The sequence below is a fragment of the Brienomyrus brachyistius genome, chromosome 5, assembly GCF_023856365.1.
Source record: "Brienomyrus brachyistius isolate T26 chromosome 5, BBRACH_0.4, whole genome shotgun sequence".
Taxonomy (NCBI): Eukaryota; Metazoa; Chordata; class Actinopteri; order Osteoglossiformes; family Mormyridae; genus Brienomyrus; species Brienomyrus brachyistius.
The window spans coordinates 18,983,363-19,055,451 of record NC_064537.1 but is presented as its reverse complement, the minus strand read 5'-3'; the positions used below and the strand labels follow the sequence as shown (position 1 = coordinate 19,055,451).

Sequence of the window (72,089 nt, the reverse complement as noted above, 5' to 3'; positions counted from 1 at the left end):
TTCCAGACCTTCACACGCTCATTTTTACAAGATAGCTTCACATTGGGGTCGTCATAATGTTTTGGCTCATCAATGTATAATCTCTGAAGAAGGGCTGAAGCCAGATGAAGACAAAGTGATAGATGTGCTGCAAATGCCACCAATAGAAGACAAGAAAGCCCTCATGATTTCATGGGTATGATTCACTACATTGCCAAGTTAAAGTGCCCCTCTCTGAAAGCTGCTACAGAGTGACCCACAGTGGCACTAGGAAAATGAACAGGTAAAGAGCTTTTAAAGTTCTTTGACATGCAAAAACCAGTAACACTCTACTGTAGATGCCAGCACAAAGGGTATTGGAGCAGTCAAGCCCCAAGTTGGGAAACCTGCGGCTTACAGATCAATTGATACTTTATTGATCCTCATGGAAAAATTTTCTATACTCCTCCCCCACCTTCATCTCTGCAGGTTAGAGCAAGCTGACCACAAAGGGCAGCCAAACCACAGTGGGTAACCTGACCTTCCTCAGGGAGCCACAGATGTGGCAAGGCTGGGCTTGAACCAGCAACCTTCTGATCACAGGTACAAAAACTTGACAGACACTGCCCCCAATTTTGCCTATTAATTGTCAACGCACGTATTCCAAAATAGAGATGGTACTAATTCCTATAGTCTGTGGATGTTAGTTTTATCAGTGATAATATGGCAAAGAATCACAGGTTGAGAATGGTCACAAAGCCCTTGAAAGTATTTTCAAAAAGACACTGCAGAGCACGATGGCAGAGTAGTCAGGTTTCTGAGAGTCCCACAACTCTGACAAATGCTGTATGGGCATCTACTACACCTGCAGACAGTGTATTTCGGTCACGATTGAGGTATGGCTCTCTCCTTCGGTATCTGAGTCTCTCATTCACCAACTCAGCCATTTACTTGCTGTCTAAGGTTTAATTTCCAGGAAATCAAATGCACAGTTACAGCATGCCCTTACATGCATCACTGGCTCTCACTGGCCATTAGCAGCATTCACATCATATTTCTGAATAATGAAAAGAATTAATCTTTTCAGGGAAGTGAGTGTATAGTTCCTGTAAAGGACTCGTTCCCCATGAATAGTCCGTGAATGTCACAGCATTACAGGAGAGCCGTAACTGCAACGACATGCAACCGTCCACAGCTTTTCGCCAAAACGGATGTACGAAGCGAAATAAGTCAACAGGCACCGCAAAGCTTGTGTGCATAAGATGTTTTAAATCAACCCAGACGAAGGCCAAGTCGGGATGTGTCACCAAGTTCAAAGTGTTATCTGAAGAATTTAAAGGGCGACAGGTTAGCGAATGTGATACAAAATCTGGCCTGTCCCTCAAGTGTAAGGCAAACAAGTGCAGTTTTGCGACAAGTTAACTTTTTTTACTATTTGAGTTTAAAAAGCAAAATTAAGGGCAATGATAGCATAACTGTTTAAAGGGCCGTTTACCCCAAAACTGAAAAAATATATTTTAGAGGAGGTGGTGGCTTATTGGTTAGGGAAGCAGACTTATAATTGAAAGATTGCTGGTTTGAATCCCCAACCAGCAAGGCACCACTGAGGTACCCTGAGCAAGGTATCGCCCCCAAGCACTGCTCCCCGGGCGCTGAATTAGCTGCCCCCAGCTGTGTCATATTGTCACAAATGGGTTAAATGCAGAGGACACATTTCGTAGTTGTGGTGTGTCAACAATGACCACTGATCTCTTTTACAACTATAGGTAAGATGCCATCAGGGCCCTGCGATTTATTTATTTTGAGGCTTTGTACCACATCAGCCTCAGTTATACATATATTGGTCATAGACGATGCTGTATTTGCACTAAATGGTGGCAAGTTACTTCTGTTCTCTATTGTGAACACCCATGTAAAATAATCATTAAACATTTATTATATCAATTTCATTTTCAATTATAAGGTCCTTACTATCCTGTAAATTAGTGATTTCAGCTTTTGGAGCTCTTTTGGTGGTTTAAAATATTGGAAGAAACATTTAATGTCATCCTTAGCCTCCAATGCAGTCTTGCAATATTCCTCTAAGTGAGTCAAATGTTATTTTATAAATCAATCTGTACACATAGATACTCATGCTTTATTTTGAAATCGTTAGTTAATTTATATTTGTGGAAGAGAGTCCTTTTCCTCCTGACTTTATTCTTAACTTCATTAGTAAACCACCTTGGTTATAGTTTCCTAGATTTAGTTTTGCTGGAAACAGGTATGAAGTCCTCTTGCACTTGCAACAATGAGCTTTTAAAAAATTCCCATACCTCTTCAACCGTTTTGCTATTTAACTCCATCCAGTTTACAGTTTCTAGTTTCAGTCTCATAGTTTCAGTTTTCCTGATGTCTGATTGAAGGTATCTCTTTGCCTTTCGACTAGTGCTCTCTCCCTCAGGAAAGCGAAATGTGTTGAAAAGTGGTGCATTTCTCGAGACTTTGGACGCTCACTAGAGTCACCTGCTGGTCAAAAGAGCTTAGTGCAAGAAATGATGCAAAATGTAAGCCAGTGCAAGTCAGTAATGACAAGTTAATAAATGTCTGGTATTTACAATCCTAAATGTGTTTAGTTTTTGTTCAGTTTTGTTTTGAGTTACAGAATCAAGGATACAACAAGGTAACAAGGATGATGGGGCACTTGGTGGTGAGGTGGAGAGCGAGGAGTTGCTCTGAGTCACTGCTGCCTAGTTATCCCACATTATTCACAGGCTATTCGTCACTGAGAAGCCTACTCTGTGTTCTCTGGGCTCATCTGAGTCTTTTCCTTGCCAGGAGAATGTCGTCCTCCACCAGTGTGCCTGAGTCTGCCAGCTGTGCCTGCTGAAGGGCAGCGATATCCATATTCACTCTCTTGAGTTTGTCATTTATTATTGCTGTTTATCTGTTGTTGCTGATGTTTTGAAGGTTTTCAGAAAGGCTGGTCATCATTGTCCAGGCATTCCAGCTTCCCAGTTTTAGAGCTGGTCTATTACTTTCAGTTCTTTTGTTACCTGGTGCGATAATTACAGTATGCTGTTTTGATAATTATTAATCTCTGAGCACTAAATGAAGATAGCAAATTTGGTGGGACAGCACCTTACTTACTGAAGGCTCCCGACTTATTGTGGGTGATTGCTGTCCAGTGAGATCCCAGAATCTCTCCCACCGTCGGAAACAATCCTGCCACTCTGCTGTTTGCCAATCAGGCAGTAGCTTATAATAGATAGCAATAAGATAATCATTCTGCCTTTACTAATAGTGTGTCAGTTGACCTAGTGGGACTAGGCAGATGTACTACGATGTGACACATATAGAAAGTTCATGATTTGTGTTGAGAAACAAAAGGTTGTTGCACATTGCTGGGACTAAGATGACCCAATTTTTAATAAATACTTTCAGCCACCTTTGAAAAAGCAGGGAGTAAAAGAGGATACAGAAAAACCTTAAAGCAAGCACATACAAACAGGGGTCACAGCTTTTATGCCTAGTCCAGCACTGCAACAGATCCACAGATCTTGCCCACTTAAAAACTGCTGGACCTCAAGTGTGGCATCAGTAGTATAAAGCGACCAAATAATCCATGTCAAGGAGGATACTTTGAGCTAGAACAGGATTTGTAAAGTACTATTTTAATTAAAAGTACCTGGATTTCACTAGATCAAAACAGGTTTGGCCCAGTCTCGCCTAGACATTGTGTCTGCGTCTCTCTCTCCCTCCCTGTCGCAGAGCGTAAGGTATGAGAAGCATGACTCTGGGTTACCTGAGGTTGCCGATCCCGTTTTGTAGCTGTGTGCATTCTGGCTAAACAGGAGCAAACTGTATTGCATGCATGTGTCCAGCAATAGACGGGCATCCAGTCCAGGGTCTCCCCTGCTCTTTGCCCTGCTCTTCCTGGCTTGGGATTCCAAGCTGACCACAACCCTGTATTGGATCAGCAATTAGGATGGATGGAGAAAGGATGGATGTATAGTACACGTAGGTAGCAGGAGCAGTGGGTATAATAAATGTGAAATAACTGGGAGAAAAAAGATAGAGACCCAACAGCTACGCTCTAGCTCTGGTGTCTGACTCCAAAGCTGCAGTGGTTTCTTGGTGCTCCTGTCTGTGCTAACTTTGTGCGTCAAAACATGTTTGTTTCAGCTTTTTACAGAATTGCCTTTACTCACACCGAACTGAGCATTAATGAATCAAGTCCACGTAAATTATCTCCAGTTTTTATTTATGAAGTAGTGAATTTAATGTGCAAGTTTCCACCGAATGAGACCAAGAACAATGACCAAACACAGCAATCAGGCACAGAGGACGGGCGGGTCCAGTGGTTCACTGGAGACGCGAAGGCATCGGTGCTTCTCTCCCTGAAATTTGCCTCTCGAATGTCTGCTCTTTCCAACAATATGAATGAACTTTCGCTTCTCATCTGAACTAATAAGACGTATTTCAGCTTTTTGCTTTCCCGAAACGTAGCTTAATTCATCTATTCCGGAAAACGTTGTTCAGATGTGTGGTTACCAGCCATTCAGAGCAGATCGGAAGAATGCTCTGTGTGGTAAATCACTCAGCGGCGGCGTGTGCATGTTTACAAACAACAACTGATGCATTGACACATCCGCAGTTTCTACACACTTCATCCATGGATTTAGAGGCACTTTTGGCAAACAAATTCCCCAGCACTGTGCATTATGGGGGATTTAATCATCGCCGTATGAAACATGACCTGCAAAAATAGCACCAACTGATAAGCTGCCCTACACCTCTGGACAGAACTCTGGAGCACTTCAACACCTACATTAAATGTGCGTTCCACCACTTTCCCTATGCTCCCCTTGGCAACTCCGACCATGCCCTGATTACGCTCGTGTCCACCCATAAAAGAAAACTGGAACAGTATAAACTTAGAAAGACCATTTGTAGACAGTAAACCCCTGCAGCTGTTTTCAGTTATGTGTTTTTCACTATTCTAACTACCTTCTTTGCAGTACAGTATCGGTGTTTGTTATTATTCAAGGTACAGTATGCAATGCCTCTTGCTTCCTCCCTAATGTGGTCTAACGAGCCACACCTGTTACGCTTTTGCCTTACCTCTCATTAATGGTGTGCGATACTACAAGATTTGGTATCGATGCGATACCAAGTAAATACAGGGCCAGTATCGCCGATACCGATACTTTTCAATAATTAAGGTGGATGCATCACCAAATGGCTAAAGCTGAATTAATATTCATTACCTTTAAGTGTTTTTGTGATTTTTTTTAATTAGTTAAAACCTAGAACAGAATTTTGGCAAAGATTGTAAGTAAATAAATATTCTATTATAAGACACAATATCACAAAATGTCTTTTTTTTAAATAAAATGTACAAAATTGGAGGCTCAGCTTTGAAAAAAATAAAATAGTGAAAACAAGCTCAAAGAAATGTGTGCAAGTGAGCCTGTTTGCTTGCCTGGTGCCGCCGAGTCACGTGACGGTACAACATCAAAACACAAGACAGAGGAGGAGCAAAGCCTGCTCCGCGCTGTGGCAGCCGGGGCCGGCAACTGAGAGCAGCAGCACATCCACGAGAGAAATTAAAGTATTGATCTCATTAAACTGGTATTGATCAATATCAATACCAACATTATTATCGATATTATCGATCCACCCACCACTACCTCATTCTTGCCGAATTCACTCCAGCTGCCTCTCATTTTGCTCCCTTGTTAGTCTTTGTGTAAAAGTGCTTCCCACGTTTGGCAATAACGTCAATCCTGTCTGTGGCCTGTCCTGCTAGCTGTCTTCTGTATTCTCAGTTTTGATCTGCTGTGATCTTGGTCCTTTCTGATAGGTCTTAAGTTTAAATAAACCTTGTTTGTTTGTTCCATCTTCTTCTCCTGTGTCCTTTGTCCCGCAGTGTGTGACATGATAAACATTTTGTCATCAACATCAAAGAATAGCTATTGTGATATTTCTGAACATCAACCAGTGTTTAGTATTAGGTAAGTAACAATTTCCAACCACATTGCCACAGTGTCTTGATCAGAGCAAAACTGACCTAATAGTGAATGTCACAAATAGTCACATTATGGGGATTATTGTAGAACGGCCTCTAAATTCATCCCAAACTGCTTCAGATTTTAACAATATTTTACCTACATGAGGTAGAACATAGTCAGACTTGTGGAGGCAGGTTCTGATCAAGTGGAATTTTCATCATAGTTTTGTGGACCATGTCGGGTTTTGTAAATAAGAGTAGCACTTCTCTTGCGTTTTCATCTTGACTCTTGGTAGTTGCGCGATAGTGCCATCTGGTGGTACATGGTAAAAGACAACCAGAAACCAAATTTAAAGAGAGAAGTTAACCTGAACAACTTTGATTTGGGTGGAAATTTTCTTAAAAAAAACGTGGAACTATGACGTACCAATGTGACTTACAGCATTCATTATAAATAACTGGTTTTAATGTAATAAGCTCATCCCAGAAGCACTGGATGGAAAGCAATGACCACCCAGGAGTGGACCCCAGACAACTTAAAATCACAAAGAGGTTTCAAGCCAATTTTCAGACCATGAACAAGTCACACTTAAAAGAATCACCTCCTGAGATCAATAAAATACCTGGCTTGGTACTTTTTGTAAAAACAATTTGTATTGTTTCATACTTACAAATAAACTACTATACTGCGTCCGAGTTTGGACCTATTATTTTTTGATACTGTTCTTTCAGTGCTTTTGCATAGTTTTAGTTTCTTTATGATGTTTACCTTTGCTGTGGTTTATGCAGAAGGACTTCAAAGGAATACAAAGTTCCTACAAAACAGTCGTTTATTCTGTGACCAAGTACAAAAATGCAAACCTTCGTCGGTAATCCTTGCAGATATACACACAAAGCCACGCTGACTACTTCCATCAGTCACGGCATGCTCTGCATCCGAGCAAATGCACTCTAGATGCTCACCTGCCAGGGTTCACTAGGGCCATCTATGTTTTTACTGTTTTGGGAGAAAATTGTTCAAATTCTCTCTCAAACTTGCTTGTTCTATCAAATCCCATGGACACCCTGCACCCCCCAAAACTGATACCTGATGCTGCTAGTGATATCACATAAGTTATGACATGGCAACAAGGAAGCCAGCCGTAGGACCTAATCATGAAGTCAGGGCCTGGAACTAGTTGTTTGACTTGAAACAGTGGGCCCTCAAAATTGGCAACCGTTTCAAACAAGCATGGATTCTGCTACAGTAAAGGCTGCCCACAATGTTTTCACAGAACTACCTTCACTTTAAATGCTGAGGAAGCAAGTGTGTTTCTGTGTATGTGTGTTTAACAATGTTGCATTTAGACAGTTGACAAATTTGATAACAGGCCAGTTATTGGATTAATGTGGTGAAGGCAGACTAATTTGTATATCACTGATGGCTGTGATGGGGGGTGCACACCCCTTCCTAGTTCCATCTTGACCACAGGTTCCATCCGAACACCCCCGCTCTCACAGTTCCTCATGTCTGGACCTTTCTGCATCCTCCTGCGCTTTCAGCTTCAGTTCATCCGCGATGATCTTGCCGTCCCGGTTACGGTCCTGATTATGGAACATGTCCCTGATGACCTCGTCAGGGTCCTGACCAGGCCGGAGGCGACCTTTACCCTCTGCCACCAGGTCCTTAATGAATGCTGAGAACTAGTATGAAAGACAGGATGGATTCCCATTGACATGGCCAAAATGCATACCTTTAAAAAATAACCATGGTGTAAATGGCACGTTTGGTCAAAGGAAAGTGTTCCTCACAATACCTCACTGTCTGCAGGGATTCAACATAATCAGCTGCTCTCAGGATTTCCTGGCTTGTGGTGTCTGACTGCATATGGATCCCATAAGGAGCAGAGTCTCCACCCACTCTGATACTCAATCCTATCCTGGTACAATCCTATCCTGGTCCAGTGTTCAAATGGCAGCAACCCTAACTGGTTAGACTGTTGGTTTATGAGGCTACGAACCTCTTCCAGGGGCACCACGTCGTCTTTGTTCACGTCCAAAGCCTGGAAGAGGTCTGCTGGGCTTTCCACGAGCCACACGAACAGGAAGCCCGGTGGCACACCCTTCTGGAGAGTCAACAGTTCCACCTCAAAGTGCAGCACTGCGCTGCCCGGGACGATACCCGCTGCCAAGACACCAGAGGAAAAAGGCGGATCACCTGGAATTGTGACTAATTAACTGAAGGTGAAATACATTCTATTATCTGATTTCTCCTCTTAAATCACGTGACATCCTGTGATTTTTGGCCTAAATCTGTTTCTTGGACGCACAACCATAGAAAGAGGGTATGTGCTACAGTCAGACATACATGCTTTCTGAAAATTTAGGTTAAACAGCCTTACCCCAGTCTTAAAGCCACACAATATATAACCACAGCAAGCAGATAAAAGCTAGCTAGATGTTTGCTGAAGCGTGCATGATTTACCTCCTTTCTCTCCATGGCCCAGGTGGGGCGGCACAATAACCACCCTCTTCTCACCCACACACATCCCCCGTAACCCCTGATCCAGGCCATCGATCACCTTGTTGGCCCCCAGGAGGGTTTCCTGTGGTTTTTCGTAGTCCCTTCTGGGTAGAAATCAGGGTCAGACATTCGAGGGCAGGCATTCCATTCAAAATGAAGGGGTTTCTACTCCCTGATCAGCAGTCAGTTGGGCAGTCACATTGTTTAAATTCGCTCTACTCCAGTGTGTGCTTGGGCATTGACTCTGTACGCCTTGCCTGAAATGTCTCCTATGTGGCATTTGAGAAGGAATTCTTCAGAGACCGTATTGCCCAGTAGCGGGAATGTAGCCAGTACCATGACCTAATGTAGCCGACGCTGTGCGTGGGTGGGGTGCTCACGAAGAGAAGAGAAGCATGCCATCCAGCAGGGAGCAGTTGTAGTGGTACTGGATCAAGTCATCGGAGTCACTGGTCAGGTTGCACTCTACAGGCTTGTGAGTGACCTGGATCTCTACTGTATCCTTGGGGTTGTGGAAATCAATGACATGGATGTCAAAGACCAACGTTGCGTGTCTGGGGATGTCCTCACCTGATGTTTGGGTGGACACAGGGACAAAGTCAGCCGCGTAGGCATTATGTAGCAGTGTTTCAGGAGATTTCTGTACCAAGTCATGGAAGACTGTAGATCGTCTAGCACTGGAAACCAGTCACCTAACATATAAACAGTATGTGTTGTTAAGTTCATCGAACTTCACCAATGACATACAGCACAATAAAGGTGTTTGTATAGATGGAAACACACCAATCATATGAAACACTTCTGCAAGCTATTCAAAGTGTGTGTGATTGGGGCCACGGACTGACCAGCTCCGTTCTCCCCATAGGCCAGGTGTGGAGGTATGGTGACACGCCTCATCTCTCCTACACACACTCCTAGAAGGGCCTTTTCCATGCCTGGGATCACATAGCCCAAGCCGATGTAGGTATTGTACGTACTGTTCCTCAGGTAACTGTGGCAAATGCAGAAAGGATTTAGTTGATCAAACCAATCATATTGATACAGCAACCCTGCAGTAATAGGTAGAAAGATTTTCATGTATTTTTGGCCCACACCATGTGTTCTATGAGGTTTTAGTGAGGCACAGTCATAGGTCAAGTGGAAACACTCCCCTCCCCCCACCATCTTACCTCGCGTCGAACACTGTGCCATCCAGGAAAGTCCCATTGTAGTGGTAGCGCATGAAGTCCCCAGCTACGGACCTCCGTGTGCAGGGGTCTGGTATCACCTGGCTGTCCACGATGATGTCATCCTTGGGGTTGTGCATATCCACCAGCAGTACATCGAATGTCAGACTGGCATGGGGAGGGATCACGGTGCCTGAAGTGGGGAAACAGTCACGTGGCAATTTCTTGACCACTGCTACAAGTGAGATTAAAAATATCAAGCAAAATGTAAGAATAAGTAGAAATGTACCATGCATGAGGATTACAGACACATGTGTCTGACATGATGGTCACCTACATCAACCACAGTTGGGTAATTCAGGTCCACAGAAAAAAATTCCAGACTGGGATTTTGTTTCAACCAACCAGTTGAATACTCTGACTGTGACTCTTTACGCTCAACTGATTGATTGAAACAGTCCAGTCTGGACTTTTGCTCTCTGGACCTGAATTACCCAACTGTGATATCAAGTACGTGTGTATTTGCGGACTTCTTGTATTTCTATCATTTTTCAGCATTTACATACTTTTATAAATGTTTAATTTATCTGAACTCTACGATGAAGCATTTAAAGGTCCTGCCTGTGGAAGATGCTTTAGTTACCATATCCAGTATCTCCATAAGCCAGGAACGGAGGAATGATGATGTTCCTTTTCTCGCCCACACACATGCCCAGAAGCCCCTCCTCCATGCCTTGGATCAGCCATGTCTTCCCAACATAGGTGTTGTAGGTCTGCTTCCTGTTATAGCTGCAGTAGGCACCCAAAAGTCAGACAACCAGTTAACCTCCATCCCCACCCACCCCTCCCCTCCCCTCCGCTAGGCAGGATTCCAAGATTAAAAAGGTCACCTTGAGTCAAAGGGCGTGCCATCCAGCAGAGTCCCATTGTAGTGATAGCGGACGAAGTCGGAGCTCTGCACAGTGCGGTTGCAGTGTTCGGGTTTGTAGAGAACATGCGTTTGCACCTTGTCCTTAGTGTTCCAGATATCCAGCAGGAGCACATCAAACACAAGAGTTGTGTCCGGAGGAACCACTTTGCCTAGGGAAGATTGGCATTGCCACCAGCAAACGATGCCACTTTGAGATTCCACTGAAGCAAATGCTGCTTCCCTATTCGCTAGCTGGCCATGAAAGGCTCCATGAATCAGTTATTCGCTATTTATATTGAACAAACTACTAATTCAAAAAGAGCAAGATATCCTGCCTACCCTGCTGCCTGTAATACTCCTACTATCGGTGACATCCTGCTTGCCCTCGTGCCTGTGATTTACACCTGGGCTTAAACAGGGGCGTTTATATCAAGACTTCGTTAATCTGACTTCCTCTGCCAACCCCCGGAGGACGGGCTCCCCCGGTGAGTCTGGATCTTCCCAGGCTTTCTTCCTCTAAAAGAGTTTCTCTTGCCACTGTTGCCTCTGGCTTGCTCACCCCCCCCTTGCTTCTTGCTGTAATAATGTAAAGTGCTTTGATAAAATGTAAAACTATGAAAATATACCAACAGAACTGAATTGAAACTGGAAAATCACACAGGGACCCTATATAAGCGTGCCACCGCTGACGCCCCAAAGTTTCCCGAATATCACGTGACTTTACAGTACAGCACCAAATGCTAAGAAACATGATGTTTGGTACCTGCTCCCTGGCTGCCGTACGCCAGGTGTGGAGGCACGGTGATCCTTCTGCGCTCATTGATGCACATGCCCTGGATTCCACGGTCCATGCCGGCGATTAGCCGACCCAGGCCGATCTGGCCACTGAAAGGGCTGCCCCGGTCATAGCTGACATGGCACGTGACAGGGTATGGTCAGACGATGACGTGTTACTACAGAGTGCTATAGTGCGATATTTTAAACTTACACTAGATCCATAAGGAGAAAAATCAATCAACCATAAAATGTCAAGACAAAATATAAGTACATGGCATCAGGGCTAAAATAATCAGAGCTGGGCATACAATTCTCCGGGCTATAGACCCGACAACTTCCATTTGGCGCCCAAAAGTTAGTAATCTGTAGAAATTCATTGTATTGTTAAGTTTATTAAAGCATGCCACATACTACTGTTTTTGGCAAATCATGGAAGCAATTTATAAGCACTGAAGTGGTGGCGAAGAAAGGAACAGCTCAGCAGCCACAAAACCCTTTTAAGAGAGGAGATCTTATGGATAAACAAGGTAAAGCACCAATTGAAAAAGAGGGTGGTGGCATGGAGGTGCTTTTTGCAATCTGAAGTCCAAGACGTTCATGCGATATGACGAATTTATTAAAATAAGAAACATGCATTTCTTGCTTTGGTAGGTTACTGGGAACACAAAAGAGTTTAATTTTGTGCTGAAGACAAGAGTGTTGGAGAGTTTGATATTGACATGCTTTTAAATGCTTTTCAGAACAAGAAAGCAATCCTGTCTTTATTATTATTAGATACTACAATTTGTTTTGTTCAACGTCAATAAAAATGTCAAGGGCCATTAACAACCTAAAGTGGATGAAGATCTTTGTAGGCTACAGAAAGGTACTCGCTATAGGTATACAGATAATACACACACTATGGGCAATTCGGTAACGCCAAGCAGTATCACTGTGTTTTTGGACTGTGGGGGGAAACAGGGGTGCCTGGAGGAAACCGCAGGCCGACAGGGGGAGGACATGGTGGAGACTCTAACCGGGGTCCCAGAGGCAGGAGGCCACCACGCTAAGCGCAGCACCGCCGTACCACTCCGAAGCAGAGCTTCAATAATTAAATTTGAAATTAGTGCTGCAACGATTACATAGTTAAAAACCCAGGCCAAACTATTTTCCTACCTTAACGCATCTTCTTGGTTATAAACCCGACATATTTAAAATACAATAACGACAATAATGTAATAAGCGGCTTCCAAGCTAAGCTGAAAATAAGCTGAAAAACTCCTTATCATGCAAGGAGTTATCTTCAGCATTTAAGTCGATGCGTTCTCGGCGGGAGGAAAAAAAACTGTTATGGGAAACAAACTAATACTTTTATGGAAACCATTTGAATCTCTACTGAAAATACAAGCATATTAGACACCTTGTTGCGGCCGCGAAGACAGTTAATAAAGCAGCATAAAGCATCTATGCCGGTGATGTTAAGCGACTTGACACGTCCACAGAAATTCAGTGCACGAAACTGCGAAAGGCGGCGCATCTAGCAAAGGTCCAGAAACTACGTGTCAACCATTCTTTAATTCAAAAGAAGCATGCACAAGTTACCCGCTGCCAAGTGTAAAAGCAGTCTCCTTAGTTTGTGTAACTAGGTTATTTTAAACTTTACCTCGAATCAAACTGCTTGCCGTCCGTGAACGTGCCGTTGTAATGATAGCGAACGTGATCTCCATTTTCTACTTCTCTAGCGCAAGTTTTGGGAACAGAATAGCGATCAACAGTCACGTCCTCCAAAGGGCTGGGATTACACCGCACATACAGTGCTGTTAGGTAAAATATCCAAACAATCGCAGTCATTTTCAATACTTTTGCACTTTCCGCAGCTCTGGAATAACGCGTCTACACTTAAGATGTAAATTGGCTGCGTCGCCACCGCAGCCTTCCCCACTATTTCTAAGCTGGAGAGAAGTGTGCTGGCCCTGCCCAACTCAAGCAAGGAGGGGTTACCTCCCCTAGAACCCTCCTCCCTGTAAAAACATCTTTAAAGTCGGGGTTAGGGAGCAGCACCAAGGCCAATGTTGACAGACACTGTCATCAAAATTATTATTATTATTATTATTATTACCGCTTTTATAGAAATGCACAGCTTTTTAACAGTCTTGCCACATATACGTAGGTTGACGATCCCTGCTCAAGCCGTCAAGGGGAGGTGGATAAGCGGTTCATGAAACGTAGTTCCTAAGATTTTAAGATGGATCTCTTTCTCTTGCGAATATTGAATACAATTTACGAAGTACTGGCCTGCATCGTTAAAGAGGAAACTACTTTGCACGTCGTTTTTGCCTGATTTTGTTTTATTTTTTATTACGGTGTGGTATTTTAAACTGAATTATTATTCTGAGGCAGTTTAATTCATTCATGGGGATTTCCCCCTCACCACCACCAGAATGGGGATAATATATACATCTAGGTGGCTTTAATAGCTCCTTAGATATTGTTATAACACATAATCTAAGAGCAACAGAAAAATAACTGGTAATCCTTCCCGGGTGTGTTTGAGGTAGACTCGTTACACTTTGGGTAGGCTAATGAGTAATACTTCAAGAAGGAGCTGAATGTTTTATGCTGGAAGAGAAACTTCTTAATTGAGCTGTGTAATAAAAATTAAGGTGAATCCTGACCTCTGTTGTGTATAGAGAAGAGTTTATGGGTGTGATAAGTAATTTCAGTATATCCAGCACAAATTGTGATTGTGTAAACTGTGTAAACTTGCTAACACATATAGAGTTCCCTGTTACCTGGATTGCAGTCAATCACTTGTGAAACACGAAGGCTCTGCTGGGTGGCAGCAGGGGGGGGGGGGGGACCAGCACCATGCAGGCTGTGGTATCTTCACCGTCAGCCTCGGGAATAGTAAATAGGGCATGACTGCCCCAAACATGGGGGTGGGACGGTTTTTTTTTACAGGCCATAATGTCCATGGTAGGAAAAAGGACAAGGAGGAAGGGGAGGGGATCTGGGTGTGCATGTGTGTGCTTTTCTGCAGGTGATTGGTCGGGGATCACAGCCCTGATGGGACTGACAGACTGACCCCTCCTGCCTGCCTGCCTGCCTGCCTGCCTGCAAGGGCACTACTACAGGATGACTGCTCCGAATGGACTGTCACCATGTGACAGATCCATTGTTACATAAGATTCCCCATGATCATCGAAAATTAGGTTTGCACAATTATCTATTTATTGCCATCTACCGCAATCTTGCATTTTCTCACACTTCTGCTGCTATAATACAGCATCTGTCATAATACCGTATTCATTCAAACTGGTACTGTTACTGCTGTTGTGAACTGCAGTGTATGTTGTCTTGTCCTGTGATTTTGTATTGTTGCTCTTATATTTGTCTTGCTCGCTCTCTCTCTCTCCGCTCTGCATGCACTCCTTAGAGTTCTGTCCTGCCTGCACTTGTGTCGTCTTGTGTTGTTTCTGCTTTTGTTCTCTGTGCTGCATCGTGGTCCTAGAGGAGCAGTGTTTTGTTTACGCCGTATGTATGGCTGAAATGACAGTAAGCCTACGTGACTTGACTTAATCTCAGCCCTTCAGGGGCATTGGTCTGCATCTTCTCTCCTGAGTGCCCAATGCCTGATTTCCTCTAGTATTCATGGTGGGGGAGTGAGTGCTAAGATCTCGGGAAAGGCCAAGACCAAGAAGAAAAAGTTGGTTTACAGGAGTAAATTTGGAACATCCTGAAATGAAGTATTTTGGAATAATGTGACAGACAAAAGTAACCTGTGATCCTCGCTGGCAGACACACTCTAAACCACGAGTCTCTGTTTAATTATCTCTGGTTGATTCATTTATGCTGGCGACTGCATGATAGTGCAGTGGTTTGCAATTTTGCCTCTCACCTCTGGCGCTGGGCTTTGGGTCTCTGCCTCAGCTCTGCATATGAGGTGTTTGCATACTTTCTCTGTCTTCGCATGGGGTCTCCTCTGTGCAGGGGTTGGTTACTGAACAGGCTTGCCTAGGCTGCAGGCTAGGGGCCCAGAGTGATCGGGGGGCCCTATTGGCCATCTAGTTAATAATTTTATATTTAATAATATTTCTAGTTAAAAATGCTATTTTAGCATGATCCTTTATTGGTTGCTTATTTGTTTGTGAATTGGATATTGATTAAAATGTCAAGACCGATTCTGAATGTATCTCTTTTTTGGCCCTGCTTTTCATACTGTTTTGCATTTTCTTGCATGCATATGCATAGTCTGTTTCTTATGTATAATGGATTTTACTAACCAGATTAATTTCTGCCAAGAAAGTGTGGAGGAAAGTATTTTCATAGTAAGAAGTTGTTTTATATGCTTTTGTAATTTGCTCTCTTTGTAAAGTTATCTATGGTCTATGCCATGTATGATAGGTGTGTCTTGAGTGCACATTGTCGATGCAGTTGATACGCACGGGATCAGAGTGTAATGTTTTAGGGTTACTGCTATTGAGATGCGTTTATTGAATGAGGTCTCTGCTGCACTCGTTCTGGTTGCCGCATATGACTGATGTGAAGTTGCTGGTTTGTTGTTGTTCTGATGTGATTGCTCTCGTTTGATACAGAATTACATTCCCTTTGACTTTGTAGGAATTATTTTATAGTAAGTAATATTTTATAGTTTCATGGTTAATTATTGTATCGTTTTGGGTAGTGGAGGCAGACAAGGGCGTACGGAAAGTGTAGCTTTGGGGTTCCTGAATTTGTTAATCCACTTTTGCCTCTAGGTATTTTGCAACTGTGAAGTAGTTGTTGAAGGAAAGGATCTGTGATTTCATTATGTGGTGTTAGAATGTGGCATTTTGTCCATTCAGCCGGTCCTGGTTACTCGACAGACATAACGTACATAACACATGTTATTTTGTGGTACACAGTTACCTCATCCCAAGAGAAGCGTACCCTCCTCCGGGAGGGGGGTAGGATCTAGGTGGGTAGCTCCAAGGCTAAGGTAACTTGCTCTATGGTGCTTAATCAGAATCCAGAAAAACTCATGAAGTGGTGACTCACAGTTAACTTTTATACAGCAGAACATAATCTCAAAGTGTATCTTCATCTGAATTTCATGCTATAGTAAAAAAAAAAGTAATAATTTTGCTAAAGCATCTTAATAAGAATAAATAATCATATCTGATTTTTTTATTACTGATCTATATGCTGAAATTGCAAAGAGAATTTGCTGATGGGTGTGAACACTGGGTGTCTGATGATAGCGGAGATAGATTTCAGCGTACCAGTTGACCTCCAAATCTGATATTGTTTTGTAACCACATTTTGATATTCTGATATTGTTTTGTAACCACATTTTTATATTCTGATATTGTTTTGTAACCACATTTTGATATTCTGATATTGTTTTGTAAAAACAATTTGTATTTTTCACGATCCGCTTCCGTCATGTCCCTGTTTGGCCAGCAGAGGGTACTGGCCATCCCGTAAGCACTTACCGATACTGCTTTGTACTAAATCATGATTACAATTACCTACTGACGTCACCTCTTTGAAATCACATCATAATTTTTTTTTTTACCTCATTACTACCCCTAAATTGCCTCTGTCTCAACTCTTTTTGTAATGTGTTGTAGGCCTGAAATGTAAGAATTGATGTATATTAACAAATGAAATGCAGTTGACCAGAAATATCTTGGGTTCATACTGTCTGCAATGACATAGAAGTCAAAGTAAATTTCAGAATTACTATTTTTTTTAATTGAGTGAAGCCCCATATATACACTTGCAACTGAACATTTTTTATTTCAGGGGAAACTGTAACTTCTCTTAAATAAAACGAATTACATAAATTCCTTTTTTTTGCTGTGGTTAGGCGGATGTTAGTCTTGTTAGGCTCCAGAATCCCAGTTTAAAAAAGGAATCTTTCACATAGACCCTGTTAGTGTTTGTAAACATTTCGTTAAATAGTGGCATAAGCTAAGCAGACCACAATACATTTTCTACGGAGGAATGAATTAGCGTTAGCGTTAGCTTTTAACTATTGAAAATATTGAATGGTCAAGAAGGTTTTGGTAACTGACAACCGACACCAGGTATGTAATGTCAGAGACTGATTAGAAAACGTCATATCATCGTTTAGCTGTTTTATTTAATGTATCAATGTTAGTATATATAATTAGTATGTATAAGCTAGAGGCTAAACAAGTTCTGAAATGTGTTCTGCTGGATAAGTAGTTACAGAAATTTGGAAAACATACTCAAAATACAGGAACCTGCAAAAGAACACGAAGAGCATAATCGTCAAAAAACTGAGCACTGCGAACTATGTTGTTACCACAACAGACTGCTGGTCTGCCAGACAACACTCAAAAAAATGAAACATGGCATTTGTTGGTCCAAAGAATGTAATTATGTCTAAATTAATTAATAAAATTTCGTTTGTGCATTAAAATTAAAAGAGTTGTGTTGACAGAATTAAAAGAAGCAATTCTTCAAATTTATACAGCTCAGTTAGTTAAAATGAATGAAACAGAGTTGTGTTGCTTCTGCAGTACCGCATATTGGTCAGTAGGTGGAGTAAGATCTGCACATGCGCAGTTGGAAAACACCACAAGAAAACGAAGTACAACGGTCACTCTTCAGCTCGTTTAAATCGGCGCCATTTTATGAGAATCGAAGACGGAGAATTACACTGCAAAACAACAAAGTGTTTTCCTCTATGTAAACAGACAGGTGAGATTTTCACTTTTATGCATTTATATTGACGCGGTGACAACATTTGAATCATTACTCACTTGTAATACCTTGTGCATAGTATTGTCACAAAGTTGGCATATGACTCGTGTCTTCTTTCACATTATAGTTAGGAGCAGCGTGTGTGGATGCTAGTGCAAAAGAAAACATGCATTGATGTTGAGGAAAGGAGCAGCGTTTGTGGATGCCAGTGCTAAAGAGAACATGCAGTGATGGCGAAGGAAGGAGCAGCGTGTGTGGATGCTAAAGCTAATGAGAACATGCAGAGACAGCGAGGAAAGGAGCAGCGTGTGTGGATGCTAATGCTAATGAGAACATGCAGAGACAGCGAGGAAAGGAGCAGCTTGTGTGGATGCTAAAGCTAATGAGAACAAGCAGAGACCGTGAGGAAAGGAGCAGCGTTTGTGGATGCTAATGCTAATGAGAACATGCAGAGACAGCGAGGAAAGGAGCAGCGTGTGTGGATGCTACAGCTAATGAGAACAAGCAGAGACAGCGAGGAAAGGAGCAGCATTTGTGGATGCTAAAGCTAATGAGATGGACTGCAAAAGGGAGCAAGAAAAGTGCAGCGCAGATGAAGTTTGATGTACCTAACAGGTGTTGATAGAAAATATTGCATTGTTACATATCCATCTAATTAATAGCGCATTATCGTAATTAAAGACCATTTTGTGTGTATGATGATCTCATCGTGAAATTCAGTTCCCTCAGGAGAACTGCCATGACAGGCACTAACTGACTTCTGGCTAAACATGATCCATTCAAACTCAATATCCCCAGTCTCACTTGGCATGTTTATCACAACAGGTGTGATGAAGTCGTACTGACCAGCAGGTTTTATTGGGGGATTTCTCAGCAATAAATCAGAGGGTTCATCGCATTAGCATGATTGTTGTAGGTGAAAAACTATTGTAAGTTAATGATTTTCATTTTTGTAACTAAAATATCATTGTACAAAGGTTAAAAAATGCCAACAGTTCGAATCTGGAGATCAGGTAGTCACACATCCCCAACACGGCCACATGGACTATTTTCTGTGGAATACTAAAGAAGCTGGAATGCACGTTCAGTGTCATGCTTCGCTATTATCATGACTGATCATTTCCTTGGCGCTCATGCAAGACGGCCTCCTGGGGCATGGGAGGGGCCAGTGCTGATTATGCTGCCGCACTCTGGTCTCCCCCCGAGCTCTTCCTGTTTCCTGTTATAGAAAGGCTTGTGAGGTGAAAGCACTTTGTGCCAGGTGTGTGATAGGGCCTGCACCTTCGGCAGTGGTAAGTCTGCACTTGTGCAGATTACTGATTAGAACTGTAAATTATAGGCAGGACTGACAAAGAATTTCTTAGTGCAATGTATAGTCGACCCTTCAACATTGCGGCTGTTACAGGCTCCCTGCAATCTGGAAACACCACGTAAAATGTTTTGGTCCCCTTGGCAAGTGAAGCAAGAATGCGGGCAAAGTGAAGCAAAAAGGTACGAGTGATGCGAGACACAAAGATCACTGTGAGGTACAGTGAGAGCACAACTGACATCCTGCAAACCAGGAATATACATATATGTTATGTTTTTATAAGTCACTATACTTTTTTGTCGTTGGCGAGCCTTTGCATGTCATCTGCGGCTTTTGGAAAACTCTCTAACTCCCAAAAACGTCCATAACGTCTCCCCATTTGAGCATAAACAATAGTGTATTCAATCTGGCAGGAAGTTTTTGGAACAAAAAAAAGTGCATGTAAGTAATAAAAATAGTGTCTGAAATATCATTGTAATGCTAAAGTTTATTGGGCCACTTAATAAATTAATTACCTCATTTAAAGCCTTCAGAATATTTTTTGTTGCAACTGTAACTTGTTTTTGTTTACAGTGTAATACAGTTTGTATGCGGTTGTCAATGTTAAATATAAGTGTAATTAATTTTAAATATGAGTAGGTAACTAAGAGAACTATCATTAACTGCACCCTTGAAAGCAAAGGAGCACAAGATTTATATGAGAAAGCTTACAAAAAGCATGCAACTAATATTTGGACAAGCATCCTCTTCTTTGGAGTATTGTGCTCATAGACAGGTAATCCAGCCCATCGTTTTGCGAACAGGGATTTTGTGTTTTAATACAGAAACAATGGCACGATTCTGGATTCTCTGACTGCAACTCATTATATCGACACTGAGCACCGTAGACACTGTGGACCTGCTTGTGACAGGCAGGCAGCCAGCATATGGAGCTGGGAGCTCACTGGGGGGGTTAATTAGCCAGAGCTGACCTCCACAGAACTGCTTGAGGGATAAAAGGGGGTCGAGAACTGAAGCCAGCAGCTGAATGCCTGTGATAAGTGGGAGAGGAACAATATCACGGCAGTGTGCTTCCTCCCCTCTCCTCATCAGTTAACGGAGGTATGGCAGGCAGTGTTCTATGAAATTAACTCCAAAGGTCAGGTTTTCTTGAAGTTTGGGTTTTGGGGTCTGAAACTTTCCTGAAATTACAAGGTACATGTCATACATTATCTCCTACCTCTCTGTACTGCATAAGCAGTTAAAAGATGGATGTATGCATGCATGGATGGATGGCTGGATGGATATGTTACATCAAGGATGAAAGCAATCTACAGTTGTAGGTGATTACAGATATATTTGACTGAGCCTGTGGGGATTATTGCAGCTCATTCTCGCTTCTTCTGGCAAATGTGCTGCACTCCGCTCCTCACATTCCCAAGACCCAGGAGACTGCATCCCTTTAGAAGTGAGTCACAGGTGGGGCGAGAATGATGAGAGGTACCCCAACCACCAACTCCTTCTACCTGGCTAATCATAAACTCCCCAGCGGACTGTGGTGATGCATCACCACCCTTATTGGAGGCTCGATCATAGCTGATTATAGCTGTAGCTATATTTACATCAGCACTGTAATTAGAGATTTGATGAATTTGAATTTGACCTTCATCTATTGTGATTTTTCAATGTGTTATATAGCCTATCCAAAATACTCCTCTCTACTCTGTCATAGGCCTCACACTAAAGCTTTACTCCAACCAAAACTGCAGAGATTAGAGATGTGGAAGTGTGTTTTGGACTCAAAATTCCAACCTTAGCTTCTAGCTTGCTGACATTCATGTAAAAGTTTTTTTTTTCTGGCGATGAATGGGTTTGTGTCTTAAAGCAGTCTGGTTTATCTATCCTATCAGCAGTGTGTGTGCATGTGAGGCGGTAGTCCTGTGTTGATCAGGCTCCTGAGGTTGCCACGCAGTGAGCCATCCAGCATTGCCAGTGATGACAAATTAACTGCATCTACAATGTTGGTGTTTCAGTAATGATGTGTGTTCACTGGCCAAGCTATTTCAAAATCTCAGACTATGGAGGCTTCCTGAACAGCTTCACCTTCATGAGTGAGGCCATTATGATGGAGGAGCAAACTGTTAAATAACAATTAACATAACACCTCTTGTTTTGATAGCGTTTTCATCTTGATATTTATTTTGATAGTTCCAAATATCAAGGAAGCCTGGAGGAAAACATCAATCCCAAGTGCAGTGTTGTTTAAGGTGTTTGGAAGACACAATGCTGAGCTCAATTACTAAGTATTTTAGTAGGAATAAATAACACCGTTAACTTATATGTGTGTGTGAATTATGGGGATTAAATGTTCCTGGGTCAGATACAATCCTCTGTCTGCAATCCTCTAGAAATTTACTCTCATTTGAGGATGATGTGTGTATGAGGTTAATCCCCTTATTGCTTTTTGCCTTGCTTTCAGACTTTCCAATGCCTTAAAATTATTTAAATAATAAATAAATAGGTTTATAGTCATAAAAACCACCCATAAAAATGGCCCGGATTTCCCATTACCCTTTGAAAAATACCATTCAGCCTTGAAACAGGGCGGGACATGTTTACATCCTTGGTACAGCGGTCAAGCAACAGCCTAAATGCAATGTCCTCTACACTTTCCATTACTGACAACCCCCAGGTGAAGTAAAGAATGTTAACTCTCTGGGATATATGAGATGGTAGCTAACATCCGGTGCTTGTAGTTGATATGAATGCAGAAGAAATGGCCAGAGATGAAGATCTGAGTGACATGGGTCAAATCATTATGGCCAGATAACGGCATCAGAGTATCTCGGAAACAGCAAGGCTTGTGGGATGCTCAGCCATGGCCAGCCGTGGTGAGTACCTGCTGAGAGTGGTCCAAGGAGAGAAAGACCACCAACAGCGTATTCAGCTGCGCGATGTGAACGAAGGCTATCGAGTCTGGAACAGCAGAAGGGCTACTGTAGCTCAAATAGAGGACAATTTTGACGATTTTCACGTAAGCACTGTCACAACACATGAGGCATACATAGTGTGTTTATGTATTATTTCAGTTACAAATAATACATATACATATTCTTCCTGTCAGTATTTTAATACAAACTTTACTATCTCTCACAGTAAATTTTCAAATGTTTTCTAGAAAATCAATAACTGAAAAATGCTGCTTCCATAAGTATTTCATCTTCCAGAACTGACTGACCGGTCAAAAATTGAGGGGAAATGGATGGACCAAAATGCAGGGAGATATTACAGGAAAGTCTGCATCAAACACTAAAGGCTAGGGAAAGAACTCACCTTTCGGAAGGACAATGATCCTAAGCACAAAGCCAAAGCAATACAGGAGTGGTTTAAAAAGTGAATCTACTACATTGCAGATCTAAATCCCATGGTGAACCTGTGGCTTTATTTGTAAATTGCAACAGGCACCATCCGACCAACAGTATAAAAATCTGGTAGCTACTGTCATGCCCGACTCGTCCGATCCTCGTGTGTGCCACGCCCCCCTGATTATCCTCGTGTGCTTCTCCAATCGTACCCAGCTGTGTCTTGTTACTTCGCCCTGCCTTGTGGTCCGTCATTAATGTTAGTGTCTTTGCGATGTCCTGTTATTCCCTTAGCCCTCTACCCTTTAATAAATTCCCGTTTTACCCGACTTTCGCCTGCCTGCCTGATCCTTCCTGCCCGTCCGCTTACCCGCGAACCTGACAGCTACTTAGCCCCAAATACTTAAAGCTGTTATTGCAGCAAAAGGGTGGCTCTACCAAGTGCTAAAGTGTAAGGATTAAATACTTATACAAACAGCATATTTCAGTTGTTGATTTTCTTGCTGACAAATAATTGATTTTGACTTCATTAAAATTAACTCCTCGAATTTGGAAGAAAAATCCTGACAGGACGTACATACACCGAAGAACCTAGCCATTATGACCATCTGCCTATTGTGCTGTTGGTTTCCAGGAAACCTTTTTCTACTGGTCTAAGGTCCACTCCTGATGATTGTGTGCTATTGCAGATGCTTTGACCAGTAAAGTGTGGTAAGCATGGGCACCGTAACTGGTCTGTGGTAAAGCAGCCCCATCCCCAATGCTGTTTTGCGCACAGCATTAAAATTTTCCATCAGTTGTGCCACAGTAGCTCTTGTGTCTCTCGGTACCAGACGGGACACCTTCCACTGTCCCCACGCATCAATGAACTGTGGGCACCTGACAGTCTGTCGCCAGTTCATGGCTTTTTTCATCCTCCAACCTGTCGACAGGTCCTCAGCCCCGCTGATCAGGAGCAGCCCACACACCTTGCTGGAGAATCGGAGGTTCTCCAAGCCATTCGTCTGGCCATGACAGTCTGTTCCCTGTCAGCCACTTCTCCAACTTCCAACTCATTGCCTATAAAAACCGCCTGTTCGCTTGCCATTAAATATATCCCCGATATCCATATTCCATGAATATGGAAGAAATTTAGATTCTGACACATTATTTCAGATTTCACCTAATAAAATAATAGTTCCATCTGAGGAACCTATTGTTCTCCTTTTATTGATGCACGGATCCATATGTATACTGTAATTCTGCACTTACAGTCAAGTTTAAAAGACAATGTGTAGATTTTGCACTTGTGGGAGTTATTTCCTATGCATGCAGATGTACTGTACAGTCTTCCATTGAAAAATGACAAGTACAGATGGCTCTTGATAAAATTGAAATGGGACAATTGTTCAGATTTGGCAGGAAAATGGAAAGCTAATGGCAGAAGGCATTTACATACTGCACAGGCCGCCATCAATTAATGTGTATCTGGAGAATCAGATGTAAAGCTGACTTAAGAATTGACATCTTCCACTTTTCAAACTCGTCTTTGATATGCACTAAAAGCTGGTTCTTTCTTCATTTTTGTGGTGTTATCCGAATACTGACAGAGAATTTGAGATGAAAAACCACACAGAAGTGGGGATATTTCCACCGTCTGCTAACAAAAAACTGCCCTGCCTGGCTTAGAAGAATATTCATACTCAGTGCCAAACCAAATCCACCATTTTCTTTCACCGTTGTAAAGATTTTTCTCCGGCCAGATTCTTGTACAATCTACATCCTCTTGAAAATGAATGAATGGTGCTCATGCGGTGCTCTTTCTTCATTGTTGCTGTTTTGAAATGTGCTGCATTATCCCTGTTTGTTTGACGTTGCCACAGCAACAGCAGGAGAGTTATTGATCACCACTTGTTCCTTTGTCAGGAATGTTATTCATGATAATTGCTTGGCATTTCAATGCAGTACATCAAGGCCTTTAAACATGCTACAATTTTACAATTTTTTTTCTGATTACACAAAGATAGAGGAAGTACCTATTTCTTTTCAGACTTTTCAGTATGTTATTTGGTGGTCTAACCTGCAAAAATACTTAACCCTTTAAGCTTTGGCACTTTAACGTAGATATCTAAGATTACAACTTTCTATCTAGCGAAATACTGATTTATAGCTGTCCAGACTGATTTATCGATGTTATCATCATGACTTGCCTTAGTGTTTTATGGAATAGCATCTATTTACACAGAGTCACTCATCGGAGCCTTTGACTTCTCTCACCCTCGTCAGGCAGCAAACATTACCTGGGAATTCCTGTGTGAAAAGAAGCCCCATAGTAGATGATTCCCATTTTCTCTCTCAATGGTGGAATGAGCCACCCAAAAATGTCTGAGAACCTTGTGTTTTAAAACCCATCTTTCCTGGGAACACCTAACTGACCTCATCCTACCATCTACCCTACGAAAACCACGACTACTTGATGCTAGTTGCTACCCAATTTCCTTGGGTGTTATTTGAATTACTTTTTTGATGTAATGTTTTATGAATGGTGTTTTGTATAGCTCCTGTTCAAATAACCATCTTGCAGTTGTTATTGGTTGTTACTCATTGATGGCTTAGCCTAGCATCAGATATATCAAAGTTCTCAGAAGATATTTGTTCCCTTTTCTACTGTGTGACAGTCTAATGTGATACAGACCCCACCCCCCCCAAAAAAAAATAAAAAAAACCTACAGCCCAAACACACACAAACTGGAGAAACACAAAGACAGACACTTCATTGGGTAGCTTGAGGTTTTCTCTAGCTGTATTCTTAGTTACAAGTAAGTTGATGGTAGCTAAAACACTACCGTATCGTTTTCCATCACCACGTCTGTAGTAACGTACAAATAAAAGGTTAAATTTGAGTGCTCCATCTAGCGTAACAAAAATATGGCAGTAGTACATTTATCAACAAGGCACCAAAGGCATATTGTAAAATTGTTTTGTTCGTACTCCCGTTTCAGTTTGACGTTAAAATCCTAGGCCTGGTTGGTGAAGTGCTTACGAAATAAAAGAAATACTAAATGAAGGATGTACTCTGAGGTTACGTCTGACTCTGCAGGTCACTTTCCTCTGGTTCATCTCAAATGCATTAAAAACAATGTGTGACATTCTAGACAAAATCTAGACATCTTCAATCAGATTACATTAACAACCTGGTCAGTGTGAAATAAGTGAGTTTTATAACTGGGAGAGGTGATAATATAGTGACCAAACTGACCAAATAATAATAATAATAATAATAATAATTAAAAAATCACTCTCATATTGCAGAGGAGGAGCGTGATAGGAGAAAATAAGGGATGTGTTGCCCAAGGTGATTGGTGCAGAGGAAAGTACAGGAAGCAGGAAGAATGTGGTCATCAGCCAAGCCCTCTGGTTGTCCAATGAGCTCAGTGGAGGTGAGCGTTGAGGTCGTACTTCTCGCAGAACTTGTCTGTGAATGGGATGCAGGTGAGCAGCTCGCACCACTCGCACTTGATGGGGTAGACGTAGAAGAGCACGGCCAGGCCAGCCAGCAGCCCCATGAACACCAGCAGGGCGGCGATGATCTGGCAGCGCTTGCGGTACATGTCCATGCGGCCGAAGCTGATGTAGGGCAGGAAGGCGAAGGAGAGGAAGAAACCCGAGATGAAGCCCGAGATGTGGGCGAAGTTGTCGATCCAGGGCAGTAGGCCAAAAGCAAAGAGGAAGATCACCACGCACAGCAGCTTGGCCAGAGCTCTCCACGGCCGCGCCAGGATCTGCCAGCTCTGGATGAGCTCTACGAAGAGGCACGCCAGGATGCCAAACTGTGAGCCTGCTGGACCAACCTGACAGACCCGGGACAGAGGACAGGGACACTTATCACTCACTGAAAAGGTCCGAAAAATCACTGTTCTTAAATCATCCAAAGCCAAATATACCCAATTCTTCACATCAAGGTTTAGCTGTCACTAGAGCTGTATCTTTGAATGAGATCCCAGTACAAGTGATCTGACAGTAGACAGCAGCAGGTGGCTAAATGGCAGTTACTTTTTGCTTTTATTGAGAGTGACTTGCTCTAGCTGACACATTCATTCTGCTGCCAGTTATATTGCTCTGTTCAATGGAGCAATAGAACAGCAATTACCTTCGTAGGTTTTTGATTGCCAGGCCTTTGGTCACAAGCCTAGCTTCTATACACTAGACCATCTGCTGCCCTCTTACTCTACAGACTACAAGGATTTAGCTGCACAGACTCAGAAACCACCGGGGTGTAAACACTGCTATTTTGTGCGAGTTATGTACTGTCAGCCCAAAAGCTACTAGCTCATCCAACCTCAGCTCGGTAGGGCAGAAAGATGGCACTGGCCAGGTTGCCGGTGATGCCGCTCAGGATGTAGATGATGGAGATGCGCAGCCAGCCCGCCAGCTTCTCCAGGTCCCTCAGGATTGTCATCTGGAAGCACACTGACACCAGACAGTGCAGGATCCTTGATCGGGACCGAACACAGCAGGTCAGATTAGGTGAGCTGATGATACACATTTAACATATAAAACATTCCTCCATGTAAGGTCAATACGTAGACCAGGGTTTCCTAATCCGATCCTCGGGGTACCACAGACAGTCCACGTTTATTGCTCCCTCCCAGCTCGTGGCAAAAATGCAAACTGTCTGGCAGGGAGCTCAGAGGGAATAAGACATGGACCGGCCGTGGGTACCTGATTGCCTGATTGGAAAACACCGATGTAGACTTTTTGTCTTGCAAATGCAGTTTATACATTTTAAGCATTCCCAACATTGATGTTTACCACCACCCTAACCACACACTTGAATGGGCCCCCTCTGTTGGCCACAAACAGTCACTACACTAAATAATATACAAACACATTCCTTATTTAAGGGATGCCGAAGTAGCATATTCTGCTAACCAGCTAACTAGCTATGATCTTCTGGCATTAATTTCTAGCAAATGTTACATGCGACCATGAAGCGATTGTATCCCAGTGATGCCGCAAAAAGATAGGAAATTTCCTAACAGGAGGACAGCCTAAGCCGGGCAGTGTCTTCATGCCTGATGAAGGTGCAGCGAATGCTGAGGTTCTGACTGACAGCGAGTATCATCTGCATTCCCACACCCATGTAGAGGGCAGCTGCATAACCCACACTGCCCACTCATGCTACACTCACCCGGCGTGCAGAAAAAGCGAGAGCCACAACCTATAGAACTGGTCTGGGATCTCTGGGTTGAGGAACGGAAGCAGTCCGCACACATCATCCATGCAGTGCACCTGGAAGGGGCGGAATGGCAAAGAACCGCAGCTGATGTCACTTTGGGCCGAGACGGCATTAGGCACCACTGCACATTAGTGTGTTTGTTAAAACAATCATTTTAACATACTCACACAACTGTCAGTACTAATGCTAATACAGCTGTTATAAAATAACAATACTGTACCTTGAGAAACTTCGTTTACGTTGCATTTTTACATGTTGTATCACCTTCTTCATTGGGGCTAGGCAATTACCTGGACCAGTTCCTTAGCCGCCACACTACCTATTGCCCAGTAATCTACTGACTGCATGGATTTTGTTACACTTAATTCTTCCCCAGAGCGATCGCTGTCATTTTGTATCTGTTATAATTTCCTGCACTACCGGTGGTTGCCGTGGAAACACAGAAGATCTCAGGCTGAGGCACACGTGAAGCAGAGAGGAATGTGGTCAGGGGCCCACAGTGCATCGTTACAGGATAACTCCTCCGACAGCTTTCCTTTCTCTCCTTCCCTACAGTAAAATCACTGCAATCTCCAACAGCTGTCAGCCAGCTGGACCCACTCGGCTAAGTTCTGAAGTACAGCTCGTCTGGGCCTCTGCGACTCGAAGTGGACCTGGCACAGATTCGGAAGCGGGTGATGGCGTATGAATGATGCGGCTGGTTGTGCTGTCAAACCGTACAAAATGATTGCTTGATATCCCCACTGCCCCTGTAGCAAATCAGCCGCACATTACCCTGTTTACATGAGTACACAGCTCCTGTGCCATTAGCCAACCCTTCTGCTTGCATTTCCACCCTGACACTTACTGCCAGATGAGAATGAAACGGCTATATGGGAAAATGATCATAACAACAGCTAAATTAATCTACCATAAATGTAGGAACATGGCAGTGATGACTCAGCAAAAAATTGAAAAAACATGCTCTTGGAGTCATCAGACGCCTCAGCATTTTACATCAGCGTCAAAGGCCGCATTCAGATAGACCAGTTGGGGGAAGCAGGTATGGGGGGAGCAGCCCCTGTCTGCTCACCTGAGAGCAGAGCGTGGCTTCCTCATGGAAGTAGCCCTTCATGAAGTCACAGTACTCTCGAGACGTAATTTCACACCTGCAAGTGGGGCGGAAGGAGCATATTCAGTTTGTACGCATGAAGAATAAGGCGGCAGCCGGAACTCAGAAGCTGCCTTGATATTCAGCAGCTTGTTGCAATACAAAACAGAAGATGCAGAAACACCAGCACCGGCATCCATCACATGAATGACAGTGTAGCGCAGCAGCTGTCCGAAATAGAAATGCACGTCGGAATCCCAGCAGGACAGTACACCCGTGCTCATGGCACCCAGAATACCCACCTCCCTTTGGTACCTATGCAGCAGGGCCGGCCGGTGATGGCACAGTCTATGTGAGGGAGATTGGTGTGGTTTCCTTTGCTGTCCCTGCAGATCTGGGCAGAGCAAGATTCAGATTTATTCAGCTTGATACAGATTCAAGCTTGAGTTAATTTTTTTGTAATCCGAATGCAAATTCATTTGCATAGAAATACATGGCTCTCATTGTACACGTTGAGAGATTAAAAAAAAAAAAAAAAAAAAAGCAGCCACCAGTGGAAAGTCCACTCGCACTCACTGGCCACTTGGTGATGTCATCCGGCCACTCGTGAGGGGACACTGAAGCAGGTTCCAGGCAAATTCTGCAGAGAGGATAAAAGGGTGACTTGAGAGAGCAGTGCTGCTGAAACAGTGCTGCGTTTCAGTCAGACAGCGTGGAGAGAAACAATCTATTGCCTGAGGAGATAAGAAAACAAGTGTAGAATTAATTAATCACCGCAGCTGTGTAGAAGACCTGCTGCATGAATCCTCTGACTACAACGTACTGTAACTAGTGTGTGTGGGGCCCCTGAATCACAGGGACTGTACTTTGCAGTGAATGTAGAAGATCTGCTGCATGAATCCACTGACTACAATGTACAGTAACTAATGTGTGGGGCCCCTGAATCACAGGGACTGTACTTTGCAGTGAATGTAGAAGATCTGCTGCATGAATCCACTGACTACAATGTACAGTAACTAATGTGTGGGGCCCCTGAATCACAGGGACTGTACTTTGCAGTGAATGTAGAAGACCTGCTGCAAGAATCCACTGACTACAACATACTGTAACTAATGTGTGGGGCCCCTGAATCACAGGGACTGTACTTTGTAGTGGATTTTAAGCACGAGTTAGAGAGACTCTAGAGTGAATGGATATCCTGTAGCGCCAGCCGATGTCTTACCTTGGGTCCTGGTGGCAAACGGAGCCATACTGACGTTCTTTGCCGTTGAGGAGGGGGACGCTTTTGTGCTGTGGCCATTTAACCCAAAGCGCCAGGGTGGTCTAGAGGCAGGTAGAGAAGGACACAGCTGATGCCATGTAGCACAACTGTTTGTTCATATGAACTCATGCTCATTTACATATTTATTTATAGTAACACGACACTGTCTCTGTGTGGGTGTGACTGCGCACGTCTGTGCTGCGCACGAGGACTCACCGAGCACTCCTCTGCAGACGTCTGCACGCAGCCGGAGCGGTCGTTGCGCACACAGCAGGCCGAGTCCCGCTCCCGGTCCCTCTTCTCCTGCATGAGGTCATACACCTGCTGGTCCTGCCGCATGCAGGGGGAGAACTTGGCCCCCAAGTGGATCAGCGCCTCCTACAGGACAAGCACCAAAACGTGCATAAACATATCTGTGCCAACGCCAGTGCTATACCCACCCTATTCAAAACAGAATTACGGCATCAAAAACTCGCCTCATAATCCTAAACCCAGGGGGACAACGCATATGCAGATTTACATCCTAAGAGTTTAAATTCAAAAGTGAATTTAATTTATTTATTTTAACTCTTTTAAATAAAACCTTAAGTTTTACAGTGTTTCACTCTAGCCTTCTATTAACTCAAACTGTGTGTCAAATAACAGGCAGCGCCGGGTTAAAGATTATCAGATCAGGTCGCTCATACCTTCCAATTAAGGTAAGAGAAATTACTGCAAAGCTCTAAGCACCTCCAATTAACCCTCTGGGGTCGATGGCATCGTCGGTGTTGCCGCGTATCTTTCTCATGTATTTCAGTTCATAACTTGCTGAAATCGTACTGTAGAAATATGAAAAAAATGCTGACTAAATCCGTAATCTGCCGTCTTCTCAAAACGTCCACTGTCGGAAGTATTAAAGTTTTTAAAATTAGGTTAAATCTGCAAAAGTAAACCATGCCAGCTTTCTTTGTTTTACCTGCATCGGGGCCTGTAGTACCGCCCTCACCTGAAGATCGCTACTCGCATTCTAAATAGCCGCAATTTCCGCATATTCAAATCGCATTCGCATGGTAATTTGATGAACAATGCAACTGTGAAACGCGATCCAGATACATCCCCATCAGCGCCATAAAAGGGGGGGGGGGTGTGGCCAGGTGTGAATGGCTCATGCATACACATGAGAGCTCCTACATATTCAATGGCAGGAGGCCAGAAATAGTGACAGGAGTTAGGTTTTTCTTATTTATCAAACTCAATGTTGCAACTACACCGTTTAGTCATCTTCATCTAACCAAGACTTTGGTGATCAGATGTCTGGGATCAAAACAAACTGCCACCATTGCTTACTATGTACTTTCATAATGTTTCTGCAAGGGTTCCAACCTGCATTTTGCAATATCTATACTTTGATGTCAAATTACGACAGCAAAAAACGTAACATAAATCTGACATATTTACAAAGTACATTAAAATAAATGAGTTATTGCCAAAACAAATATATAACAAATAATTTATTTTCCATGAATTAAGTTTATGATACTGAATGAAATGTGTGACCTTGCCCCAGTCAGTGAATGTGTGTTCTCTACCCCTAGACCCCAGAGGGTTAAACAAACAAACAAACAAACTAGCTAAAATACTGTTTAAACATACATACTGTTTAATGCTTACCGAACTTGGGCCCACCCAGAAATTTTCTTGTTGCACAAACTTGACATTTTCATAAACACCTTTGTTTCTTAAAACCTACGACACCAAACAACAGGAATTAGAAACGTTTGCAGAAGCAGACGCCGTAGAAACACCCCTACAGGCAGAACGGCCCCAGCCACTGTTTTCACACAAACTGCGGAGCGGATGAAGGCGGCACGGCCATGTGAGGGACTAAGCGTCGCGGCGGAGCGGCACTCACAGAATCAACCGTCTCGTGCTGCGAGAAGCCCACGGGGGCGATGCCGTAGATGCACACCGCCAGGATCGTGATCACCAGGTGCACAAAGGTAATCCAGTACGTGAAAAAAGGCCTGTGTGGGAATTGTGCATAAACACCACGAGTGTGAAAGTGGTCATGGGACTAGACAGGTCGAATAAATAGTATTATTACTATTTGAAGCTGTGGGGGAAATGAAGTTGACCCACTCATCTGTGGCAAGCAATTTAGACAAAGGGCGAGTAAAAAAAATAAAATAACATTAGCTGGCTAGTAAGAAATCTGCATGTCAGAATACATCTTCTCCGGAACTAGTCCAGTTGGCTAGAAGAAAAGTTCCATCCTCGTTTGTAGGTGCTTGCTCAGAATAGCTTCAAATTAAGTTCAACCTGACTCAGTACTTAGCTAGCATTATTCATGCAAGGCGCCAAGCTTTAAGCTACTGCCCAGCAAAGAGATACCCGCTCCGTTCCCAGAAGTTTGGCTGCTAAAGGCAGCCGTTTCTCAGTGGCCCAGGTGCTGTCGTCGTTACCTGTGGTCGTCCATGTCCTCGATCTGCCTCTTGACGTAGCTGTCAATGCGCTTCCGGTAGGTGCGGTTGGTGAGTCTGCCCACCATGCCCAGACCGTAAGGCCGCTTCTCGCGTGCAAACAGCTTCTTGACGGGAACGGCGATGCGCTGGCCCCGCCGCTGCCCACTGACGCTCACCACCTCCTGCCGTAACCGGACCTTGGGCTGTATCTGGGAGCCCTCCTTGCTCTTACGCCAGCCGCGCTCCAGAGGCCTGGGGGGGTGTGACATTACAACCTCATTCGAATTTTAATTATTTCTACGAAGCGAGCTGGAAATATGGGGTAGCATGGTGGTGCAGTGGTTAGCACTGTTGCTTCATACCTCTGGGACCCGGGTTCGAGTCTCCGCCTGGGTCACATGTGTGTGGAGTTTGCATGTTCTCCCCATGTCGTCGTGGGGTTTCCTCTGGGTATTCCGGTTTCCCCCCACAGTCCAAAAACATGATGAGGCTAATTGCACTTGCTAAATTGCCCGTAGGAGTGCATGTGAGAGTGAATGGTGTGTGAGTGTGCCCTGTAATGGACTGGCCCCCCATCCTGGGTTGTTCCCTGCCTCGTGCCCATTGCTTCCAGGACCCCCCCGACCCAGTAGGATAAGCAGTTTGGAAAATGGATGGATGGAGCTGGAAATATCTCAATAAATATCTTTGATAAAATTGTGCTGCTCAGAAGCCTGTCTTGAAGGTTCAGGCAACCATGAGGTCACAAATCAGAGACCTAAACCTCCATACCAGTGTTTCTCGACTCGGTCCCCAAACTGACCGAATATCAGAATCAAGGTGCGGCTAAACAGCTCCCATTAGATATGCAGAAAAGCATCTAATAATGAACAAATGGAACTTTTGATTGTAAGACACTCTCATGGTGCCGAGTCTCCATAGCGACAAGGTAGCATTACGATGTTGGCGTTAACATATCACTGTGAGGGACTGACATGTCGCATACACACACGCACACACACACTCACAGCATGAGGTGGGTCCTCTCCAGCTCACTCTTGTCCAGGGCGCTGCCTGTCATGTCGCTGTCATCCGTCGCTTGGCTGGCCTCGGCCTCTTTGATGGCAGCCTCGGACGGCGACTCGAACACCTCATCTGCATACGTGGAGAGCTCCTCCTGCATCAGGCAATCCTGCGTGCATGAGTACATGTGTATTAGAACAGCGTTTCCTCATCGAATCACGTCATTGACCTATGATGAGACACAAGCAGTTATTTTTCAGTAATTTCTGCAGGGGGCAGCATTGCAACAGTATACCAGTATACACATGCATAAACATGCATCATAGGTATGGACGCCAAAAGGACTGAATTTATGTCAGTTTAAACGGTACAGGCAGCAGCAAAGACGTGAAACTCCCTCTTCCCTACCCTAGCAAAAAAGGAGGTGTCCAGCTCATCTGCAAAGTCTACTGTGTCTTCTTCCAAGAAACTGGCGGGGGTGAAACTCCGCTTCTGTGTCCGACGGAGAGTGCTTTCCCGGATTGACCGACCCTGAGGCAAAATAAAAAAACAAACAAACAGGAGAAAAAAAAAAACACACACGTCCTCATTACCACTCACGCACAAACAAACAGAACCCAAAAACGGTTCGCTTCACACAGCTCAGAAAATTGACACTATGCCTAGTCTTCCATGCAATGGTTCATTTGTGAAAAATATCTGGATATGAATATATTTATTATATTATTTAGTATAAAAACAGATGAGATGAGGCGTGGGCTGCCGGTGCCGGTGAGCGGGCTGACCTTGACCAGAGCGGCGGCCGCCCGGAAGCTCATCTTGGCCACGGATTCGCGCTTACGCCGCCGTGGCAGGCGGTTGAAGCCGGAGCGGGAGCTGGTGAAGGAGCAGAGCGAGGCGGCGCCGGGGGTTACGGGGGTCTGGGGCACGCTGTAGCCGTCCACTTCCTCCACCATGCGAAAGGCACGGCCCCTGGCCAAGGGATCCACGATCTCGGGGGGGAGAAGAGGCCTAGAGCTTCAATGACACTCCTTTACTTACATCCATCACGTGCGACAAACCAAACATTTATTTATCAATTCATGCAGAAATCCGCATTTTTGCTGCTTGCAAAATTTCCCTACATTTATCTCATTAGCCAAAAAGATACTTAGATACTTCGGCCAATGAAATGAAATGCATCCATCGATTGTCCAAGCTCTCGTCTTGGACACATATGGTACTGAGCTAACAAGGCCTGGGTAAGAAGAACCTCGGGCCGGCTTACCTTCTGCATGCCATGCTGTGACGCTGGCACGTAGAGAGGCGGTGGCGTCTCAGTGCTGGCCAGCGAGAGGTTGTCCTGGCTGGACAGGTCCATCTCCCGCATGGCCTGGGGCTTCAGCTTGCCGTAGCGCTGGCTGCAATGCCGAAGACTCTTCCGCTGCCATCTCTGCGTGGCATCGCTGTCCTTGCCCACGCCGAACCAGTCCGCCGTGCCTCTGAACACCGCACCCAAACAGAGCACAGTCAGTATCGGGTGATGCAGACCTCCACCAGACCACAGGGTGAGCCTCAGTGGACAAGACTGATTAAATCGATCAATGACAGTGAGACTCACATAGGCCCATCCTAGTCTCTATGCTTCCAGTACCAAGTATCAAATTCTTGTCCGTTTATAAAGACTCCTCATTCAGAAAATACACAGAAGACCACTAGTTAAGATAATCCCACCGACGAGAATCTGTAAACGCATTTAGAGCCTCGGGTGATTATGTGGCATATTTATGTCCGTTCACCGGTTCAGGCAGTTGAATCTTCCTCCTGAAGCAGCCCAGCTAAGCACTCAGCCCTGGGGTACAGAAACCACTCCCCTCACCGAGTGCTAAAGCTTCAGCTCTGTGTCCTCCATGCTACCGAAGACTGAAACGGTACTTGGGAGACGCCGCAGTCCTGTTCTGGGGGCTGCCCCAGCGTCAAGCCGGCACGACACATCAATGCTGAAACCGGCCGGCAGCGTGTCACGCGCAGGCAGCTGCCTGATCCTCAGCGGCTGCTCCAAGATCCACCGGCACAGACGTGGAATGAGGGGATGGGAATCGGCCCCGTTACCTGCCTCCCGGTCGGTGTATCGAAACGACGACCCCAGACGCGCGACGGCAGTTCTGTTGGCCTCGTTTTTTTTTTTTTTTTTTTTTTTAAAGCCGTTTTTGACGAGCTCTTCCAATAAGCTCGCCTGCGTCTCTGTGTGCGTGTGAGGGGTGAGGCAGCACTGGGCGAGTCAGAGGGAGCGTAGGGTGGGAGGGTGTCCGACAGAGCAAGCTCAGGAGTGTTTGGAGAAGCGGGCGCTCAGCAATAACAGAGCTGGCCGCTGCGTGGTTACAGCGGTGGGGGGGGGGGGGGAGGGGGGGGCAGCCAGGAGAGGCCTTTTAAGGCAATCGGGGGGCCATGAAACGCAGGCTTGCCTCTTCATGCTCAACAGCAGGAAAAGCATTAACAGAGGCACACGGGCTTTGCTTGGGAACGGAGCAGGAAACCGGAGGAAGCTCCTACGGGAGGCGAATCTGCAAGAGGCTCGTCCCGTCGCATGGGGCACGAGCTCGCAAGCATCGCACCGCGCGGCTAACCTCGCGCTCACTTCACGTCCTACCGTAGGGCTAATTTAGCACTGGGTGCGATCAGACAACGTTGTGCGAGATGCTGTATCTAACATCCGCCGCCGTTAACAAGTCCAACCGGCGTATACATATGCATACGTAGACAGACGCACAAAAATATTCACAGGAATTCATAGCTGATGCATTTATATCCACAGCAACCTACAATTATCGCCCATTTACTCATCTGCTGCTTAACTAGCTGCCGCCCATCTATTTATGTTGATACAATTTTGTGTGTTTAACACGCTTCAGTGATAATAATGTAATATACTCATAACAGAGCATAAGCTATGATAATTGTTCTGACGGAGGGGACAGGCTCCAGCAGCTAATCAAATTATGCTAAGCAGCCCGGCAGCAAGAGGCAGGAACAGGAGCCAGTGACAGTAAAGAGCGTCTACAATGGGAGCCGCCTGGAGCCGGCGCCGAACACCATGGGCAGGCCGCTAATGCAAGAGTGCGTCAAAGTGAGTTATTAATGATGCACTGCCAAAAAAATTAATTACCACTCATTTCCTGAAAGCGAAGCCCGGTGTTCAGGGTAATAGTTTTTTTTTCCTTCTGTGAAGCATTCTGGAAGCTTCAGGGATGGCATTACAAGTGCGAGTAGGGGCTGGCCGGCCCGGTGCGAAGACATAGCACATAGCACACTGGCCCGTTTAGTCGATTCTGCAAAGAGAACAGCCCGCTGGCTAACACTAAGGGCTGCTCTTTGCGTTGAGTCTCTGATGTACTATAACCTCGTACTCAGAAAGAAAACGAGTATGGTAATAAAGGAGAAATAAAAAAGCAACTGAGCGGATCCCATCTGAACCTGTTCCCCTCGGCTTAGGCACACAGCAGGAGGGAGTCGCGGTAGCTGATGGGCGCCCAGTACCGGCTTCCAGTAAGACCCCCATATCTCCTTACCTATCCTGACCATCCCATGAGGCCAGGAAGACCATACTTCTTGCTCAGTAAATACCCATCCAAAAATGGCTCCAAATCCTTCTTTTCTGAAAAATCTGTAATGTCCAATATGGGCGTCTGCAGGTCACATGTCACTGACTACATCCACGGCCTTAGTAACACATCTGGGAAGCGAGCTCTTCCGGGAAAGTATCCCCCACCCCCGGCGGCGTGAGTCAGCGCGGCTCCCCGCAGCACGTTCAACACACCGCGTCTCCTGACAGATGCGTCCCTTCAAAGTCTTGTTTGGGAATACTGGGTAAACAGCGCACCCACGAACATGCCGGCTTTTTGCAGAAGAGGAGGGGCATGGAGTTGGGGGGGGGGGGGGGATGACGGGACTGGGAGGTGCATCTTCTGGCTGCTCTCTAGTGAGAGAACTTGTGAAGATATAACATGGTGTGCTGAAAAGTAAAGTGCAATGTTCTGATAGCGGGAGCCCGGAGTCCTTGGGCGAATAGGCGCGTTCTTCGTTCCTCAGGCATGCGACATGAGCCTCCCACACTCGGGGGACAGACCCATATCTCCAGTTATAAGATCCTTCCATTTCCCACCAGTGTGTCCAGTCAGCCGTCACCGGGGCCCTTTTCACTCCGATAGGTGTCCTTTCTAACGTACTGTTTCATTCACGTATCAAATTAAGCAATACAAAGGAAAAAAAACAAAAACCAAACAACCTGAAGGTTTTTCTTTTCTCATGAACTCATGCCTGACAGCAGCTGAATTATCTGGAGCTTAATAAAAGTCACGCGGTCCGGCAGCTGCACACCCTGCTGTGGGATGTTTTTTTTCTAACCCCGCTGGATGCACTGACCTCCCCGACAAACAGCTGTGGACACACCCAGTTCATCTAACCGATGAAATGCTTCCGCGGGGTGGAAGAAATTACAGGCAGTCTCCACACTGCCAAACCCAGCTTAAGGGTGTGTCTAAGAACGTGCCCTGGCTTGGCGACCCCCTCCCCCCCAGGGAAACGGCTCCATTGACAACCTGCACAAAGTAGTTTGACAGCGACTGTGCTAAGAGACACCGCAGTGGCAGGTGCGTAGGAATCTTCACAAGGTGCTAGTTTGAGTTGGGTTCCCTCTTCAATCTCACCCCCCCCTGTCTCTGCCAACCTCTGTCAGCTACCGGCAAAGCAGCACACCTGCTACTGACTCACCTGAAGCCAAAACCATGCCCACCAAAAGCTGAGCCAGCTAGCAGCTCCAACTGGCACCAGCTCTCAACCACGAACCCTAAAGCGCGTGCCTGTCAGATGATCCTTCTGAGCCCCAGTGACCTGAAACATTACGCAGCCATCTATGCTGATGCATCCTCAAACAATGGATAACATGCATGACAAGAACGCAGGACAGGTAGATTCCAAAGGGCATTTTTTTAAAGAGAAACAAATGTCTTAGATGGTGAGATCATCGCCGCTGTGCCGGGAATAGACTGCTTGCCATCTGCGGCAGGCGTGGTAGATCACACTGAAGATCAGTCAGTGCTGAAGAAGCAGTAACTGAAGAATGAAGACAGCTGCATCCTCTGCATGCAAGTCTGGCAACATCACCCGAAAGAATGTCTTATGCTTAAGTTGAAGGTGTATCTGATGGCTCTTTCTGTAAGAATGGCACGTGCTCGCTTGTGTAACCCAAGCCTAGGAGCGAAGCACACTGACTCGTGTAGAGATGGTTGATCGGTACATGAGGGCAAATAAAGCACATGCATCCTTAGAGGAGTGTGGACGTTTTTTTTGTATATAGTGGGATGAGGGACATGAGTAGCAGTCACTGAGACGGGCACAGTCCCTAAGAAGCCACTGAGATGAAGCCCATTTTTTGACCACTGGTACTCGAGACCCCCTCCCCAACCACCGGGGGGGGGGGGGGGGGGGGGGGTGCTGGGATGGAGGTGAGGTTAGAATGTGCAGCCTGCTGTCCCCTACAGTACCTGAGGACGATTTTGGACAGGGACTGACGTCTCCTGGGAACACGGCGCACGGTGCGCTGCCCCTTAACAGGCAACGTGCTAATCCGCTCAAAGTGAACTCTCTTGTTGCTGGAGACGGGCACAGTTTGTAGGGGGGGGGGGGGGGGGGGGAAGGAAGGAAAGGAAGGAGAAAAGAAAACAAGGGAGGATAAGGACAGGAAAGATAGACTGAGTTCAGCTGTAAGAAAGCAGGCGAGCAGGCAGCTAAAGACCCCGACAGCCACAACACTGTAATAGCGAGGCAGGCTGTACATGCATCAACTCAGACCTGGGCAATCATCTTCTGCGGAGGGCCAAATTCCAGCTTCGCCATGTCCCACTTTTCATGTCTCATGAAAGCTACCAAAGACGGCCTGTTCTTTTTTATGGAGGGGAGCATTTTCATTTGGTATGCGAGTAGCAGGTGTATTCGGAATTATTATTATTTATCATTTTCTTCATTTTAATGACTGTGCAGGTGAGTAAAAATGGCTCAGCAGGCAGCTTCTGCCCAGGTCTGGTGTAATTATTCAACACTGTTTTGCAAACCCAAAGAAGGTACTGCATCACCACACAGAAACACAGATCTGCAATTGAGAATAAGTCAAATGTAAAATGCCATGCAAGCCAGACTTGTACAGATTGGTCAGTTGGTTCTGGTGTCATGCTGGAGTTTTTGTCATGAGATAAAACTGACAGGCAGTCAAACACGTGTATGACTCATCCACACAAACCGAGCAGCTTGGCCCCTCAACCCAGTATGGCTCATACTTCGCATATAAACCAGAGAAAGGGCAGGAATTGGCCACATGCGCTGATCGCGGAATGGAAAACACTTCTTGCATCTTACGGTTATTTCCGTAAAATGACTAAGGTATGCGCCTCTTCTGTATTCATTTACGATATGAATCCGTGAGGTTCATCATAAAAAAAGTAAGTTTCGGGAGAACGTGCTGGTGCGCGCGACGCGGCGCGAGCAGCTTACCTCTTAATGGTCTGCGTGATGGACGGCTGGCGCTGCAGGGGGTTGCGCCGCAGCTCGCGAGGGTCGCGGTACGGCGAGTTGACTTGCGCGCTCTCCGCCGGCACACTCAGGCTGCGCAAGAAGCTCTGTGGTTTCGCTGACTTCGCGGCAAGAAAAGATGTACGGTTAACGGATATGTTCCCATAAACAAGCCACCGGTACGCTTAGACACCGCATCGCGGCTCACAGTATTAAACAGTTTCAAAACATATCGAAAAATTAAAGAATGCAACACGGCCGGCTTGGTGCATCTGGGTGTGCGGCAGAGCGCTGCTTTAGCGAGGCTCCTATGCAGACCTGCACACATGATGACGCTAACGGCAAAATGCACTCGTATTTCAGTGTGGTAGAAAACAGGTCAGACATCAAACAAATGCCCTTTGCTACGAACATGATATTATATGGCTTATGCTTTATGGTTGGTTGAATAAACAGCATCTCATTCGATTTGAAGCCATCGGATGCTTAGAAAGTCATATAAAATATACATTGTGCATACATTCCTGGGCAAAAAAAACATAAAAGAATAAACAAACAAACAAATAAAGGGCCATCCCCTAAATAAGCTTTGGTCAATTACACATATCTTCTAACGTTTTAAGCAGTACATTATTGTGGGGACCCTGAAGCTTATTATAGACACAGGGAACCCTGGACAGGATGCAGTCCATAATGGACCACACACCCTCTTTATCCTGGACTTGACATCTACAGTCAGAATACTTTCTGTGTGCGTATTTGCGTTCTTTGGTGCTTCTCCTTACGTCTTAACCCTACCCCAGGGTTGCCAGCTCTTACGCATCTGGCATGACACTTACGCTTTCAGACTCTCACGTTAATGTAATAAATCTTATGGTAAATCTATACTATTCCATTATAAATCTAAAATTAGCTACATCAAACGTGTTGGGGTAGTTTGCAAACCCTGCAGACTATTTACAAGGTAATAAAACTGTTACATACAGGTAAATGTATGCGCAGACTTGTCTCGAATTGAAAATCTCACGCCAGCCAGCTGACCGAACTTGGCCACACTGGTACCTTATGGGCAACTTTGAGATAACAGTTTGTGTAACTGCATGTTTTATGAGGGACATCAGTGGTGAGATTCAAACCCAAAAACTCGGAGGCGTTATTCAACACCCAATCAGCCATCCTTCCCCCGGTGATAAAAATGTTTCTAAATATGTATACATTTATATCACATATGCTTACTGTACATTTTCCTGAAAACACTGTTCCATTCTTTTCAAAATTTTAATAAGACAATGGCTTGGTAGCTCAGTGGGTGGCACTGTTACCTCACACCTTCAGAGTTGGGGGTTTAAATCTCACCTTTGGGCCGTGGGTGGTGTTTTTGCAAGTTCTCCCTGTGTAGCTAACTAGTTTCCCCTGGGGAATCCTGCTGTCCAGAGACGTGCATTTAAGCAAACTGGTGTCTCTAAATAGCACAGAGTATATTTCTTTATGTCACGTTGTGCCCTGCAATTTACCGCCCCCCCCGCTGGGGTGTACCCCAGCCTAGTGTCCCCACTGACCCCAACCAGGATAAGCAGGTGAAAGATGAATGTAGAGGAGCGTACTCTCTGATTCGACTACATTTCATTGAATCTGACTGAATTACATGGTAAAAAAAAACAAACTAAGAGGTGAGAGTGGCAGAGGAGGTGCGGGCAGGAGGCCGCAGTACCTGGGCGAAGGTGGGGGGCTCGTCGAAGGACAGCTGGGGGGCCGCGGGGATGTCCAGCTTCAGCCATGGTGGCTTCTTCCTCTGTAGGCTGGTGCTCTCGGGGCGTGGCTCGGCCATGCTGTCCCGCCGGGGCCACGCCTGCCAGCTGAGGGCGTCCACACACACACACACACACACACACACACACACACACACACACACACACACAGAGACAAAAGAACCAAGATGAGTCAGAGGAAGGCCCCAGGTGGCCACCGACAAATACAGTGGGAGAGGCATTGTGGGAATGGGTGGGGCACTACTGCATATTACATGGGTCTGTGACGGTGGCTCATGGGATCCACTCTGACATGCCCCCCACCCATTAAAGAGTTGCAATTTTATCATTTTAAAAGATTATTATGCATGCTTTCATGAAATATTATCAGGCCATTAATTGAAATGCTCAGCAGTAACATATCAACAAAGCTAGTTTATAAGTAGCTATTTAATTTTGTGACAAATTAATTGCACAGTAACTTTCAATCAACAAAGCGCTGACATTTCTCTCTACGTAAACAGGAACGCAGACGCACACACATTTTATCCACATCATTTTGTCGTTTTCAAAACTTGTAAAATTTCGAACGCACTTCTAAAACGGTTTCACGAATAAAAAATTGGAATCCGAAGACTGTGGCATGCAAAGTTTAAGTGAGAGGTAATTCCTCCTTAGGTGTTTGTTAACTGAAAATGTTGCAGTACTGAGGAGGACCACAAGGTGGCACCAGCACCCCAGGCCTGATCTCACCCAAATCATTCAATCCACTGCTGGAAAGGAGAACAGAACGTGGAGTGAAATACAGGACAGGCTACGTCTATTTATTTGTATTCAGAACATTAGATCATTGGGAAATGAGCCATTACTGTTTCCGCTATGTCATTAAACACTAACTTTCTCTGCTTGCTAATAATGGTATAATATATCATCTAATTATCCTTGTTGGGGGGGTTGGATATATTGTTGGAATCCCTGGGACAATCCTTTGCTCTTCTGCCACAATGAGGTTCTACAGACATGTGATAAAGAAACGCCTTAAAAACACCAGCACTGGCTCTCGAAACAGCTGGAACACAGACCTGAGAAAAAGGGGCCGAGTGCCGCAGGAATGATAAGGGCGACCGGAGCCCTTTTAGAAATGTCTCTGGATGTTGGATAATGAAGCGAACGTCTCAAGGGGGGAAAGTCGATTCCGAGGCCGATTGGTCCACAATCCTGTCGGAAGAGGAGCGAAGAGCAGCCCAGGACCCCACATCGCCATCGGTTTCACGCGCCGCACTCCACAGAGTCATATTTCAAAGTGACCACAAGGGCAAGAACCTGTGCGACTCTTCACGTTTCCCCCTCGCTGCAACCACGAGACCCCACTGCGCCGCACTGCGGCTTCTCCTTGCGACGACTCGCATTCCTGTATGCCATTTTATACTGGACGTGCTGCAGTTGACATCCTTTCAGTTGTAACCCGAGTCTATAATTAGAAAGCGCGCATGCTGTGTAATGTATACATTAAGGCAAATTCACAGCTCCAGGATGTCAGAAAAGGTGTTGGTAGACAGAATGACCTGCGAATTGTGTAACATATTAGCATTATAAATATTATAATTCCAGAGGTGGCTATAGCGAAGTACTTAACGGATCAGATCCAATGACATGTGTAGGGATATAGAGGGAGGGAGGAGGCACGTCGCTGTGGACTTCGATATCAGGATCACCGTAAATCCACAAGTCATGAGGCTGGACGGAAACGACAGGCAGAAGGTCCATGCGCAGACCCGTGTGTGTGAACAACCCCCACTGTGTGGATGCACAGCTGGAATGTTGTGGCATCTGGGGGCAACTTGATGTGTTTGTGTGTGTGTTTGGAGGAAGGGGTGGGGGGGGGGGACGATGCCAAGAATAGGAGCTCACAGATACAGCTCAATGGTCACATGACATCTGGGAGACAGGACTACATGGAAATGTTTTACCAAAGCAGTCAGTTGTTACATTATTTATTTACCTGTCTCTCAGCAAAAGCGGTTACCCAAAGTAACTTAAATCGCTTGCATTTTTCTCAGCTTAGTCTTTGCACTAGAATTCAGGGTTCTGCTAAAATGCCGCTTCCTCTTCATGAGGCTGAATCTTTATGCTGGTGGTCACTACTCTGCTGTAGTAATTTTGCCTCTAATTATGCCTGTATAGTAAATATGCCTGTAAGGAATCCAACTCCCTGTGCTACCTTACTGCCAGCTCATACCCACAAAACTGGAAGGAATACTGGCACAATTATATAAAACAAGATTAAGTGATTTCAGATACCAGTCTGCCAGTACTTATCCAAGAATCTCCAGAACTCATTCCAAACGCAGGAAAAGTGGGTGATCTGCTGTCCTTGTGAATACTGAACTCTTCCAACTCAGACCTCCACCAAATCTCACCATCTGCCTGTCCAGCGCTTCGATCCAAAAACGGTTCCATGATTTTCCTCCCATTGAGCCCTTGAGAGACCACCTGCTGTCAGATGCATGACTAAAGCAGATCCCCTCTACTGCCAAATGCCCATTAATTGAATAGTTTAGTGTTGTTTCCTAAATGCAGCCATTTATAAAAAGCTATGAAAATTTAACTTTGGCAGTCCAATGGGAACAGGCTGCGAGTCCAAGCTTTTGGTAGTCGGAGTGGCGAGCGATCTCATAGACCCAGCAGAATCTCACTGCCATGACAGTCATTCATTTTTTCAGCTTCCTTGCAGCCACCGTCTGTGTGGCAAATACCCTTCATCACTAATTTGCTACTTTGCCTCAACGGGTTTGGTAGAATTTAGAATAGGTGTGGTGTCTCTTGCTTTGGGTACAAATATACGCCCAAAAGAACACTGACCAATCCGCCACAGATGAGAAGGACACACCAAACTTTGGAAGAGACATTCATGAAACAGCTTAGGCTACTCAGACACTTTACGTGATTCTTGTACTTAGAGTCCCAAGTGGTGCATTTTATTCTGATCTAGTTCCACTTCACCTGTTAGCAGTCACTGTCTGGGACTGGAATGAGAGAGAATGACATTACTGCATTCGATAAGTTTGTAAATATGAGGGAGGGGCGGGGGGGGGGGGGGGGGGGAGGTGGGATTCCAGAGAAGCACTAAGCGTGAAACTCATTTAACCTCGGGACGCATCATCTGTGATTAATTTCTGCTATTGCGTCGCTCCCATCCAGATGCTGCAAGAGCAGGAAGACTTTGAAATCCCAGCCCTCAGCCCCGTCTCCTGCCAGGAACACATGCCCCACGGTCCAGTTATCCAAGGGAGGTCCTTCAGAGAAATGATGGAGCCCCATGGCTTCCAAGAGCAGGATGGGGGTTCGGCCTGTACCGAATCTTATGTGACAGTCACCCGAGGCCCTTGCAGTGCAGAATGGCCTGGAGTTTTCATTCTTGAATTACTGAAAAATTCAACTTCAAGGCAGAATTACATATTGCCCGTGTCTGGCTGCAGCTCCCCTCCCGTGACCAATTTGTCGGCTAAGCAGTCCTTTTCTTGTTGTGATTGATCTCTGTATGTAATATTTCAGCCAAGGTCAACAAACCACTTGCTACTCAATACCAGGACACCACCCATGAAGACTAAATCCTTTCCAAAACATTAGGCATGAAACATTATTGTATCAGATTATGTTTAGTCGGACTTTCAGGCAAAGGCCAACCCTCAGGGACAGGCATGGGCAATTCCAAACAAATTTAGAAGTGCCGCTCTTGCAGTATGGCAACTGACCTCCATCAGCTGCTAAATGTACAATATCCAGACAGCTGCTACGAATCAGCCCCCATGTAATCTATAAGACAATGTTTCAATACAGTTTTTTCACAAACAAAGGCACCGTTGTTTGGCAGATACTGTGTTTTCTGTGTTTGCCAGATGCATTTTTGAGATTGCATGTTAGGTCTGCTGAAAAGAGGCACTGAACCTCACGCTGAAGAGAGCGAAATGATCTTTCTCGCGCCAAGTCCGGAGACGAGAGAACCTTAACACGCGAACCGGTCCCTGTCTGCATGCTAATCTCCTGCTTCCTGACGATGCAGTCACAGATTCCAGGCAAACTTAGAGGCCCGTCACCACGTGGACGAGCAGGCAAAGCGTGCCGTGCCAGTTGCTCCTCGGAGGTAGGGTGCTCCTGCGTAATGCATTCACAGCTGGAATGCATCACAACTGGCTTGGTGGGGAGGCCTTTTGACAACCTGCCACGCAGGTATGAGGCATATACTTCAAAAGGAGTTTACAACAACTACTATACTTACTATTCGTCATTATCTCAGTCTTTTTTTGTTATAGCAGAACGCCACATATCATTTAAAATTTAACATGACTGAAAGCATCATGGGGCAAAGCTGTACAGGAAACAGGAGCAGTTATTCTGGACACCTTAATCCAGGTGCAGGAAACTCCAGCTACTCCTTAACGGGCCCCCTCTCTTTGGCTGCCTGTCACCACACCCCCCTGTTCCCAGGAAGAGACACAGCATCTGCTCTGCTGTTAATTAATGCTTCATTTCCAGCTTCTTCCCCACTAAGTAAAAAAAAGGAAAACAGCCTCTTCCCACCATCCTTAAGATTAACGCGATTGTTCTTATTGAGAACTAATTTTATTTTGGCTCCCCCTCCCTCTGCGGTCCTGAAAGGGCAACCTGAAAGGGCATCATATAGAGGCCCTGTTGTTTTTGTATCTGGAGAGAAAAAAAAAATAAAAGCGTTCAATCTTGATATAACCTTTCTATTTCCCCTCCCTCTTCAGGAATGCAAAGTTACATTGAGGACTATTCCAACATTTTTTTTCTGTTCAGTGAGAAACGCATCCGGCATTTCACAAAATCTCCACTTCTCTGCTAAAGTACAACTACTAGCTTGAATGTCTCCTTAGTAATTCTTCCCGCTATTGTTTGCATGCTATTTATTCTTAATAAATGAAAGAACACTCCAGTGAACTGCCTTTCAGGACACGAGGTCCAGCCCATGGTGTGGTTGCCATCCTCTGATGTATTTAAAACAGACTCTTATGGACACAACAGGACACTGATGTCTGCATCTTGTCAGCGGCACACGTCTGTGATTGATTACCTCGTTTACACTCACTTCCTTCCCGAAAGCAACAGCACATCCGGGCCCTTCTGGCCACAGTCCCTCCTTCCTTCCCTGGGACTGGCCTCTCACTGGCCCAAGCGAGGTGCCTGCTGTTCCCCATGACCGACTTGTAGCCTTAGTGTCAGCAGCAGATGTGTTGCATCTCCGTCCTGGAGCGCACTGCAATTTGCTCACTGATTCTGGTGCATACTGTATATCCTCCACTGCAATTTGTTCACTGATTCTGGTGCATACTGTATATCCTTCACTGCAATTTGCTCACTGACTCTGGTGCATACTGTATATCCTCCACTGCAATTTGCTCACTGACTCTGGTGCATATATCCTCCACTGCAATTTGCTCACTGACTCTGGTGCATATATCCTCCACTGCAATTTGCTCACTGACTCTGGTGCATATATCCTCCACTGCAATTTGCTCACTGACTCTGGTGCATATATCCCGCTCTGCATGAGGACTGTCTAAAGAGGAGCAAAAACTAATAAAACGGAAAGTGGCTTGGGGCTGTGTGATGACTCAGTGAGAAGCACTGGGCACCTGGTTGGTGAAAGTCATCTTTTTTGGACATTAATACAACAAAAACAAAAGTGATGATCATAGATTTTGGGAAGAATCCTATGGTCACTTCCCCAGTGATTATTAATGATCAGGTGATTGAAGTAGTGCAGCATTATAAATACCTTGGTATTGAACTTGATAATAAATTGACTTTTGAGTATCAGGAGGATGCAATATGTAAGAAAGCCCACCAAAGGGTGCATTTTTATCGTAAGCTGAAAAGTTTTAGGGTTTTATGATGTTTTATTTTAGTTTTATTGAATCTATTTTGACCTTCTTTTTAAGCTGGTATGGGTCTCTTGATGTTAGGAGTATTGTTCAGGAGTATTGTTAGTACATGTAGCAAAGTTGCAGGATTAGACCTAAATGACACTGGTTTTAAGGCCAAGACTTTGGAAAAGGCCCAGTCAGCTGTGTGTGACCTTAGCCATCCCTTACTGAGGGACTTCATGCTGCTTCCATCTGGCTGGAGATATAAATGACCAAACCGTAGGACAAATAGATTTTTAAACCTTTTATTCCAAGTGCCATCGGTTTGTTAAATCAATGTGATTTTTAATTTTTTTTTTTTTATTGTAAAAATGTTCTCTGTTGTCTGTCTATTAAGTGTTGCTGGCTGTAAAACAATTTGCCCCCCAGGGGATAAAAATAAAGTTCAACTTGTCCACTGGACACCTGTAGGGCTGTGGGTTCAAATCTTGTCTTGTGCGTGGAATTTATGTGTGTTTACAACAAGTTCTTGTCCCATTGTCTCGAGACACGGGAGACTAGCATGCACAAATTATTTGTGTGCATGCCCTGTGATGGGTAGCCCGACTAGAGTGCACCCTGCTCTGTACTTTAGTCTAAGCTGTTAAAGATGAATTAATCCACTCTTAAAACCTTCTCCCCAACACGAGGCTTTCCCAACAGCAATATAAATATTTGCAAATGACAACTGAAGTTCTTAATAGAGTGTAAATCTGAAGACAATGCAAACAGGTGGATAAAAACACAATTAAACTGTGATTAATTCAACTTCACAGAAATCACACGATACCAGGCTTTACGTACAGTCAGAGAGAACAAAATCTCAAAATTACTGTGCCTGACTGCCTAAAAGCACATCCCTCTTTAGGAGGAAGGAGGATTGGCAAGAAGATAGATCAGAGATTTCTGTGGGTTTGGTCATTCTGGACAGAAAACACGTGATTCTCAAAATGACCTCTCCGTGGAACAAAAAAAAAACCATAAGAATTCTGTCAGAGGCACTCGTTGACGAGGTAGACTGGAGTTCACACAAGGGCCCATGAAAGGTGACACCCATCCGGAGGAAGGACACAGGATTCTATCAGGGTTTGGTGGCTAATATAAGTTCTTAAATCAAGCGACTCTATATGATTCATTTGCTTGAGCTGCAAAAATGTGTTTTCTTCGTAAACATTTTTTTTGACCGTGTGATGGTGCCTTTCTACTACGGGGCGCATTGCAGGAGATTTTTATGCAGAGTTTTTTAGAAAAGGAGGGAGCCTCTCCTTGCTTGTATGGGCACAGAGCCTGGCAATGCTCTCCTCACACATGCGAGGAAATGCTCTGCGTACCTCCCGCAGGCGAAGCCGAAGCCGGGGCTGTTTCACACCATTAAGCCTGTGGGCACCGACGGGGTCAGGTGGGACCACGCCGTTTGGCGTGAGGTGCTCTCACTGCTGACATGAGGCCTCCTGGGGTGCTAAGAGAGTTTGGGAGCCCAAGAAAACAAAAAAAAGTGTCTCATCAGCGAGCTTGGACAGATCAGCATAAGTCATAGACCGGTGGACTGTCAGAATGACAAGACGGCAGGTCAACGAGAAATGCAGAGGCATCGGAATTTGACCAATAGACAGGGCTGCATGCCAGAATAGTGGGGAAATTCCCGTTTAAGAATAAATGTTTCCACTGAAGTGTGTCTGACCCTTTTTCATAATACGTATCCTAATTCTGACATCTGAAAACACGGCGGCAGATGATTACAGAGATAGACTTCGGAAAGTGGCCATTAACACCTCGGGATTGCTGCCGATTGCAAAGAAGTAAATCCTAGATTCTATCTTGTAAATTTTACATGTGCCGCATGGTAAGGGTGCGATCACACACTGATCCGCTTTGGTGGATTCAAATATTCACTAAAGAACAGGTAAATAAAATAAGCTCATTACTGAGCTGTGTAACATCATCTTCTTTATACTGACAGCCAGTGAACATGTGGATGTTGCCATGGATGAGCAGTGATCCAGTACCTGCACCGCAGTAGGAGTTCAAAACAAGTATATTTTTTTAGCTTTTTACGGGTATCTGATAAAACAATCCCCATTATAGGGCAGGACCTGACTGTATTTTATCACATAGTACCACTCAGGACTAGCTCTAGCTTTAGGCGGATACTTAGGGCCCCCAATTTACCTGCATTGTAAAGGAAGTGAAATGATCATCACTTTTCTAGGTAGTGGGGCTCCCAATGTAAAGCTTTACCTAGAACCTTTGAAAATGGAGAGTGGGCTCTGGTTCCTCTATATCGTGATAATGAAACTCATTTTCATAGAGGAGAAATAATGTACAGCTAACCTTGGGCCATACTAAAGAAATGCAGAAGGTAAAATCCCAAACAAAAAAAAGATATAATTGAAGCATAATATGTTGTCATATTTCCCTTCCTATACTACATCATAATCCGCCTGTAATACAAACCTATCTAAATACATACTTACAATTACATTTTTAAATAGAAAATATTTTATAAAATGTATGTCATTTTAATTCATTGTTGAGAACCGCATAGCGTTTTAGTCTGTTGCTCATAGTTTTAAACGTGCAGTTGACATTTTTCCCGTTGTGAGCATTAAGTACAGTTACATTTAGATTACTGTCAGAAACCATTTTTTGCATACCTCAGAACAACAATCTGTGAAAAAGCGACACTGCATCTGACAGGACAGCACCAGGAAGCGTATGAAGTGTGACGATTCAGTGATGGGAGTTTGGCGTCATTGTGACATGCCAGTGTTTGGCTGTCAGAGAGTTCACGTCAGGGCGGACAGGACAACGAGATGAAAGGGGAGAAAAATTGCGTACTTTAGTGAGCAAGAATTGTGCATGCAGACGTTGCAATTCCTCCACCAAAGTGTTTGGAAATGAAAAGCGATCATACGGGTAAATACAGAAATAGCTTCTTTTGGTATAAATAATTCATGTGCGTTATAATTTCCGGCACAGTCTGATATCTCAAAACATTTCTCTACTTTTGTTTACATTGACATACTGCAAAGGACTTTTCAATAATTAAAGTCCATCTTTTATATAATGCCAGAGGGCAGTAAGACGTTTTCTATGTGACAGCAGTTTTCTTCACGAATTCTATAGGGTCACCAATACTGCGATATCAGACGGCTTCTGCTACGAATCTCTCTCCACATTCACGGCCCCAGATTGCACGCGATTGCTTCAAACACGTATCACCATGAGAGAACATTCCTTTAAATCTTCTTTCAAAAAGCATACGGTTTCCATGTTATGAAGGACATTGCTGCTTATATCTATGACAAAGGTGAGCTTCTATTGTTCCAAAAGGTCATGGAGATTCTGATCTTATATGCCATGATTGTCATAAAGTAAGGCCAATTAAGGCATAAATTGTTTGAGAGAACTCTTTTGCTAAGGTCTTGTTCAATAGAATGAAAAATGATATTTATTATTCACTAAATAGATGATGCATGAAATTTGGACTTACAGCATACTTCCAGTAGTACATTACATTACAAGTTACAAATGAGTACTGCCAAACAGACAGATACCAGTATAGTGAGCAGTTTTTCATTTTAACAGACAAATCCTACATTTGGGCACAAAAAAATCTGCATCACTACAAAACGCTGAGCGATTAAGTACATCTGCAAGCTCCAGCAGCAGGCAGTGGGGCTTCTGCTGAAGACTTGAAAAAATTGCCTCAGATTCCTTAGTGGCACATTTAGTCAATAGGTACCGGTTCCTTGACTTAATGTCTACATGAGTACAACATGAGATAATTAATGTACATTGTTGGTGCCAACAGCTGAATTGTGGAATACACCTTAACATATTTTCCCTAGAGAAGCTCGATATGAAGTCACACTTGACCAAAGTAACCCAACATGTGTAAAAGAGGGACAGGAACCTGCCAGTCTGGCGTTCCTCACTTGTCTAAAGCTGTATCTTGTGGGAAATGGTCTTATCTCACCACAGTGATGTTCCAGTGAACCACCCACTGCCTGTACAGCAGACATTCCCTGACCTTGCAGACGCAGACGACTCGGTCGAGCACCAGTGAGGGCCCGCAAATCTGCTTAGAATTCACCTGCAATTTTAATGCTAATAAAAGCACACCATTGTAACCAGGCATCGTAACTATACGGTAGTCATAGCGACTTTAATTTCCAACAGCTGTGCCGATTCTTGGGTCATCTTACAGATTCAGCCTGCAAATCTCCTGTCCGATTGGTGGTTTCCGTCTTTGCCAGCCTAAACGCACAAAGCAGTGGCTGTCAGCCTGGACTGCTATATTAGTTTCTTATGATATGAGAAATATTTTGGAAGGGCAGAACTCATTCCAAGAGCCTATATCCTTCCGGGAATCCCCCCTTTTGCCTGCCTTGTCCGCCAACAAGCGCTTCATTGTTTCCAGGAGGTCAAACACTGTCCTGCTAATTGAGCTGAGACGGTATCCCTAAGAGCACGCCTAAAGGACATGTGATGTGCCCCTAAATACTTTCCAGCATGATATCAGTCCAAGGCATGACACATAGAAGGCCTCATTGTTTGCTTTTCATTCGCTACAGGCAGCATTGGCTGTCATGGAGCCAAAATGATACCAGTCCAGTATTGTCTTGCTAAATGTCTGTAGGATTGCATTATCCTGGGAGACCTGATGCATCACATGCAAATACATTTAACCAGCTACTGAGCAGCCCCACACACTGAATGTGTAGCACAGCAAAAACCAAACATTTTAATGTCTGACTTTCAGACTCCAATGGTAAATATAGAAGCAACCCAGAGAAAAGCAAAGAGAAACAAGACTAAATAAGCAATCGGTCACTCGGCACAATCTCTGACTTCAAAGATAGAATGGATCTCCGGCAGGCAGAGAGGCCTGTGCTGCTGTTTTTCCAGCAGGCCGAGCTGATCTGAGAGCCAGAGACAGGAAGGGGAATCAGAGGATGGCAGAAGAAAAGAATGACAAGGAAAAGATCCAGTACAGGAAACAAAGAACAGAGCTCTTACGCCACGCTAGGAGCAGCATGCTCCATCGCTAAAGGGCATGGCCAGGAATACGGGAGTTCCATTAGCACAAGAGCTACTGTACACAGTGTGACTAATGTGTGTCACAATGTAACGTATTGCAAGTTACAATCAAGTAATGCAGATGATACAGTCTGTGCATATCCAGGTGATAAAACTAATGGTAAGAGTTGAAAAGGAGATATTTTGTATCATAAACCCAATTATACTCCTATAACACTGCAGAGCACTACAAATGATCCCCAAACCCTCCATAAACTCTTTGCAAATAACTGAACTTCCATACTTATTCAGTGGTGGCCTGACCCAGAAGGCACTGGGCACACTCCGATGGTGCCGCACAGAAAGTCACAAAATCACATTTTAGGAGCTCTGGGTTACCTAATAGGTATATCGCATGGATTATGGCAAGAAACCACAATGCCCAGGAAAAACTCCACAGAGACGAGGGAGAACCTGCGAACTCCACACACTCAAAGCCAAAGCTGCAACTCAAACCTCACCCCCAGAGGTTAGGTCACAGTGCGCCTCCCCCCCGCTGAGCCATCATGTCACCCCATTTTGCTAAATGATGCCTTAATAGCCTCTTCACAATAATAAAACAATAACTAGGTGCTGGCGTACAGAACTGAAAGCAGAAAGTCAGAAAACCGTAAAAAGCAGAAAGTCCGTAGTACCCAGTGTTCCACACCATACATGTCTGCCACTGTAACAAGCCTTTGGGTTTGCACCAGATATGAAATATTGGGTGAACTATTATGACTTTATATTTATGAAACATATAAGCAGCGTTTGCCTTGCGGTCATTGAAAATTGGTCTTTAAAATCTTTTGAAAAATGAGATCATTCGATGAAGCTGGAATAATTATCCGTAAGTGGCATTCAGGCCAGGGTCTGTCCGGGCTCAGGGGCCCCATCCACAACCCCGTCATGGATTTGCAGCTAGAAGACAAAAGGCTGGATGAATATAAACAACAACCATCCACACTTCTTATAATCTGATCGTGAATACTCCCTGTAATATACACTCAGCCCCAAAACAAGTTAAGTACCCAGAAGTAATGGTCCGATTTGGATGTAATTTGGCACACGTGCAGAGCAGCGATGGGTATACATATGATTCAGATTGCAAGGAGCTGGCAGGTCTAGTCACCAGACACAGAGGATGCCTTGCAGACGCATAAGACAGCATTACCAGCACTTGATGGAGTTTGATAGGGGTCGCATTGTGAGTTTGCATGAGGCTGGGTGGTCAAATCGTGCAGGTGCCCGGCATGTTGGGCATGCAGACGTCACAGTCGCTTTATTTTGGAACCAATGGGCACTTGAGGGCACCAACACACATCGTGAAGGTTCCGGTCGCCCGAGACAGACCACACCAAGAGAGGACCATCGTATTATGCGGCAAGCATTACAGAACCCCATGACATCTGTGCCTGCCATCTGGACACAGGTATTGGACTCTCTACAACACCCTATGTCATTCCGACTGGCATCAGCCGGACTGCGGGTTCACTGTCCCATGTTTGGAGTGGTGCTGTAACCCGGAGGCATGGAGTGATGACGAGTGGCGTCGTACTATGTTCAGCAATGAATCTCGGTTCTGCATTACTACAGATGACTGTCATGTGCATGCATGGCGGTGCTGAGGGGAGAGGACCAATCCTACCAATGTTGTGGGGTGACACACTGACAATACTCAGGGTGTCATGGTGTGGGGAGCCATAGCTTATGACATCATGGTGTGGGGAGCCATAGCTTATGACATCATGGTGTGGGGAGCCATAGGGCATGACTTCAGGTCATGGTAGTGATTCGGGGGACCCTAACGGCACAGTACTATGTCAGTGACATCCTGCGTCCGCATGTCTTACCCCTCCTGAGTCAGCACCCTGGTACAGTCTTTCACCAAGACAATGCCCGTCTACACAGCACGTGTGTCTGTGGGCTGCCTGCGTCATGTTGAGGGCTGCCTGCGTCATGTTGAGGTCCTCCCGCTTCCAGCCAGGTCCCCTGATATTTTCCCAATCGAACATGTGTAGGATCAGCTCGGTCAACTCAGACCCAGTGCCAATCTGCAGGATCTCGAGGGCCAGTTACAACAGCTGTGGGCCGACTTCCTGCAGGAGAGGATGTAACGGCTGTACGGCTCCCTTCCACACCGTATCGCCGTACGTATCCAGGCCCGGGTGGGTGCCAACCCTTACTGACATGGGACCAGCAGTGTGCCCATACTGCCAACTCTGTTGTCCGTTTCATCTGATATTATAATCATTGTGATGCAGTCACATGACCTTTCACCATGTGCAGATTCATTTCATTTCCACCACTCCGTCTGGGTGCTTAACTTTTTTTTGCTACTGAGTGTATAAGAAAACGATGAGATGGTACAAGTGCAACAGAGGGCTGGCCTGCTCCTCCTACAACCCACACAAGGGTTTGAAAATCGACCGTTTGCGGAGGAAATCGTTGGGGTTCGAACCACAAAGCGCTTGGGGCATGGTGCCTGATTACACCTAGCCTGAGAGGGGCGTGGGCCTCCCGCAGGTGCGGCTCGATTGGCTGCTATTTGACAGGCGGTGCTTGGGGAAGGCAATCGGAGTGCTGGAACTCCTGGCAAACATAGGACCATTGTGTTTCCCACTAAAAGTGAGACATAAAATCATACAGCTTTTCCAAAGTTACAATAACAACCCATTACATGACTTACTTAAATACTGATCACTATTTTTGTTTTTCAAAAATGAATGATATGAAATTCAAGAACCTTTGCAAAAGTGGTTCCATTTTTGGATTCACTCAGTGAGTTTCAGTGTGGTGGTTCTCATATTCCAACAGAATTTGCAGCTACATTCATTAATCATCTGACTACTCCAACAGTTAATCTGAGCGACTTTTTGAGACTTAGCTCTTCACATTCAGATGAGAGACAAAAAAAAACAAAAAAAAAAAAATGCATAATTCCATTTAAAGAGGATCGGGCAAAAGTGAGTCTCTTTGTCAGTCTGTACAGTGTCATGCTTCAGGGTTCCTTACAGATGTTTGATCACCATTGTGTGAGAATGTGCAAAAGACACAATGGAGTTCATTGACATCCAGGGGCTTCAGATTAAATAAGGTCTTCTTCTGTTGAGCTACAGTGAATCAAGATGGAAATTACATATAACTGCAGCATATGGAAGAAGAAAATGTTGTCAGAAAAATGCCCCAATTAAAGCCTATTTGAGTTGTTCAACTACACTATACCCCACTCCCATGTTTGAAAGGCATTCAAGGCTGCATTGTTAACAGTATGAAAAAAATATGCTCCATTGCACAAAAGAGCATAAAGAGCAAGTAAAATGGAGGGAAAATAGTTCTGGTTCATTTCAAACACATATGACACAGGAAATCCTCAGTAGTAAAGTTTAGAAACTTCTTAAGAACTTAATCTCAGTCCAGCCTTAATGGAAAAAACTCTTGGTCTATAAGATCTTGATCATTTGTGACAAGCACTATCTAGAAGGGACGTTTAGGTAACTGGATCTGACTTTGCTACCACCCCCACCTCCCACTCCACCCTGCTAGATAAGAAGCTACGCTTTGACCCTGCATGTCCAAAAGAGTGCAGAGCAATCAGCAGAAGAAAAGGCCTGTTGAGGACTAATCTTACATCACAGCTGGTGACAACCAATAGGCCTGATGTCACTCTTTAAATATTTCCATAAAAGCAATTACATTAAAACATTAAATATTCTATAACACTATATAACACCATTGAACTTAACATACAGTGTTCCCAGCTGAACACAATGACTTTCATCCAGCATCTCCGTTCTTGTCAAAACTTTATGGGCAAGCAGCCCACAACAGCGTTTCCCCTTCCCCCCACAGCAACCAGAGTAATGCATCTCCAAATCTCCACGTGATACAGCCTGAATGCCGTTACCACACCTCCACTCCCCAGTGGAAGGGCCAGCAGATGACCTGATCCACCCCGACATTCTGACGACCGCAGAAACCAACAGTACAAACACTTATGCAATGGGATGTCACCAGATAATCCCCCCGTGTAAGGGGTCCAGAGCCAGTGCAACAAGTGTTAAGGCCTGATAAAACCTCCATTTTCATGTGTGTTGTAAGTTGGGAGTAATCACTATGTATGAGCCTAGTACAGCTCACAGGTGCAATGTGCTTCAGATTTCAGTTCAGCCGCCCCAAATTCAGCAGATTTAATCATCCGCAAACAGCAAGCCAATGACTGTTGCGCTTTTTTTTTTTGGTCAATGATTTGGATATTTCTTGATATCCATTCCTAACTTCTGAAAAAAAAATTCAGGAGGTACCTTGTGAGGGAAAATGATGAATAAAATACTCATTATGGCCAAAGAAAATCTCAAGAAGGGTGGACAGCCTGCCACAGGGGTGTACAAATTATGTCGGAGGCCCCCAGGGTCTCACAGGGTCCCACTGTGCCAAAGATAGCATCTACATGCTTGATCGCACTATTTATAATCCCCATCCCATGAGCACCGCCCAGTCCATCCATATTACACTACCAGCACCATCGTGTCACGGCTCAGGTCAGAGGCTCCACTCCCAACCGTTCAGGCTTTTAAAGGACCAGGACCACCAAACACCGACAAAAAGGCATCAAAACCTCCACATAAATCTGAACTCCTTATTTGGAGGACTTTGCTGTCCACATGTTTTATTTCTGATCTGTGATGTATCACTAGGAAGTATCAGATGACGGTATTTTAAGGCTTTCGTTTTTATTTCTGGAAAAAAAAAATACGAGTTCAGCTCGGAAAAACAAAATGCTGCGTCAATTTATAGACAAGGATTGATGATGAGGGCAATGGGAGATGTCCTCTCTACCCCTCCTTCAGGTATTAGAGACAACCATTAGAACACTTCAAAGGCAGCCCTTGACAACTTGAGATTAAGGCACGAGTTAAATCCCAGACCACCAAAGGATCAACTCATATGCTTATCACCTTTCTTCTCTAGTGCAAAATCAAAACAATCAAGATGCAAAACAATCAATAAATATTAAAGTGGGTCCCATTTGAAAAAGAGGCCCTCATTCTGGCCCAAAGCCCCCCCCACACACACACACTCCCCCCAGCAGTCATAATAGGACAGGACAGCATTTAAAGACTTCCTGCTCTGCTGCTGAGGATCCTTGAGATTCCTGCACAGCTCCCCTTAAGCTCCGGCAGGAAGGAGGTAGACACCGTTTGATCAGAGGGTCTGAGAAAAGGAGAACATACCTTCCAGATGCCTCCCACGGGCTCCGGAGCACCAAGCGTCGGCTGTGAAATACACCCAGCACATTGCGTCACAGCTAATTTACCGTCCCCGCTGAAAACAAGTCAACCACTCCCTGTCGCCTCCGAGACGTAACAGAGGGAGGCGAAGCTGGCAGCGGGGAGAATAGGGCTTACACAGGCAGGCCACAAACAGGAAGCACACACAGCGGGACCAGGCAACCCTTCCTTTGAATATCCGCTGGCCAAAAGTGGGGGAAGGACAATTCGGAACACCCACAGACACTGGAGTGGCAAAAGCCAAGAATCCCCAACAGAGTGAAGGAATCAGTGGTGTGTGTGGATGGCAGCATTGTCTCCAGAACTTATAGTTACATTTGGAAGAGATATTTTTTGCAAGTTTTTGTCTTGCGTCCAAAGGCTATTGGCCCCACATTTCCTGTTCCTTTCAAACTGCCCCCCCCCCCCCCCGCCCTCCCTCCCACTTTCCAGTCGACAGTCAAATGCAAATGAGCGCCTGGTCATTATTACAGTGCTTTTATTGTCGAACCCCTTTCCACGTCTACGTGTAAAATAAGTTTCAGTCAGATGAGGCAGCCCTGCGCACATGGGGATATCGACATGGTTCATAAACAGAGGCCGCTGTGCAATGAAAAACAGACAGACAGCTCTGGGGTTAAATAGAACTTTAATTATCCACGGAATAGGTGAAATGAACCAAGCGTTAGGATTTCACAATGTAATGAATGCAAGTAATGTGCACAATTCCCAATTTTCAACACATTTTTAGGTTAAAATGGCACAAACACTCAGGCATGTCACACAACGGCAGAGCTAAAGCCCTGAATCCATGGCGATACGGAACCCGAGTAATCTTCCCGTGAGAGGACTCGCCTGTCTTTCCATTTGTTAATTTGTCATTCCTTGTGGGATTGGTCTGAACTCATCCGTTGTAAATGAATGCAAAGGAGCATTGTCTGACAAAAGCTGCAGAACAAGTTGGTTTGCCGGTGCGGCATGGAAATAAACATGGATGCCTGTTTATTTTCCTGTGCGAAATTCCAGCAGGCAAACGTACGGCTGTAAGGAGGTAAAAGAATATGTAATGGTATAGTGCCGTGATAAAACACAGGTCTACACGTGGAAACTAGAAACACCCATAAAACGCAGCATAGGTACGAGGAGGAGGTATAATCCAAAAGAAGGAGACAATTCTGGAATTTATGTCTTCTAGTATCATTCAAACTGATGAAAGTTCTTTAGGTTACATTTGGCTGTACCTGGTTCTTTACCAGGCTCTGCAAGGGATAAATGTGGCTCTTCCATTTGAGATGGGCTTTCGGGATACTTTTGGCTGGGATGTCCGCTGATCACCCAGTCACAAGTACAGTGGAAACGCCAATAGGGACACTCATACCAAGACTATCTCTGGCACTTTTTCCATATGTATGCAATACGGCATGGGTGTAAGAGACCTCAAAATATGTGGCGAGTGAATAGAGTGACTAATTGCACACAGAGTACACCCTCCATTAATTCAGCTTTCTATGAGAGCATGAAACTATAAACATACGTCAGACACCTCAACATGGCCTCATGACAAAGAAAATAAAATAAGGTACTACAACTCTGCTTCCATTGACAGAGGTGGCAAACCAGTGACAGAGATGAGCTCAGAGCAACATAAACACGAATAACTGCAATTCCCAGGCACTGCACAGTCTCAGAGCTGCACTGACTACTAAAATCAAAGTGGGGAAAATCAATAGCCCCGTGACCATTCATGACCTTCGTTACTCTTCATCTCTGTCACCGGTGAGTCCTACAGTGTTTTCAGGGTGCAGGGATGGAAGCTGGATACCTTCCCTAGTAGAACATTTCTGGGTTCAATTACAGGGGCTGTTCTCAGGGTAAGGTATTGTAGCCGGAGGCAGATTCTGCAAGCTAAAGCACAATTTTCGATGCCCACGCTCACAAGACATGGTGAGATTTAACTAAGTGCCTGGGGTGTCAACATACGTCCCCGTTTTATGTTTTTAATTGTTCTTTTTGGAGGGGTGGGTGGCATCGTGGGCTTGAAATTACAGCCGCGATTCCACGTGCCCAGAGTTCGCCTACACAGGTGTTTTTCACATTTAACTCACAGTGAAAGACTCCGACATTTGCAGGATCGTTCAGAAAAAGAATTAAAAAAAACATCCTTAAAGTCTTAGCCCACTTACCTTTGTCTTAAAAAATGTTACGTGTTGTACTAATTTCTACTAATCCATTTTAATCACTTCCCCTTTTCTTAGGCCCATGTATAAACTGTTAGACGCATTCATGTGTATTTTATTACACGACTATGAATACAAGTGTCCGCCATCCATTCATCTTCAGGCTGCCCATCCAACACATGGTTATGTTGACTTTTTCGATAAAAAGTCCCGTGTCCGATAAAAAAAAAGCATTCACAAAATTTTACACAGCCTACGACAATGTCGCAAGCCCTGGAAATCATTTCTATCAACTAACCAACCTAGCCTAATTGAGTCGTTCTGCACTGTAAAGAGAAATGAGTCTAGTAGACATGGCGCCGTTTCCACATTAAAATTAATTTTACGATCTAATTAAGCAAAAATATTTTTATGCCGTATACATATGCCTACTTTCTAACGTAAACATGTTATTTTAAACCGCGACGATACGTATTTTAAAATCGGTGCCTCAATATACCAGCCCTGTAATGATAACTGCATCCAATACAAATTAAAATCATACCAGGACGTATTCAGTGGATTCAATAGGCATCCTGAGTTCTTCTAGCAACCGCAACGCTGCCAGTGAGATTTACAAAGCCAATGATTAACAGTAAAACAAACAAATGAGAAGGAACAACAAACTGTAAACCTCAAAGAGCTTTCAGTAGAACGGATACTGGGAGAAGTTAAACTCGGGAAGAGGATACGCAGACTGAGGGGGGAAACTCTTTGGGAGCAATCAGAATATCTCAATGAACACACTGCAGCCAATTATAACAGGGGGGATTTAGGGATGAGGTAATAAACGGGCTCAAAAAGTCTTACAGCTACAAGACAATAAACAAGAACAGCCGAGTGACGGTATAATGGACCAGTTGGTTACTCGTGGGCGAGTCTGGGAGCTACGAGTGGGCGCAGAAAAAAAACAGCCTTTCACCCAATACTGGTTATTAGTTTATGTTAAGGCAGAGCTCTCTAAGTATAATTCCAGACCGAACCCAGGGTACATACTTCAAGATCACGTATGATATTTTATAACTAAGTTTTGATGACTGGTCTCCGCTGGGCTGGTGAATGGCGATTAGGCTATATTTCTCTTTTTATTTGAAATTCGCTTGCGGTGTATTTTATGGACTCCTGGCTCGGTATTTCAGCGTGTGTCCCCCAGCCGTGAGATGACTTGCACATTAAATAGGCAGCGGCTGAACGCGAACGCCATGCACTGATCCAGATACAGTGCAATCTATTTAAGGCCGATAGCGCTACACTGGTCACAAAGTAGCTTTTAACTCCCTCAAACGTTACTATGAGATCGAAATATTTAACCATGGATGGTAGTCTAAATAAACCACCTTACGTTTTATTAGGAATATCCTGGCTTAATTATTTGAATATGTTACAGAATGTATATGTATGCATTAATTCTGGTCGTAATACTGGATCAAAACATAGACAGTGAAATGTATATATTGCGTCCAGTGCTAACAAGACATGGATGACATTCCAGGGAGACCAAGACATAGATACCTATCTGAGCACCAAAGCAAGCAAGCAACTTACCCTTAACGTAGATATGTGGGCGTTCAAATTTCTGATGCCGGCTTTAACGTGCTGAAATTCCGTGTACCCAGATGCGTACCGTGCGTATTATCTGTCAGTTCATAATCAGCCAAAAGTCAACTGAAAATCATGACTGTAAGATCTGTAGTAGCCCCGGAACTGCGAAGCGATCACCGGCAAAAGCCCGCAGTTACGCGCACGAACCATGCGAGCTGAAGCGTGCAGATCCCGTGAAATGGTTGAGGATTTCCCGTCCTGCTCCTTGCAGCGCCCGGCACATTCCCACACAACCGCGGCGGCCCCACCAAGCTGAATTTCTGCCTGTCAGTCCCGTAGTTTCACTGACTATGAGCCCCGCCCATGAGAAAGAATGACAACGGGTCTGATGTAATGGCCGAGCCGCTGTCATATGCCGCAGCCAATCGGTGCGGCTCAGTCAACGCAGCGCGGCATATAGATGTGAAGGAACGACCGGGGGGGAGAAATAACACTATAGCTCAGAAAGACTATAAATCAATTCACTTTCATGCATCTTAAGGCGTCATCTGAAATATCTGGGACGAAGAAAATGCATTCATACAGATTATATTTAATCGTGCATCTAACTTTTTAAACATAGAAATAATATGTAACATCACATAAGTAAAATTATATTAACGTAAAAAGATCATCAGAATATCAGTACTATTTTACTTTTACAATATCAAAATGTACTCCTAAATGTTACAGATTCACCTTATAGGTGATATACTGTAGGTGGTCACCTAGGGGGGTACTGACTCTCCAGCCAGTTTCAGATTGCCTCAGGTGGGGGGGGGGGGGGGGTGGTGCCAGCAGTGATCCATGCCTAAGGCACCATCGGCTAGGACTGGTACAGAGTTCCACAGTCTTTCAATCAGTTAGGCCTCAATGCCCAAGATGAGAATTTCGATGCAGTTTATTTTGTATCTCCTAAGATATATAGGGCCGGTGCCATGGTTAGCACTGTTACCTCACACTCCTGTGACTGGACTCAAGTCTCTGCCATGGCTCCTGGTATATGGAGTTTGCATTTTCTCCTGATGTCATCATGGGGTGAGTATGGGGTTTCCCCCCAAGGTCTATACACATGCTGAGGTTAATTGGACTTACCTAATTGCCCGTAGGTGTGCATATGTGAGTGAGTGTGCCCTGCGATTGGTTGACATACCATCCTGGGTTGTTCCCTGCCTTGCACCCATAGCTTCTAGCATAGGCTCTGAAACCCCCGCAACACTGAATTGGACAAGAAGGTTCAGAAAATGGATAGATGGATGGATGGATGGATGGATGGATGGATGGATGGATACAAGTAATAAAGTAATGTAAGGTTTCTTGCGGTACACTTATCCTATGAATATACGTTATGTGGACAAACGTATTTTGACACACTATTTTCTCATTGAATTCAGATGTTTCATTCTGACCCATTGCCACAAGTGTATAAAACCAAGTACCTAACAATGCAGTCAGGGTTACAAACATTTGCAGAAGAATGGATCATTCAGAAGAGGTCCTGTCATAGGATGCCACCTTTGCAATAAATGTGATGAGTTTCTTCGCAGATAGATATTCCATGGTCTACTGTAAGTAGAATTATTGCAATGTGGAAACGTTTAGGAAAAACGGACACTCAGCCATGAAGTGGCCGACCACGTAAAGTAACAGAGTGGGGTCGCCGAGTGCTGAGGCACATAGTGTGTAAAAGTCACCAACGCTCTGATGACTCAGGAACTGCAGAGTTCCAAACTTCTGGAAACACTGTGTGCCAGGAGCTTCATGGAATGGGCTTCCATGGTCGAACAGCTGCATGCAAGCCTCACAACACCAAGCACAATGGCAAGCGTCAAATGGAGTGATGTAAAGCACGTCACCACTGGACTCTGGAGCACTGGAAACATGTCCTGTGGAGTGATGAATCATGCTTCTCTGGCTGGCAGTCTGATGCACGAGTCTGGGTTTGGAAGATTCTAGGAGAATGTTACCTGGCTGACTGCATTGTGCCAACTGAATGTTTGGTGGAGGGGGGATAATGGTATGGGGTTGTTTTTCAGGGGTTGGGCTAGACCCCTTAGTTCCTGTGAAGGGAACTCTTAATGCTTCATCACATCAAGACTTTTTGGACAATTCTATGCATCCAAATTTGTGGGAATGGTTTAGGGAAGGACTTTTTCTGTTACAGCCTGACTGTGCTCCAGTGGACAAAGCAAGGTCCATAACGACATGGTTGGGTGAGTTTGTTGTCGAAGAACTTGACTGGCCCACACAGAGCCCTGACCTCAACCCCATCAAACACCTTTAGGATGAACTACAGTTTGCGAGATTGCAAGCCAGGCCTTCATGCCCAACATCAGTGCCTGACCTTACTGGATGACAACCCCCCCCCCCCCCCAGACACATCCAAAATCGTATGGAAAGCCTGCCCGGTAAAGTGGCAGCTGTTATAGTTCCAAAGGGGGGGACCAACTCCATATTGATGCCTATGGATTTTGTCCATACTTTGTGTGTGTGTTTGTGTGTGTGGTCCAGGTATACATTACAGTCTGGGGACCAAATGTTCCCACAATTTGATAACAACCTGTTATTTTGATGTTGTAGGGACCCCTTTTTAGTCCCCACAAAGGAAAATTCAGTTTTATAGAAATCTGTGACTGCAATAATAAAAAAAAAAACGAAAACGGTCTTGTATTTTGTTAGGCTACTTATGGTTAAGGTTAGGGATGGGTAGGGGTTAAGGGTGTAATTGTTGGGATTAGGGTTTTGTCCATAGAAACAAATGGACAGTCCTCACAAATATACAGCATCAATACAAATGAGTGTGTGTGTATTTTGCAGTTCAGCACATGCCTCTTATCCTTTGTCTAAAGTAAATATATATTAAATGTATAATTAATTGAAATAAAACATGTTATTATTGATGGCCATTAGGTAAACTCAATACAAGGAGGGCGGTGTGGACAAACGTACGAATCAGTGGCACAGCAGCAATGCGGGCAGTGTGGACAAACGTATGGATCAGTGACACAGCAGCAAGGAGGGCGGTGTGGACAAATGTAAGGATCAGCGGCACAGCAGCAATGCGGGCAGTGTGGACAAATGTATGGATCAGCGACACAGCAGCAAGGAGGGCGGTGTGGACAAATGTAAGGATCAGCGGCGCAGCAGAAATGCGGGCAGTGTGGACAAACGTATGGATCAGCGACACAGCAGCAATGCGGGCAGTGTGGACAAACGTATGGATCAGCGGCGCAGCAGCAATGCGGGCAGTGTGGACAAACGTATGGATCAGCGGCGCAGCAGCAATGCGGGCAGTGTGGACAAACGTATGGATCAGCGACACAGCAGCAAGGAGGGCGGTGTGGACAAACGTATGGAACAGTGACACAGCAGCAAGGAGGGCGGTGTGGACAAATGTAAGGATCAGCGGTATAGCAGCAAGGAGGGCAGTGTGGACAAACGTATGGATCAGCGGCGCAGCAGCAATGCGGGCAATGTGGACAAACGTATGGATCAGCGACACAGCAGCAAGGAGGGCGGTGTGGACAAACGTATGGAACAGCGACACAGCAGCAAGGAGGGCGGTGTGGACAAATGTAAGGATCAGCGGCATAGCAGCAAGGAGGGCAGTGTGGACAAACGTATGGATCAGCGGCGCAGCAGCAATGCGGGCAGTGTGGACAAATGTATGGATCAGTGGTACAGCAGCAATGCGGGCAGTGTGGACAAATGTATGGATCAGCGGTACAGCAGCAATGCCGATGTGTCCCAGACCTTATCGATAAAACAACTGGTCATCTTACAAGACTAGATGGCGTTAATACATATAAGTAGAACAACCTAGTGTACTGGGCAGTTACATGGTTTCACTTATTATTTAAACACTGACACGTCATACTTTAGGTATTTATGAAAGTATCTCAAGAAAAGAAACTGTAAAATAAAGGATTAAATAGACTTTAATGTGGTAAATATCTGGGTATTTATATGTGTACAAAGATATTTTTGAAGGATAAATGAAAGACTACGGTGAGGAAGAACAATAAACGACAGGAAGTATCTCAATAGGCAGGAAATGGATTTCAAAAATAAAACAAACAGATGATAGTGCACAGCTGCCTTTTCCTCTTGGACACAAATAACTAAATTTCCTCAAATAGCTTTACGAATCTTTAATGGTGGAATTTCTACTTCAGCAAACCATCCATTTCATGGCTAATTTGATGCTTTTTCTCTGATGTTTTGTGCGAGTCACTGAATTGTGATTTTTTTTCCCCCATACTGCCAATTAAAATGGTTCAGTTGTGATTTTAACCAGCGCATTACAATCAGTGATGTTATATCACATATGTTACGTCTCCACGGTGATATTTGTTACAATTTACATTTTTAAGCGGCGCAGAATTTAAAAATGGGCCACAGTGTTAGCAAATGTATGTAAAAAGAAACAGACTCGTATTCTAGCACCAGATTAAATGTTAAAATTATACAAAATCTTTGGTATTAAAAATCCATCCATATTCTGACCCCCTATCCTGGGGGGTATTAAAATGTATTTCTTTAATTCCATCTGGGCAGACCTCTGAATAATTAAACGAAGTTTACCACACTCATATTCAAGCAATCCCAGCTTGGATATTTGGTGTAAAAATGTTAGCTATCTAGGTCAAGCCCCACGAATGTGAGCACATGCAGCGCCAAACAGCAGCGTGAGTCAGGCCAGAGGCTGCCTTTGTTATATAAACCCCATGTGTGGGTCCTCCATTTAATAATAACAGACCTTTAGTTTAATAATAATAATCATTGGCACTGCAGTCTTTTTATTCAAAACAACTCACACAGCTTACAGTTCTGCACCTTTTTTTCCATCTACAGAAGCACTGACCCTCCCAGGATTTGGACCCCTGCAAGGTGATGGAAATGCAGCCATTCCGTTTACCTGCCATCAGCTCCGTTATGCCAAGGATGCTGCTGCAGCACGTCACTTACATCCCACAGCTCTGAGCTCCTCCACAGTGCGTTCAGGAGAGCGGAGAGGCTTATTACTCACGATTCCCACGTCCTTTCCTTACCCACAGATTACTAGTCACTCATGTCGCTGCACTTCGTCCTGTCATACTTCAAACACGCCTTTAAGCCACTCAAATTATCACATCTTCCAGTGGCCACATGACACCATCTAGTATCCAATATAGAGACCTTCCGCTTTCGTAAGTAGATCCAATAGAACAGTAAATTTTACATCTATAAATCATGTAAAGCGACAACATTGTAACGAGATGCAAGAACATCCTTAAGACATATGATCATCTCTAAAGTTCTTTATAGTCTGACTTTTAGGTCAGTAGTGTGAAACCGCAGGTTTGATATTGTAGTCTTGTGTCTACACAAACACAAAGAGCAATAGCGATCGCTTGCAGGGTCTGCTCCTTTGTTGTGCTCTGTCTTGTCTGTGATATTCTCCAGGCCCCACAACCCCTGTCCAGGATTAGCAGTTGGAAGAATAATGGATGTGGGTGAATGTTTTGACTGGTGTTGAAGTGCAGGCAGTGTGTGCAGTTTGGTATTCTAGTGATATGCTCTGTGACTCGGGATTTATTTAGTCAATTTAATGGGATACAGATGGATTACATTAAATATTAAATCTTAAAGCAGATGGCAGAAGAAAAAATGTTAGCAGTTGCTGTTTTTAATTAGCAATAAAATACTCACATGTCATCCTGCACAGTATGTTTGCAGTTGTGACAAGTATGAGTTTATTTGAGTCGTGATGATACCTATCATCAATACCTTTTACTCAGCACATTGACTATGGAGTCTGAGCCAGGAAGCATGGAATACGAGATAGGGGACACGCTACATTGGATGCCATTCCATCGTAGGGCAAACATGCCAGTTGATTTAGAGAAACCAGTTCCCTCAATTACATGTATTTGTACTGTGGGAGGTAACATAGGTTTATGGGAGTCTTACATACACACAAATGTTCCAAGGGTAGAACAAAAATGATTGGTTCAGAGACATAACCAATCGGATCTTGGTCAGATGTTAGACCAAACAATCAAATGTCTTGGTCCCACCTCCTATAGTTGCTTGGATCAGCCTCCTCGGCTACCTGGTTGGTCATCGCTCTCAACCAATCATTTTTTTGTTTTGGCCTCAGAAGAGTAAAACTGCCATGAGTGTAACACACAAACACATGGAGAACATGCAAACTCGACACAGAGCCGACGCTGGTCTCCCTGTGACTCCAGCATGTTACCTTCAACTTATCAGCAGCTCCTGATATGGGCAAAATGACCTACAAGAGAGCCAGGCCTACGTTTATTCCAAAGCACACTGTTAAAACAAAAATACGTATAGCTCACTAATGGACACCAGCAAGGACGTGAAATGTTTTTTCCACAATGTGGCACCGCAGTACTGTAGGGATGACTGGTGTCATTTGGTGTGAAAAGCCTTTCCTGCTTCATTCCTGCCATTCTTCACGGTTTCTGCTTTCAAGCAATAAGATCTGCTGATAGCCTCAAGACTGAATGCGTTGATACTGCAGTGCTTTTTCAATACACTGGAAGTAAACTGCAGCCACTGCCTTACTGAAAGCCAAGAAAGAAGGCAAATGTATCCACACAAATGATGGATACGATGGCCGTCTATTACAGGGCCCCAAAATGCACCGGCACTCACTAAGAGCAATGAAATCATCCCATAAATCCCATAAACAGCATGTATTTGGCCGTGGAGCAGAACATATGTGAATGGCGGGAGAGAACATAGAGCTGTTACAGAAAATGATGTGTGTGAGGTTTTCCTGCTGTTGCTGGGTAATTCTTTTCAGTTCCAAAAATGACTGGTAGCTTATTTATACTTTGTGGTTTCAAAGCAGAAGAGCGTATATGTGACTGTAACAAATGAGCCAGTTTTTCCGAGCAGAAGACGTGAGGCGCAGATCTGCATCTACACTTCGCCACTGGATGAGGAGAAGACAGTGGGAGGCCTCCTAGCTGTCGTTCCTTTCTTTTTAAGTAACTGTTCAGGACTGCAGATATTGCGGCCCAGCTCATGATGTTGCTGCCTTTACTGCCTGCAATACTGCCTGACAGTTTTCAAAGCCGCGCTACAACCGCAAGCGTCCACCTCGCCGAACCGTGAAACTCAACATCGTGCATATGTACGAACACCCTCGTACTTCTGTCTCCTGCTGCATGCGTCCGGAGGCAGGCTTGATGATGTTATATCTCACTACAAGCAGTCTACCTTCTGCCACCTAAGACGGCCATAGTGAATACTGCAGGGTGGGATTTGCCACAAGATCAGTGTTGCCATTACTGTGAGACGTATAACATGCGGGTGGTACTGGGGAGTGATGGGTAGCCCCAAAGTCACATTCATACCAGGCTGGGTTACTTACTCTTTTTATTCTGCACGTGAAGCTGCCACAGTGATCCCTAAACTTCACCTACAGATCTAGGTGGAAATTTGGCAACTTTAGGAATGCGGTCTGACTGCATTGTAATGCACCAAAGGCGGAGCGTTACAGGTTAAAGTTTAGAATTCACTGGTTTAATGGCAGGAAGTATATTTGAGGCTAAGAGGTGGGTCACATGACTGTGGTAACCGCACAGTGGAGGAGGTGTCTGCATGGTCTATTGCAGGGGTGACCAATCTTATCCACAAAGGGCCGCTGTGTGTGTAGGCTTTTGCTGCAAGTCCCTAGTTAGATTACTAATTAGAGGACTGATTGGCTGAAGAGTCCTCACACCTGTGAACAGCTGACTTACAGGTTACCCCAAAAAGCCGCACACACACCGGCCCTTTGCGGATAAGATTGGCTACCCCTGGTCTATAGGTACCTCGTATCTTCTGACTGAATTTACTGGGACCAAACCTAGTTTTAAGATAGAATAGATTATACCTGGGAACTATGGGAACTAGTTTGCTACAATTTAAATATAAAACTGAACTACACTGAATTGCAATAGTTTTCATAGATAATTAAAAAAAATGATAATAAATAACATGTTGATCTTTCCTGCAGTTGCATCTTACTGAATTCAGAACCCTTTCCACAGTGGAGCTGGGTGTTGTGTGATTCAATGCCCATGCCAAATTTTAAATGGGATCCTGTGACACGCTAACTCACTCTTCACTGTGCTACCTGTCCAAATGGATTGGTGCCATTTCAGCTCTTAGGAACGGAGCGCCTGCAGCAGGGAGCGAATTTTGTGGCCTGTCGACAATTCGAGCTTTGAAAGGGACTCTGGAATAAAATGTGAGGGTGCAAAGGAATCAGCAGAGGAACAGATGAGAGCTGCCTGCTATGGAGACTGAAACGCTTAAGGTTTGGGTGGTTTATAATGAGCTGTAATGAATGTAGCTGGGCAGGAACGAAACCACATTTAACCTCCCACTAGACTGTAAAACCATGGCATATACCATCAAAGCTGGCTGATTTTTTTTATTTATAAAAAGAGCAGTTAATAATGAGCCCCTTATGTAAGGCTGAACATTATGTGTCTTTTTTGAGAATATTATGACCTTATCAGACCACCTGCGATGTACATCAGCTCTGTGGAAGTGCTAGTGAGCATAAGAGTATAATTGGGCATTTGGAGAATTTCCAGCAGTTTCTTTTTTATAGGAGAAAACAAAAAAAGGAGTCACTTAATTAAAAGCATTTTTTCATTCTCTGGTTTCCCTTTAAACCATATAATCTTGGCTGTCATTATGGTGGTTGCATAACAACGAAGACCCGGCAGCGAATATGTATTTTGGGGTTGAAGCCAGAGTGAAGTTGTCATAACAAGAGGAAAACATGTGTTTGTCCACATGGAATGTTAATGATACAAGAGATTGGAAAGGAGAAAACACATCTGGACTAAGCAAATTAAAGCTCAGAACAATTAATTAAGGATCGACTCCGCTGGTGCGGATTACATTTGCTGTGTAAAAATGACATACATTCGGGTGACTGGGAAAGATGTGCTGTTTTATTGGGCAGTGGTCCACCTTCCAGTGGATTAAGTAGCCTATCAGTAAATGGTCAATATCTCCATCGTTCTTTCTGACACGGGTTGGCAGAGAGGAGAGGGGAAAAGTAGCCAGAATTGGTATCCATATCGGATTGACAGCTCAGCAGGAAAACTCATCTTCTTGGCATAATCTCTCACATAGATGAGCCCGAGCAGGAGGTCACCTGGTGCCTGTCAAAAACAGCAGGAGAGTGACTACTCAGACGACTACATTAATGTATGAGTAACACACTATTCCCAAAGCAGGACCGTGCAGGACTGCAGCTGATCTTAGAATTTAATATAATTTTTTTAAAACTGCATTATGTTCTGAGTGAATCCTCATTCGGGCGCCTTAAACACAAAGATGGAACACAATGAAATTGTCATTTTCCCCCATTTTTGTTGTATAATATGGATTTCATTTTTTAAATCATAAAACGGCACACACAGCACCATAATCAAAAGACAAACACAGGCATAAACAAAACGTTGTAAAATATGTATTAATAAAAATATGTTTGTCAGTGTTCAGACCCTTTCAGACACTTTGCTGTGACCAACTACTTTAGGCTGGTAGGCTGGTTTTGGCTCTGGCCGGCACTTTCAGCTCTGGGTCCTGATGTGTCTCTTTCCAAATCAGGCTTAATCAACTAAATTTGCCACTGGTGAACTTTAAAAAAGAATTAAGTGGCTGCAGAAAAATTATGATCAGTGGATCATAATGTGGGTTGATGTGGGTCCGCAAGTTCAGTAAAGGTACAATTGAAGGCACAATTTAAGGCTCCATATTTCTATGTACAGCAAAATTAAAGAGTAGCTCAGAATGCCTGACCCTCCGCTTCAGTCCTAAAAGGGCTCCTTCTGCCAGTCACTTTCCTCAGTGAGATGACAGGGCTCTTTAAGCGGAAGCCCAGTACATCCCACATGCCCAGTATTTCCGGCTCTTTGCCAGAACCTGGTCTTAGCTGCCTAGACCGTGTCCCTGAGCCAACAAGAGCTGTGGGAAGAGAGCGGCACTGAGCGAATAGATGGTTGAGATTGACTACTATAGATCCCGTTTCCATTGATGATAAATTTTTGCCTGCAGTA

The 72,089-nt window shown here is 44.5% G+C and overlaps 2 protein-coding genes across 7 annotated transcripts; both read right to left on the bottom strand.

The window, feature by feature from the left end:
* Positions 1-6,762: 6,762 nt before the first annotated feature.
* fkbp10b (FKBP prolyl isomerase 10b) lies at positions 6,763-13,244 on the bottom strand. 2 transcript variants are annotated; one of them, XM_049014833.1, is made up of 10 exons: positions 12,949-13,244; positions 11,293-11,438; positions 10,510-10,699; positions 10,263-10,408; positions 9,623-9,812; positions 9,299-9,444; positions 8,834-9,023; positions 8,415-8,557; positions 7,951-8,114; positions 6,763-7,633 (listed from the first exon to the last, which is right to left on the bottom strand). In XM_049014833.1, the coding sequence occupies exons 1-10, from the start codon at positions 13,134-13,136 to the stop codon at positions 7,445-7,447; spliced, it is 1,692 nt and encodes a 563-aa protein (XP_048870790.1). In that variant the 5' UTR covers positions 13,137-13,244; the 3' UTR covers positions 6,763-7,444. The 2 variants fall into 2 exon arrangements, with proteins under 2 accessions (XP_048870790.1, XP_048870791.1); XM_049014834.1 differs by having other exon boundaries at positions 8,415-8,554.
* A 12,165-nt stretch (positions 13,245-25,409) lies between these two features.
* LOC125742626 (inactive rhomboid protein 1) lies at positions 25,410-62,317 on the bottom strand. Of its 5 annotated transcripts, none has more exons than XM_049014813.1 (19): positions 61,972-62,317; positions 41,916-42,060; positions 40,187-40,326; positions 39,184-39,291; positions 34,929-35,142; positions 34,447-34,653; positions 34,070-34,192; positions 33,667-33,830; positions 32,660-32,911; positions 32,110-32,221; positions 31,869-31,943; positions 30,435-30,596; positions 30,180-30,280; positions 29,534-29,597; positions 29,260-29,351; positions 28,940-29,015; positions 27,820-27,920; positions 26,968-27,121; positions 25,410-26,479 (listed from the first exon to the last, which is right to left on the bottom strand). In XM_049014813.1, the coding sequence occupies exons 2-19, from the start codon at positions 42,030-42,032 to the stop codon at positions 26,060-26,062; spliced, it is 2,682 nt and encodes an 893-aa protein (XP_048870770.1). In that variant the 5' UTR covers positions 42,033-42,060; positions 61,972-62,317; the 3' UTR covers positions 25,410-26,059. The 5 variants fall into 5 exon arrangements, with proteins under 5 accessions (XP_048870770.1, XP_048870772.1, XP_048870773.1 ...); XM_049014815.1 differs by lacking the exon at positions 61,972-62,317 and adding an exon at positions 58,175-58,599; XM_049014816.1 differs by lacking the exon at positions 39,184-39,291.
* Between the last annotated feature and the right edge of the window lie 9,772 nt (positions 62,318-72,089).

Bases quoted from the DNA above. Each gene is read 5' to 3' on its own strand.
- fkbp10b (XM_049014833.1), bottom strand. From the start codon at position 13,136: ATGACTGCGATTGTTTGGATATTTTACCTAACAGCACTGTATGTGCGG. The intron at 8,115-8,414 runs GTAAATCATGCA...GTGTCTTGGCAG, and splicing joins GGGCCATGGAGAGAAAGGAG to CGGGTATCGTCCCGGGCAGC. The intron at 7,634-7,950 runs GTTCGTAGCCTC...CTTTCATACTAG, and splicing joins ACGTGGTGCCCCTGGAAGAG to TTCTCAGCATTCATTAAGGA.
- LOC125742626 (XM_049014813.1), bottom strand. From the start codon at position 42,032: ATGGCCGAGCCACGCCCCGAGAGCACCAGCCTACAGAGGAAGAAGCCA. The intron at 33,831-34,069 runs GTAGGGAAGAGG...TCATGCACGCAG, and splicing joins ACACCTCCTTTTTTGCTAGG to GATTGCCTGATGCAGGAGGA. The intron at 29,352-29,533 runs GTGAGTGCGAGT...TGCTCTGCCCAG, and splicing joins ATGACATCACCAAGTGGCCA to ATCTGCAGGGACAGCAAAGG.